The sequence below is a fragment of the Ictidomys tridecemlineatus genome, chromosome 1 (assembly GCF_052094955.1).
Source record: "Ictidomys tridecemlineatus isolate mIctTri1 chromosome 1, mIctTri1.hap1, whole genome shotgun sequence".
Classification (NCBI taxonomy): domain Eukaryota; kingdom Metazoa; phylum Chordata; class Mammalia; order Rodentia; family Sciuridae; genus Ictidomys; species Ictidomys tridecemlineatus.
In genome coordinates, this window is record NC_135477.1 from 189,305,550 (window position 1) to 189,376,027 (window position 70,478).

Consider the following 70,478-nt stretch of genomic DNA (forward strand, 5'->3'; position numbering starts at 1 on the left):
CCTGTGGCTCCTCTTCCACTTCACGAGGACCATGTGGAGATGGTCTCCGAACAGGAGAAGCTCTAGACCTTGCTTTAGACCCCAGTGCCAGGCCCATCCCAGGGAAATCTAGAGCCAGGCTCTTCCTCAGGGCCCAAGGTCCAGGCAACTCTGAAGCCTTGGTGTCCAGTCTCGCCCTACCACAGGCAGCCTCGGCAGACCAGGCTGCAGACATGCCCAGCTCCAGGCTGCCCCATGTATGAACTGGCCCCAGTTAGCTCTAGACCCTCTGCCAGGACCCCTGGACCAAGCCTCCTGGCTGACCCCACAACCAGAGGGTCCCTCCTGACACCTACCCCTGACCCACCTGAAGTCCTGAGCCTGTTCCACCACCAGGTCAGCCCATGACACCAGGCTACCCAGCCGTCCAGTGCAGACCAGACCCCGTAGTCCAGGCTTCAGGTCCAGCCCAGTGGGAGAGCAGCCCAAGATGGCTCAAGGTCCTGACTGTGCACACGCCTCATGGTCAGCCTGGCACCTAGAGATCTAGTAGCCAGGCCTAGCCAGTGACAGGCCAGCCTTCCCTGCCCCCAACCTCAACCAAAGTGAATCCATGATCCTACTCCTGCCCCAAAGCGTCACCATGGACCCACAATCCAGGGCGGACTCCATGCTGTTGGGAGCCAGGTTGTCCCACAGAAGCCAGCCTCTGAGGTGGGGCCCACCCAGTGGTTTGTTGTGGTCCCATGGACACTAGCTCTAGGCCCACCCAGGGCCAGACTGTCCACCATGGCACCATGTTCTAACAGAACCAGGGCTCAGGGCTGTTACAGAAGACCTATCTGGGCAGAGCCCAGCACCAAGCCAGAGGCTATGGCGCAGTCTCCAGGCCAGCCCCAAAGACCAGGAAGCCAATACGTCAGCCACACACAGCCTCCAGACTGTCCTCCACGGACAGAGGCTCGAAGCCAGCTCTGGACCCAGGGGTCAAGCCCACCCCAGGAGAGCCAAGCCTCAGGCCTCCCTCCCCTCAGGAGCCAGGTCCAGAATAGTTGTCCATTTCAAACTTGAGGAACATCAGCATGTGGCCTCGAGTGTGAGGGCCACTCTGTCCCCGCCACAGTGCCTCGTGTACACTGGCTGTGACGTAATGTGAAGTCCTATGTGATGGCCCCTTCTGCTCCCTCCTTGTTGAAGATGCGCTGGCCGTTCAGGGTCTGTGGCCATTGCTCTGCAGGCATGGTCAGCCCTGTCAGCTGTGTCCCTGGAAGCGGGTCTCTGTGTACTTGCAGAGCGATATGCCTTGTTTTGCTCTGGGAAGTGGTTTCTCCTCACTCAGGGACACACTTAATAAACCTATCTTTAAAATAGGTCACACACATAATTTAATGCCAATTTTGGAGAAAATCATTAACTCTCCCAGAAAGGCCGCTGCTTTGTCTGAAACAAAACAAACTGTGGTATCTCACTTCACACATCAAAGCCAAGACCACAGGAGCCCATGTGCCGATTATCCAGCTGATGAAATCTGTCTTCTAGTATCGCCACATTGTCCCCCTCGCCCTGTTCTTCTCCAGCTACTACAAGACACGAATGCATACCTACCAACAACACACGCACGTGCAAAGCACTTGCTGCTGTCTGCACAGACCCATGGGCTACAGGTGGAGAGCAGGCTGTGGGTTCACAGGTGCGACCCAGTCTCACTCGGACTTCTCTACTCCGCAGCTTGAGCTGGGTCTCCTTAGACCTGACTCCACTACTCTCCTTGAGTCGTGAGAGTTATAAGAAAAGACCAGGTGCTGTGTGAGCAGAAAGGTGGTGGAGTAAGAAGCTCTATGCCCCACGGACATACCCCGTGTACCACGACACGTGGCCACACACCTCAGGAGACCTGCAGAGCCCCAGACGCCCAGCAGTGACTCCAGGGAGTGAACGGGAGAGCAGTCCACCTCATCAGGGTCTGCCTCTACCCAGGCCAGCAGAGCTGAGAGGCCCTGAGGAGGAGGAGAGAGGTATGCAGGTCATGCCTGCCTGTCCCAGTACCGCAGGGCTGTTCCTGTATCACCTCCCCAGCTCTGAGGGAAGTGGAGCAATGTGGGTGCTGGGGCAGATGAGAAGAAAGAAATGGCCCGGGCAGCTCTCAGTTGCTGGCAGGCTGTGTGGATTGAGTACTGCCCGGTGGAGGGCAGGGCTGAGGGCCGTGTGCACAGCTGTGGGACTGGGAGAAGCAGCGCAGCCTGACACTTCCCCCTGGGGGCTTGCACGAGGCCTCCGGGTCTTTCCCTGCCTTCTGGAAAGAGTGGACAGTTCAGGATGGCCCCCGCACTCTGCCAGGCTGGCAGACAGAGCACAGCCCCGAGACGTCTGCCACAGGAGGGAAGGGGAGGCACGGAGCCCGTGGTGGTGTCCCGGTGGTCAGCACAGCACTGCAGGGAAAGGGGCTGGAGGTGACACTAGCCCACTCAGCCCTGGGAGACACCAGCCTGAGTGTCCTCACACGGGGGACAAGAGTGTGACACGCTCCTACCTGGAAAAGGCCCGGAGCTGCCGGGGTCTCTCGGTGGCAGAACTGTGAGGTCTGACCCCACTGAAGCCAGACCTACGTCCTAAGAGAGGGTCCGGCACAAAGCTGCAAAGGGCATGGGACATCAGGGCTCCCGAGCACATCTCCAGTCACTGACACTACAGAGAGAGACCTGTGAATCAAGCCACCGTTCCAAAGAAGTGTCTCAGGGGCCCCGAGAGCAGAAACCAAGAACGAAGCAATAACACATCAGCACAAGGACAATGTCAACAGAGAGGAGCCATAAAACAAGAAACAGGACATCTGTGGCTGAAGAACGCAACGACTGAGTGGAAGAACTCCATGGAGAGCTTCTATCTCAAACCCAGTCAAGCAGAAGACGTATAGAAACAGAAGGTGGCAAACATCAGCAAAGAGAGAGATTGACCCCTGCAGGATTGGTGGGAGTGCGCACGGCTGAGCCACAGGGAGTGACCCCAGGTGCAGCCACCAGCCATCGGAACACCCAGAAAAGAACCTTCAATGCGGGCCCTGCAGGTCATGCCCTGAAGAACAGGGAAGTCCCCCACTGGCCACGCGTGGGGACTGGTGACGGTGTGTGAAGTGACCTGTCAGGCTGAACCGAGATACACACCAGCTCCTGTCACAATCTAGGCATCTGCAGAGCCTTAGAAAGTCGGACCCACAAAGATGAGACCAGAACGAGGTGCGGGGTCTGTGCCTCACAGATGTGGCCCCAGGCAGACAGGAGGACCCAGGCCAGGAGATCCGTTGCACGGGGCCACCATTGTGCCCGAGAGCAGTTTATCTTACACTTGAAAACTGCTAAGAACGTAATCTTACACGGCCTCAGCACAAAACAGCAAAACACATGTTAGATAGTGTGGGTTTTATTTTTTTATTTTTTAAAATTTTTTTTTTAGTTTTAGGTGGACACAATATCTTTATTTTACTTTTTGTTGGTGCTGAGGATCGAACCCAGGCCTCATGCATGCTAGGCCAGTGCTCTACCACTGGGCCTCAACCCCAGCCCCAGCGTGTGTTTTAATTACATGGACTTGGCCTTTTCACAAAATGTAGCTGTATCAAAACAGCACACTGTGTACACACTTGTGTGACATGTGTCAATTAAAATACGAAAAGAAGGGAGGGAGAAAGAGAAGGTATATCCACCTAATGGACTATCATTCTGGCTTTTAGTGAAGAGGACTCTGCCACTTAGCGGGAGGCAGATACCCTGAAGGGCTCTGCAGAGAGCTGGTTCAGGATTCCACTCCCAAGAGGTATCGGAAGTCGTTCAGATGCACAAGTGCAGCTTAGAATGGCGGCTTCCAGAGTGTGGCTGGAGGAGGAGAAAACAGGGAACTCTCTTCTATGGATGCAAAGTTTCAGTCTTGCATGCTGAGGGAGCTCACAAGGAGCACAATACTACTCTGTACACTTAACAAGGTGTTGAGAGGGAGCCAGGCACTGTGGCCACACCTGTGATCCCAGCAATGCAATCCTAGCAACTCCAGAGGCTGAAGCAGGAGGATCCAAGCTTGAGGCCAGCCTCAGCAACTTCCTGAGACCCTGTCTCCAAAGATGAAAAGGACTGGAGATGTAGCTCAGGGGTAGAGCACCCCTGGGTCCAGTTCCCAGGACCAAAAATGTTGAAAGGGTAGATCTCACGCTGGGTTCTTACAACAAAAAGGAGGCACAAGCAAACTTCTAGAGGTGGTGGACACATTGAATGCCGTGACCGTGGTGACCTTCTTAGGGTGTCTGCTTAGGAGACAACTCATTTAGTTGTACACGTTAGATATTTACACCTTCTGCCTATCAGTCACTATTCAATAAAGCTGCTTTTCACAAACGGAAATGCTGTCGTTTGAGCTCTCCTTAGTCTTATTGATTTAATCATGAGATGGTCAGAACAGCGGTATTAGATCACCTTTTCTTTCAAAATACTTGTGTCTACCATGCGTGCAGGGACCTTCAGACCAGGAAGGAGATGCACCAGGTCATGAAAAAACATCTGACACGTTTTGTTCCTCTGACCCTTCTGAGAATCTTGACATGCGTCTGAGATAAGAAAGAACTGACGGAGAGGAAGGGCTGAACAATACCCACTGATCTGCAGATCAGGGGTGAGTAGGGACCTCAAGCACGCTCCCTTTCCCTCGGCTCAGCTCTTGGCCCAGCGAATACATGACCGCTCAGTCCTTGTGAACCCTCATGAGGACAGGCAGGGGCAGGTCTGTGGGCATGGAGTGTGGGGCTTGAGCTTGGCTGGCAGAGGCTGGTGTGGGTCCCCACGCAGCTCCTGCCACATCATGTCCGCAGGGGACACAGTTTTCCTGAGAGGAGCTTCCTCAGCGCCCCCTTCACATCCTTATTCCGTAAGGTGTAGATAAGGGGGTTCAGAGTGGGGGTCACCATGGTATAGAAGAGGGAGATGAACTTGCCCTGGTCCTGGGCATAACTGTCACTGGGCTGCAGGTACATGTAGATGATGGTTCCGTAGAAAATGACCACCACCGTGAGGTGGGAGGAGCAGGTGCTGAAGGCTTTGTACCTGGCCTCCGAAGACCTGATCCTCAGCACCGCTCGAGTGATGAAGCCGTAGGAAATGAGGATAAGCACGGGTGGGATCACAAGGAACAGGATGCTCACGAGAAAGAGCACAAGCTCGTTCACAGTGGTGTCCACGCAGGCCAGCTTGAGAAGTGCAGGCACCTCACAGATGAAGTGGTCCAGCCTGTGGTTGCCGCAGAGCGGCAGCTGCAGGGTGAAGGTAGCATGGATCAGGGAGTTAGCCAGCCCGCTGAGCCAGGAGGCGGAGGCCAGCTGCTGGCACACCCGCGGGCTCATGATGACCACATAGTGCAAGGGTCTGCAGACAGCTTCATAGCGATCCAGCGCCATGACAGCCAGGAGGATGCACTCGGTGGAGCCCAGAGCCAGGGACACGTAGAGCTGCACCACGCAGCCACTGTAGGTGATGGTCTTCGCCGGTCCTCGCAGGTTCACCAAGGTCTGGGGCGCCAGGCTGCTGGTGAAGCAGACGTCCAGCAAGGAGAGGTTGCTGAGGAAGAAGTACATGGGCGTGTGGAGAGCGGGGTCCAGGTACGAGACCATCATGATGGCAAAGTTTCCCAGCAGGGTCAGGAGGTAGAAGAACAGGACAAACACGAAGAGCACAGCCTCCAGGCGGGGGTGGGCCGAGAAGCCCAGCAGAATGAACCCCGTGGGGGAGCTCCCATTGGCCCAGTCCATGCCTCCCAGGGAGCTGCCCCTGCAGAGGGAAGGAGGAGACCCAAGAGGGTGGGCCTAGGCCCTGTGAGAGCCCAAGGGGTCAGCAGACCCAGCCCTCTGCGCTGCTGGCCCTGGAGGCCAACGTCTTCTCCCTCCAGCCCACTGACTGTCCGCAGGAAACCTCAGACACCTTCAGCTTTGGATCTGGTGATAGATGACCAGAGACGGAGTGGGTGTTTGCCTGCGTGTAAAGACTGTGCAGTGACTGTCACGAAAACAGGCTTTCCTCAGGTGAAAGGGTGACGGGCCTCTGCGCTGTGCCAGCCACTGGCGAAAATCTTCACCGAAAACCTGATCACAGGCGCAGGTGGGGGTTGGGATGTGTGCCCCTTCTTGGCCGCCCCCACACGTGCTCATACTCTGTCTGTGTCCTTCTCTTCACAGTCCAGGAGACAAAACCAGATTGAACACTTACATAACTGAAATGCCAAAGATGAAGATCATTGTTAAAAATATACTTTCTTTATTTAGGTATTATTTAGAAAATTTGGCTAAAAAAGTCTTCAAAGGTCAAAAAAAGAGAAATACTGAAGAATAATATATGTTACTAGTAAAGAGTTAAAATGCATTATATCATTCTTATAAAATTCACTTAAAAGAATACTTACACAAACCTATTAAAAGTCCTTAACTTGAACCTGGAGAAAAATACCAATTAATTTTTTTTTTGAGAGAGAGAGAGAGAGAATTTTTTAATATTTATTTATTATTTTTTTTAGTTTTTTCATTGGACATAATATCCTTATTTTTATTTTCATGTGGTGCTGAGGATCGAACCCAGCGCCCTGCACATGCCAGGCGAGCACTCTACCATTTGAGCCACATCCCCAGCCCCACCAATTAAATTTTAAGGAAATGCAAAAAGTATATGAGAGAGGCCAAGGAGCCCGAGGTCATGAGTGAGAGTTGGACAGGGGTGCAGAAGCCCCCTTTGTGAAAGGTTCACAAAGACCTATGCCTGGGAGAAAGCAGGCAGAGTCTGCCTGACGGCCACTGAGCCAAGGGGCACCTCCAGCTCCCACCTCCACGCTGGCCTGAGATTCCCCAGGGCCCAAGGCTTCCTTCTCGGATGGCCACTGACACAAAGACACCAGGAAGGGCTGACTGCAGAACGTTGTGGTGGTCCTCATGAGGTATCAGACGCAGGGTGGGCACAGACTGAGAACCACCTGAACACACTCTTCCCTGACGGGGACTGTGGAGTGAAAAATGCCCAAATAAATCTAAGCTGGTTTCCAATGGAGAGGGGGATAAACCAATGGCACAGGACGAGTCTGCATTTTGTTTTCAGATGAGAAAAGGAGGGAGATGTTAAATAACAGAACACAATTATCATTCTGAAAAATTGTCTGACTGGTCACCACTCCCAATTCAAATTCATGTCACAACCCGTCAGCCCGTGTTGCCCGCTGCGTACCCACACCTGGAGCTCAGCGCAGGTTCTGAGGAAGGAATGAACACGGGTGCAGATTTGCTCCCTGCATGGGAAGCAGAAGCAAGGACGTCCACCAACACTGCCCACACAAACCCGTGAGAGGCCTGCAGAGAACCGGGCTTTGGACCCATCTGGAAGAGAGCCTTCTGCTCACGCAGAAGGACGAGGGAGAAAAAGAAAGATCGCCAAGAGACTGCAAAGGACCTGGTTCAAGAACCTGGACACACTAGCGGCTGTGCCAAGGCTGGTGTAGAGCCTGGCACTGCACAGACGGAGGAAAGAGATGCAGCTAGTAACACACTCCTGTGAGCTGAAGAACCTTGTTCTCTAGGGTGGAGTGGCCCCTTCTCCAGGGTGGAGTGGCCCCTTCTTCAGGGTGGAGTGGCCCCTTTGCGTTCCTGCACCTCTGGGAAGCCCCCCACCCTGGCTGCCCCCCACATGGCCGCACCTTCTCTAACCTGCTGCCTGTGACACCCACGGGGAGAGTGACTGCAAGATCCTGGATCTCAGGAAACAAGGTCCTCCTGGCTCTGGCCCTAGCCTCCCCTGTCCCGGCTCCCCAACCTCATAAGATGCGTTTTGTGTCTCTTGTACCCTTAAATTATGTCTACCCCAAATCCAGACGCCACTGACCTCATGAAAACCTGCAAACACTGTAGGCTGCCTGGAAAGGGAGGGTCATATTTACCAAGACTTGATGGATGTCAAGTGCGCGCTAAGGGGTCAGCATGCTTCAAAAGGCTGGCTACACTTTCCCAGTGTCCTGGGTCACACAGTCACTGGGCCGTTCTGGACATTGAGGAAAACAGGAAGTGGGCAACCTCAGGTATGGCTGGGTGGGGAGGTGCCAGAGAAGCCAGAGAGAGCAACAGGGACCCAAATGAAACTGCAGCAAAGCCTTCATTCACTTGCTTTGGGGCCATGAGGAAGCTCTGAGAGGTAGCAGAAGCCTCCCCTCTCACCCTCCTCCTAGGGAGCACAGTGTATGCCAGGTGTGAAGAGGAGCTGCCCCTGGGAGGACTCAGGAGGAGAAGGGGGGCTGGGCTTGCACAGGTGCTGACCACCGACTCAAAGACGGGCAGCTGTCCTTGAGATTCCCTTGCTGCATCTACAAGGCAGCCTCGAGAAAGACACAAGGAACACCTGTGCCCGAAGCATCAGGTGACAGGAATGCTCAGGACAGAGCTGGCAAGACAGGGACACGCATGACCAGCCAGGGACACCAAGTCCCCCCGTGACCCTTCAGTCTCAAGGCACTGCTGTGCTGCTGGCCAGGCATGGGAGAGCAGCTCTCCGGGGCCTTCCCACCACACCCTAGAGGTTTCCTGTGCCCAGAACCTCATGTGGGGTTTCGTCCACAAGCTGGCTCCACACCCTGCACCATGACACCAGCCCAGGGCAGCCTCCGGCCACCACAGGCAGAGAGCTGTGCCATGGGCTGAAGGGGTACTCATAGCCTCTCCTAAGGGGCAGAACCGAGGTTCCTGGCCTGGCACACTTCCCAGATGCACCATTCCTCCAGGATTAACTCTGCCAACCAGAGGTAAGAGCAACGGTTACTGTCCCCCGTGTCTGCTCAGGCATCGTAGGACCAGGTCAGACGATCACCCATTGGTGAAGTGCCTGGCCTCGTGTTCAAGCTAGGCGCCCTGGACATGCAGACTTCAGTTCTTGCTGAACCTCAAGTCTGAGAAAATACAAGTGCTTTCCTGGAAGGACCCCAGAAAGGGAGACCAGAACCACAAGTCAGAAAGACCTGTCCTCTGCGACACCTCTGGTTTTCACCCAGCAGCATCTAGCCCCAAATCCATTTTATTCTTTTATTTAAACTTTTTCAAGTGTATTTAAAATTTTAAGTTATTATTTTAGAATACTTTTAGGTTAACAGCAAAATTGAGGAAAAGGCAGAATTTTGACCATTTTTTAAAAAACTGAAATGTAATAAACATTTATATTTTAATGAGGAGAGGGAGATCTCTCCTTCTTCTGTTTGTAATTTACAGCAAAGATGCCTTCCAACCAGCAGCACTTATTGTGCCTGCTCATGAAGACCAGATGCTCTGTGTAGGAGACACTCGGCTTATGATGCAGCCCAGGTCCCCCCTCGTCATGGATCTGCCACAGCCAGTGTGCCTCGTGACCTCCTGAGAAACAGTGTCCCAAACAGCCCTTGGTTATTAACAAGAGGCGGATTGTAACACCTTTTCCCACATCAAGTCCTGTTCCTCTTGACTCACCTTTTGTCTCCTGGCCCATGAGAAGACGCCCTGACTCTCACGCCAATGCTGCTGCCTTTTCCCCTTAAGTCAGACCATTTCTTGTTCGCACCTTGAACTCTCCCGACTAGTTGCTGTGGTCTGTCTGCTCTGTGCAGCGAGTGGCAGAGGCTGGAGGGGTGGGAGGCTCCAGTCTTGCTGCTATCCACCCGCACTCACAGTCCCATCATTTAAAACTCTGTCATTTTGATTGACAGACGCCACTCCCCTGCTTGAGCCAGCAGCTCCCAATTTCAAAGGCCTGCAGAGCTTCCCTCCTGGAGGAAGAAGCCAGGGTAAGCTATTCCTCCGCAGCAGTTCCGCAGGGCTGGAGCTCCAGGGTTGGACTGCTCCCCTGGGGTACAGAGCCGAGGGTCTAGCTACTTGTCTGCCTGCGCACCTGTATGTCTAGTGCCTCTCAATCTATCCTTCTAGTCATTGTGGCCATCATTATCTGTGGTGTTCCTATTTTAATTCTTGAGGGTTGGTGTCATACTAAGCAATTGCATGACACTGGCTTGCATTTATGAGAAATTACAAGATACAATTCTGAATCCCAGACAGTTCTCCTGGCCCAGGCAACATCACCATCACCCTAGTGACAGAAGCAGCTGACTGGGATGGGAACTGTGAGGTTCGTGGACTCCATGACCCCAGCAAGACCCTGGACACCCGGGCTGCACAGACTGCCAGCCTACTCACTGTGAAGGGCAGAGCTCACGTTTCTCCTGTCCTCAGAAAGCAAGCCTTGGGGTCCATGTCCAAATAATTCCCAGACCACGGGTCACTGACTTCCAATCAAGGTCTGTTGAGACACGTTTCCAGGATCCAATCCTGGAAAAGCCACCTCAGCAAGACAGGGGCTCCTGGGTGGGAAACAGAAGCCTCATCAAAGGGCCCTGGCTTGTTCCTGGTGCTGCATCTTCTGGGGAAAGCCACGTCCCATGGGCAATTAGCTGAGGAGCTGACTAACCTCTGGGGGCGGTCCAGGAAGAAGAGGTTGCATCTCCCCAGTGTGAGGGGCCTTCCTCCTTGAGCATCACTCTGGGACCTTCTGCTTGATCAGGGAAGCAGCAGTCAACAGGCTTGTCCAACACTTAACAAAACCACAGTAAAAAAATAAATAAATGAAAATAACCCACTGTTATTTTTATAACGGTTATAGCTGGGAGTGATGGTGCATACCTGTCACCCCAGAGGCTTGGGAGGCTGAGGCAGGAGGATCCCAAATGCAAAGTCAGCCTCAGCAAGTTAGCACGGCCCTGTCTCTAAATAAAATATAAAAGGGCTGGGAATGTGGCTCAGTGGTTAAACACCCTGAGTCCAATCCCTGGTATCCTCCCCTACACACACACACACACACACAAAAAAAAAAAAAAAAAATCCACTTCTGCTAAGCCCTTCCCCCTTATGGCAGAGGATTCTCTCAACCCATTTGAAGCTCATTTTTCCACCTGTGCTCTTGGTTCCCTGCACCAAATAACTTGCTCCATGAGCATCTCTCCATCAGTACAAAGTAGCCTCACAATAAATTACCAGGAAAAGCACTGTCTCTCTTATAATCTCGTCTTTACCTGTGGAACCATCAAGCCCCACCCAATTTCCTCACCTCTGATCCTGCTTCCTCTCTTGCGATTGGACACAGCTGCTGATCACATTCCTTTGTGCAGCTCCCTCAGATGGACCAGATGCATGGGTCCACATACAGTCTGCACCTGCTGATGGGCCTCCAAGAGACCTTGTTCAAACTCACATTATCCTGAAGGATCAGAGACCACCGCCAACCCAGTCATGCCGCTAGAGATGCGGGTCTCCCATCAGGCTTGATGGAAGAGCTGGGGGAAGGCCCAGAACCTGCCTTCTGAGTATGATGTTCTTCACGCAATGTAGCACCATCACTTAGGGCATTCATCAACATGTTGAAACTGAGTCTGTTTACAAATATCTCAACATCTCTGTCTTCAGTACCTTGACTCTCTCAGAGCCTTCTATTGCTTAAATATTCTCTAAACTCTCTTCTCTGAACATACAGCTTCCTTCAAATTTCAATATTTTCCTATATGAAATATACCAGTGTAGCTTGTAGTATGATTATTTGGGAGGAAAAACATCATTAAACACCTTTTTAAAGTTACTTCCCCTGGACTTTGGTACCTTGAATTAAGTGTGTCTTGTTATATTAGTGAATATTGGGTAATTAGGGTATATTGTTATATTAATAAGTGTGCCTTGTTATATTGATGAGTGTTCCTTGTTATATTAGTGTGTGTTGTTACACTAACATGTGTTGTTATCTTGGTTTGTGCTGCTATACTAGTGTGAGTGTACTAGTGAGTGTGGGTATACTAGTGAGTATGGGTGTACTAGGGAATGCCTGCTTGTTCTCACTAGCACTCCTCACCATCCCCACGTGCTCAGTGTGCTCCTGAGGCTGAGGCTCAGCTGAGAAAGATGACTGTCTCAAGTGAGTGACAAGCCCATACCTTGCAAAAACAGATCTTGGGTTGGGTTCCTAGCAGCTCTGTCCTCAGGTCTAGTGGCCTGGGTCTGCTTCCCAACCATGCAACCTATGGAATGCGCATTCTCCTTGCCTTTCAGCTGGTGATGATGCTCTGTGGAGTAGAGAACACTGCAAACACAATCATGCTCTAGGAAATACAAGGCCACCCATTCCTCCCAGACCACTATACCTAACATAAACCAATGCCTTGGTCATTACAGAAATGGAAAAACTCAGATAACTCCAACCTGAGAGAGCACTGAGGTTTAATTTAAGGTTTTACTCAACTGAGGGAGAGATAAACCACTCTTAATCACCCTAGAGAGTATGATATGGGTATGTGGTGGTCTCGTGGCAGATGTGGTCAGCATTAGCAAACAGTCAGCTAGAGGGCTGTCAGTGGAAGGCAACTACTTGGCAACTGTTGAAACCAGCAGCTGAATTGATTTCTCTGAGCCCCCACCCCAGCTCATTCCTCTTTCTTCTGTTATGTGCACGTGCACAGGGATGTGGGGTGGGGTGGGGGTTGGTCTTGGATCTGGTTTTTATTCTTTGCTTCACCACTCCTTTAGGCACTCTGGACGCCACCAAGCTCCAAAACCATCTTTAGGAAGTGGATTATTTTCTCTACCTTCTTAAATTTCTTTTTCCTACAATCATTTACATTTGTAACCTTTGGCTCCAAGTGGATGCAAAATGTGCTTCCTGTTGGTGGAGGGAAGTCATTTCAGAGATGTTTTATTACCACATGAGCACATCATATCTGAGTTATGAAATAACATGACAGTCCACATTGATGGTAGGTATTGATATATTTTCATAAAAATATGCAAAGCCTAAACTGGTGATAGACAGCTTGCATCATTGACTAGGTATTAATTCAATGAAGATGTGATTACATCAGAGTAGAAATGTTTAAGCCCATAACACATTGTAGTAAGACTTGAAAGCAGAAACAAAAAGCAAGGTAATTAGAAGTGCCAAAATTTCAATCAGTGATCTTTAGAATTTATCAATTTTCAAACCCCTGAGCATCACAATGTAAGAATATTCAGGTTTAAAACTATTATTAAACAAGATAAAATGAGTTAAGAAAGTTAATTTAGCAAAATACAAGAAAATAAAATAGTAAACTATCATTTTAAATAAACAGAAGTCTCTAAATTAAACATCAGGAAAAAAAAGAGTCTAATAGCACATCAGAGATAAATATATAAAATTAAAAGTGTGGTAGATTTTAGAAACATTTTAATAGAATTCACTTCATAAAGAGGTTTCTACACAAGGCAGCAAATTAAGATGTTGTAACTCCAAGCAATTTGTAGTTTGGTTATAAAATTGGGAAACATACATTCTGCAAGACTCCCTGGTTTGTTTTTTAATTCCAGTGGAGAACATTTGCAGTCTTTCGTTTTGAAAAGCACCAAACTCTGCATTGAGACCAAATGAAGGAAGCTCCTCGCTGCCCCTCCCCAGATTCCCAAAGACTCTCTTCCCAAGCCCAGCCACTTTCCATCCCAACCCTCCCCAATGCTGACTTTCCTCTGGTACTTGATTTCTGAGCACCTGTTTTGAGCCTCTGAGACACTGCACCCTGGGTTCTCCACCACCATTAGAGACATTTTGTGTTGGGTGGGTGATGTGACCACATAACGTAGTGTGGGGATTTTGAGTCCCACCATCCAGAACCAATCCACTGAGACTTAAGCCATCCCAGGAGACAGAGTCCACAAACAATGCTTGACAATGCTTCTGTCTGTGTCCCCATGGCACCTGACACCTGTTAGGACTGCCAATTAAATGCACCACCCTTGGAAAACAAGGAACTCATAATGAATAATTGTCTTTGCCCCAGCCGTCTAGCTGAAGGCGTTCCGACCCTCTATTTGTCTTTCTGTCACATGGTGTGATGTTCAGCTTTCTGTTACTCCAACACACACCTGGGATCATCAGCCTATGGAAAATCGGGTTTGGTTCTGCTCATGGTTTTGGATATTTCAGCCCATGCTTGGGGGTGGAACTGCTCTGGGCCGTGGTGTCCACCATGGTGGGAGCACATGGAGCAAAGCCGTTGATCTCATCACCTGGCAGCCAAAGAAAGAGACAAAGGAGAGGCTGGCACTGCCCGTGCCCTTGTTCTGGGACCGCCCAGTCCTGGTTTATGATGACTGGCTCCAAGTGCCGTGAGACCAAAGGAAGAGAGGCAGAGAGATCTCAGCTTGCACAGGGTAGGACTTACTCAGGGGCTTACTGACACAAAATGAGTCCTGGGTGGCAGCAAGATCAGTTGGATTCACGCAATTTGGGTCAGAAAGAGGGGAGTATTAGTGGGTTAGGACAAAAGTGACTTCCTCCCGGCTGGAATAGGCCTGGTTTGTTAGGATAATAATGAAGAGCCAGGCACACCCCTAGAGCCAGGGTCCAGTGGTAAAGGCCACATGTGACTAATGGTTTTGTCTCCTTAGGGCTTGCTGGGAAACCCAGCTAGGGTTCCCCACCACCCAGGATGGCTGCCTTCGAGCCTGTCTGCCCCCATGCACAGCTTCATGGGCATAGCCCAGTGACCCAGAGACCTCCCCTCAGCCCCATCTCCCAGGCTGAAGCTCTGTGCTGGGGGCCAAGCCTTCAGCACCCAGGCCTTTGGGGACATTTGAGGTCCAGTCACAGTATTCCACCATGGCCCACAAGGGCCCTCGCAACATGCCATGCATGCATTTCAGCCCAGAGCACCAACATCTTAACTGCTACATGACCCAAAGTCCACGTCCGTCTCCTCCAAGACTCAGCTACCAGCCCTGTAAAAATAAAAATGAGAGTTACTTATTTCTGAGATTCAGTAGTGGGACAGCTACAGGGTAAACATTTCCACTCCAAAAGGCAGAAAGAAAGGGAACAAAAAGGAGAGCTCAGATCAAAGCAATAACAAAACCCAGCAGGGCAGACATTAAATCCTCAGGACAAGCCCATCCTTCTGGACATGTTGTGCTCAGACATGAGCTCCCAAGGGCTTGATTCTCGTGATGGTGGACCGCTGTGCACACTGCCTGTACTTCTCCCTCCCTGGGGTCTCAGTGAAGCTTCACCTCACCTCAGAGCCCTGTGCATCATCACTGTCAGGGGCGACTGGCGGAGAATCCAACCCCCAACACCCCGTCTGGCCCCTGGGCCTTGCTTTGAACTCTTGGTGAAGCCTCCACCATGTCCTGCACCCTGCATCCTGCAGAAGGAGTCTCACATGGAGACACCCATGTGAGCAGTGCTGGGCAGCCCAATCCACAGCTGCAGGACCTCGGAGCTGCTTGTTGGCCAAATGGGGTCACCTTGGGCTTGGGGCTCCCTGGGCCTCTAGTCTCCGCCAGTCCTGAAGCCGGCTTGCATTTCTACTTGTCTGAGCCTGTGATGGCTGCAGCCTGGTTGGTTCTGGGATGCCCTCAAGGTACCTTTCCTCTCGTCCTGGTGCTGAGCATGTGCACCCTACTGGGCCAAAATTGCACACCCTCTTCTATAAGGGAACTGTAACAGTGATGTGTCTAATAGGGTGGAACCGAGTTCTGGAGTTATGCCACGGTGGGATAAGGTGCCTGTCTCTTTCTCTCATCTACCTCTGTATCTCTACTTACTAACTACGTTGTTTCTGTGAATAAAATGCACTTCACATGCTAATCGATCACAGTAACTGCGGGACACTAACTTTGGGGATGGCAATAAGTTGCCCCATGTCCAGGTTCAGTATGCAGAGCTGAGACCGGCCAGCGCTTCAGCTTCACCCATCAGCACACTCACTGCACTGAGAGGACAAGCCAACCCTGACTGCAGCTGCAAGGTTCGTTGTCACCCTTTACAACCCTTTGGGGACAGAGCACACTCCAATGACCCGGCCAGAAGGAACTCTGACTGTGAGGCGGTTTGAACTTGTTGGAGTTCCTACTCTGTCAGGAATTGCATCATATGACATTTCCTTAGCTTCCTTATTTTATGTCCAGCCAGCTCTTGACCCACGGGATGAGTGGCTTTGAAACAACCCTGTTTGAGGTTCGTGTCTTAAATGAGCATCTCCCCCCCCACCCCAGGGAGCTACTGAGTGGTCATGGGGATGTGAAGAGAAGGGAGAACCTCAGGGTCACCCGGCAACCTTAAGCAAGTGTCGTTCACCTAGCCGTTGGTCTGGGGGTGCCAGTGTCCCTGTTGGCAATAAACTGAGGAACTGCTGACCTGTGGGGTCACCCTCTCCCAGTGCGGAGGGCTCTCTTCTTCCTTAGACACCTCTGGGGCTCATTGCTTTATAGAGGAAATACATTGTTTAACATAGTTTCTGAGCTAAAAAAAATAGCATTGCATTTTTCTAATATTTTCTTTTTCTTTTTAAACTAATTTTCTTTTCTGATCTGACACACACAAAAAAAAATATATAAAAATGGTACATGGCAGTGGGTACTGTGATCCACCAGTAACCCAAACCGGGAAAGCACAGTGAGCCTCCTGCTCCCTGGCCTCTGTGGCTTCTCTCTGGCTAAGACACGGACAACCCTTCTTCCTTCTTGTTTTGTTATTTTTTTTCTTTTATTTATGATTAGGTTAAGTTACCATCATTTCAAAATAATTTGTAATAATCAACAGATGTTTTCTAAGCCTCATAGTAACCACAAAGCAAGAATCTATAATGCACAAAAAAAAAAGTAAAAATCAAGGAATCAAAACACACTTAAGCAAGAAATTCAAGTTCCAGAAATGGATCCTAAGTCCATGGAGCTTGTGATGCGACTCTGAAAGGATTCAGAGGAACCCTCTAAGGACATTCAGGCAGTTGTATAAATGGGGATGTAAACTACAAGAGCCTTTAGACCCGAGGCACTGTCCTGCGTGTTCTAGTTGAATGGGAGGCAGCCGTGTGCCTCCCACCCAGGTTTCTCCTGTTCCTCTCACTTCTGAACCTTTATTCCAGCCGAGCCGCATCTTGTTTAGTTCCAGAAGATGCTCCCAGGTTCCTGCACGTCACTGTGGCTAAGCCAACTGTCGAGGGACAAGAACTCCCACACACAGGGCCAGTGTAGTCTTCCTCATTTCACCTCTGAGACTATAAATGGCCCTCCTCCCTTGACCTTGGTCCTGTCCTGCAATGGTCAGCACAGTGCAGGACACTCCCCGCCCATTCTTGCTTGTCTCGCTGAACCGTTGGTTTATTTTGAGGGAGGTTTAAACGTGAGCATTCTTTCCTGCCGTGGACGGCCTAATGCCTGTTTCAGTAAAATGAAATGAAAAGGCAACATTGAGCTCACAAATTTTCCAAAAGTCAAGATCCAAGATTTTTCCTTTCTAGAACAAGAATGGTCCAGGCCACGGGCATTCAGAGTGAACCCATGTGAAACGAAGGTCAGTGGTTAGTGGAGATGATTGGATCACTTTGATGACGCTTTTCCCTGAAAGATAAACCTTAAAATTATGTAAGCTGTGTTTTGTGATGGAAATGTAGCCATCCAGCAGCAATGGGTGCCCTGTTCATACCTCTGTGGATACCAGAGAAGAGCACACAACTGCATATTTCTTAGGAAGCAGACGCCAGTCTCACTTGACAGCTAGAAACTTGACGCTCATCAGATCTGAGCACAGCCAGAGCCTGCCCTGCTGCTCGCTATCTGTCCCGTGGAAGGAAGTCCTGGTCCCTGTGCGGTGTCAACCCTCTCCCATCTCTTCCCTGCCTTCAGCAGGTGAGCTGCTGGGGCAGTGAAGGACTGGTCACAGGACAGCTCATCAACACCTTCACACATCCACATATACCCCTTTTACCCTGCAGCCGTCTCAGCAGCATCCTGGTAAGCACATGGGCCCTGCATCCCTCTGCAACTGTGGGAAGGCACAAAGAGAAGCTGTGTCTTCACCAAGGGGCTGGCTGCTCTGGACATCCCCAACATGCCCCTGCTCACCTGAGTCTGGCAAAGAACGAATTTACAGTGAGTCTCATAAGTGCTTCACAAATAATGCACTTCACAGAAAGTCCCCAGAGCCTAGGGCACCGAGAGTTCACGCCGCACTACTATTGAGTGGCGGCCAAGTTGGGAATATGCATGAATTCCAGGGAATTTAGAGAGAAAATGACACAAAAATGTTCTGTTTTCAGATGGTAAAAGTGTTTACAAAAAGATGCCCTTCACCGTGTTGCATGTACACCTTTTTGACAATCATGTACAGCTTACTCCCAGGACCTTCTCTAGGACCCTCTTCAGTGCCCCTTTAACCTCCTCATTCCTCAGAGTATAAATCAGAGGGTTGAGCACGGGAGTCACCACTGTGTAGAACAGGGAGACAAACTTGCCCTGGTCCTTGGATCGGCTCCGGGCCGGCTGCAGGTACATGAAGATGATGGTCCCATAGAAGATGGTGACCACCAGGAGGTGGGAGGAGCAGGTCCCGAAGGCCTTCCGCCTGCCAGCAGCCGACCTGATCCTCAGCACGGCTTGGGCGATGTGGCCGTAGGACACCAGGATGAGCGACAGGGGCAGCACCAGGAACAGGACGCTGGCCACAAAGAGCTCAGCCTCGTTGAAGGTGGTGTCCACACAGGCCAGCTTGATGAGCACGGGGACCTCACAGATGAAGTGGTCCACTCGGCGATGCCCACAGAAGGGCAGGCGCAGGGTGAGGGTGGACTGTACCAGGGTGGTGGCCAGTCCGCTGAGCCACGCGGCAGCCGCCAGGGAGTGACAGAGGCGGGGGTGCATCAAGACAGTGTAATGGAGGGGACGGCACACGGCAACGTAGCGATCATAGGACATGACAGCCAGGAGGACACACTCGGTGGACCCCAGCGCGAGGGAGACGCAGAGCTGAGCCACGCATCCGCCATAGGAGATGGTTTTGAAGGGATCCCACAAGTTGACCAGGAGCTGGGGCACGACACTGCTGCTGAAGCTGAGGTCCAGGAGGGACAGGTGGGAGAGGAAGAAGTACATGGGTGTGTGCAGTCGGGGCTCCAAGCGGGACACCAGGATGATGGCGGAGTTCCCCAAGGTAGTAAGCAGGTACAAGGCCAAGATGGTCACAAATAGAACCCTCCGCAGCTGAGGGTGGTCTGAGAATCCCACCAGGATGAAGCCTGCTGGGCCACTCTCGTTGACACCCCTCTGCATCCACATCCCCACAGGTGCCGAGGCACAGCTGGGAAAGATGGCAGGCCCCACCAGGTCCCCGTGGCCTGCCACCTCTGAGGAGGGCACTCATGGGCGGCTCCCTCGAAGCAGGCAGCAGGCAGCTGGGCTCTGTGTCCTGGTGTCTGCCTCTGATGGTGTGGGGTGGACTGTCCAGGTCTTGCCATCCAAAGCAGAGCAGAGGGCAACTCAAAGGTTTTACAAGTCTGGAATAAACTAGATCACCTTTCCAATTTATCTAAGCCTACTCCTGTTCATCACTGTCTTCCTGGTTACAGAAAGGTAGAGACTGAGATATTCCAACTAAAGACAGAACCTCAGGTCTTACTTTAGCACTTTTCAAATAAGGGGAATTAAGTCTGTTTTTCGTCATGCCCAAGTCTGGACACTAGTTATACAGGTTTACGTGGGTGAGAGATGCTGGGTTTGATTTCACTAAGTAAAAGCCAGCTCCTGAGACTTGGGTGACCTGGCAAAGACACCGTCTGGGGTGGTGGAGGCCATCAGGAAGCTCTCTCCTGACCTCACGCCACTCCCCGCCTCCTGCTTCCCTCAGTCCTTGCTTCTTGGTCGTGTGTTCTCACATTTTGTGGCCTCCCTTTTGAGACCAGGTGCCTCTGGCCCCCACACTAGTTTTCCTGGGGACATGTCATCTCTGTGATTTTAACTCCCTTCTTTGGGGACCTTCGTACTGTAGGCACTGGCTCAGGGCACAGGTGCAGAACGACATTCCTATCACCAGAAGCAGCTAGGAGGAGGATGCTGCTGACCACGGCCAGTCCTTCCTGCAGGCCGCAGCTACCAGAAGGACTCCTCTTAGCAGAGAAGTCGGAGCTCAGTGGTGGAGCACTGCCCAGCATGCACGAGGCTTCTGTCCCCAGTGCGGCAAAATCAGAAACAGAGAAAAGAATTCTTTACTGGTAGGTACGCCTGAACCTTTGTTCTTATGAAATCTTTGGCAAAGGAGAGTTTTGGTTTTTAATACTTTTTTAAATTTTATCTTGTTGCCTTCAACAAGGGGCATGTGGCTCTTCAGAATTGTTTGTGAGATTCACAGAGCCAGGGGGAGCCACACACAACAAGAGTGCCCAGCAGAGGGATGGCTGAAAAGTCACCCCTACCCCGCAGTGTGCATCTCTAGCCTTCCCAAGTGAGTTCACTGCGGTGTGGTCAACTGGTGTGCGGGTCACGTGACTCTCAAGGGAGGAGGGCACAAAGGCCCCGCCCCTGGTAGAAGAGGCCCTGCTACTCCAGTCATACCTCAGAGACTCTGTGACTGTGCCACCCACCTGAGCTGCGCTAACCCTGTGCACGTCAGCAGGGCTCCACAGCATGACAGCTGGGCAACATGGAAACCCCGGGCATCAGGCAACACGATCCCCTTCTGGCTGCTGCCCCACAATCTGACCATCACAACATGGAAATGCCCACAGCCTCCTTATTGTCTGTTCCTGCTCCCCCCACCTCCCGCCCGAGGAAGTGCACGCACTGCATCGGCTGTGGTGAAAGGGGTGTTGGGCCCTAATAAAAGTCCACTCATGGGAAGCACCAGAGTGTGGACCGTGTTTTCTCTAGCTTGTGTTCATAAAACCAGATCACTAAAAAAGCGTTTCATGCCCAAATTTGAAGAGAGTATTAAAATATATAATTCAAAAGAAACCTATCCAACAGCCAGAGTATTCACAGTTTGGGACTCCTGCTAAACAAAGTAAGATAATTAAGAAAAAAATTATTGGAAAATTATCAGAAAAGAATTCTTGGATAAAAACATCTAAAATTAAAAATTTACAAAAGCCAACATAAATTATGGTTTGTGCAATCCCTAATAAAATATGGGGAGGGTATCCAATAGCACATTAGAAATGATAACACAGAATTAGCAATTGCAGTAGTAATTTTGAGGATGTTTCAGGAACAGTTTTAGGCTCCTGCCTCAGACGGAGGCTGGCATACAAGATCAGCAGCGTACTGGTAACACTCTGTGCTTTGGTTGCAAAGCTAAGAAACCTGGGCTGCAACACGTCATCATTACATTCCTTACAGTAAACTTCATGGCCCTGGTATAAAAACAGACCCGTAGGCCAGAAGACCCAGAGCCCAGCCACTTAGACCCCATGAGATGTGGAAAGTGACAAACCCAACATAGTAAGGCCTGGGGAAAGGCAGGGAAAGGAAGCCACTCGCTGGGGGCATCCATCCTCTCCAGTACATCTCCCAGGGACAAGATGAGCCCTGGGGAGGACAGAGCCTTCCAGGCCTAGACCACAGTCCCTAGAAAGAAGCCCAACTTTCGACCCTTCCCCACATAAGTCCTTCTCAGTGACAGTATAGTGAGGCCCCAGGGGAAAGAGATAATACTGGCCTTTGATGCCAGACCCTCCATCGGGGCCACTGACCACTGACCCCAGATCCTCCATGAGACACGCTCTGGCACTAATTAAGTCACCTATGTAAGCCCAGTTCCCCTTCTTTATTCAGTGGCTCATTTTCCACCAGGAGAGTGGGTCCATCAGGACCATGAATAAAGAACCATAAATAAAGTGGGTCCATTAGAACCGTTTCTGAATAAAGGCTTTTGGCTGATGTGTGAAGTTTTTGTTCATCCAGGTCTTTTTCTGCGCTAACAGATACCGTCAACCTATCCTTGACAAAGTGCCCAAACATGCCCTGGAGAAAAGACAGCTCCTGTGCCCACTGGTGCTGGGGATCTGGTTACCCAGGTGTAGAAGGATGGGACTCGACCTCACCTCCCATCCTGCACTTTGATCCTGAAAATGGATCAAAGACCTGGGAATCAGACCAGAAGCTAGAAACTCCTAGGAGAAAATGTAGGGTCAGCTCTCAGCTTGGAGGCAACGGCTTTGTCAGTAGGACCCCCAAGCTCAGGAACTTGGGATAGCCTTGGGTTACAAAGCCTCTTCCCATCAGACCATTATGAGTGAAGAGAGAGCACCCAGGGGAAAGTCTTGGCTAGCTGCTCTTCTGACAAAGGATGAATCTCTAGGATATACAAAGAGCTTAAAGTAGAAAGTTTTAATGAAATGAAATTTTAAAATTCAAAAGAAACATTTTTGGGAGTCAAAGCTCGGTGTCCCTAACATACAGAGAGGTCTTGGAAAGGACTGCCTCACCTTGCTGAGCCCGGTGAATCCTGCAGGCAACTCCCGCTCCTCCAATGCAGGCAGTCTCTGCCAAGGTCCAACAGGTTCCCTGCCAGCCTCCATGGAGGCCACCTCCCTGAACTTCTGCCTCTCCTTCTGCTCGACCTGCTCTCCCTGGACCTCACACACGCAGCCTGGCCCAGATACCATGGGCACAGACCTTCTAAACTGGTAGCTGGAAGGACCTTTTTGCCCTGGAGGAGTTCACAGAGTCTGGGCAGCCCACGGAGGGGGTCCTCCAGAACTCTTCTGGAAGATGCAGTTCTCTGAATCCCATGGCTGATTATTTCCCACCCTCAGAAATGACATGGTGATGACAAGGTGGGGGTGGGGTCTGTCCTGAAACCTTGCCAGCATCGCTGTCCTGCCTGACTGGAACACAACACAGACAGCCCTCACTTGAAAGACTGGATGAGCCAGCTCCTCACACCACCCCTGCTCCTGGCCCCTCCAGCTGCTCAGACGGGCCCTTCCTGACACTTAGGCTGCAGTGACATGCCCATCGTCCCTCTCAGCTGTCGCCACCAGAGAGGCCATGTGAGTCAACACTAGACATGAGCTCCCATACCCTACCTGGTTCACGAGGTTGGTCTTGTTCCTGCCGAGCACCCTGCACATCACTGTGGCTGCAGGGCGGGTGCCGGGTGCAGGCTACACGGAGCTCGCAGATTCTCTTGAGATGCCAACCCTGCCCTGAGCCATTCACCCATCACTCTTCTCTGCTTGACTCTTTTCACTTCCAGAATCCAACAAAAGAACATAAATATGAAGGCTTCTTCAAAGAAAAGAAATCCTGAACACAACGGTCTCTTCCAAGCCAAAGAGAGAGAGAACTCTAGGCCAAAGGCTAACTAACTAGTTTTGCCTTTAACCAGAAAGCTCTTCAACGGAACTCAATGCCTTTTCCCTCAGAGGGCAATTCTGGGCTGCAGGGTGAGGGGGCATGGGATGGGGAAATGACAGGAGGCGGCAAAGCAAGCCTTTTAATTGCCTTGAAGGTGATCAGCACGGGGGGGGGGGGTGACACCATCATTCCTGAGGAGGAGCGTTGGGAAACAGTTCACTGCTTGCATCTGCTAAATCACACCTGGTCACTGTGGCTGGCCCTGGCTGCCAACCTCTGGCTCAGGAGCAACTGCTCTGGCAGTGTCTCCAGCTACCTGCAAGGAGTGGGTATAAACAGACCTTCCCAGGTGGTGCCGGGTCATGGGAACTGCTGGAGAGGACAGAGTGGAAAGCAGACCAGGTGTTCCCAGAAGGCAGCAGCAAGCATGCCCTCCAGGGAGCCAGGCTCCAGTGATGGCCCCTGGAGACCACGTGGGGACTGAGGCCTTCTCCCAGGAGTCCAGGAGTCGGACCCCCAGGTGGAGCATGGCCCCTAGTTAGGAGTAAGAGGTGTTGCTCTGGCTAGAAGCTGCTTCTCAGGCTGACTCTCTGCAGTAGCTCAGAGAGGGGCCCCTGCTGAGCTGCAGGAAGAGGCTTCTTCCAAGAAAGATGAAGAGTGGGGTGGGGGGGGGGACATCAGGAGAAAGTGAGCAGCAGAGTGGCAGCCTCAGGGAGGCACAGCTCACTTAGGAGAGAGAAGGAGCACCTGTTAACCCAGCATGGGTCCCTGGAAGGCTTAGACAATCACTGTCTTTCTTCTACAGAAACTCAAACAAAGCTGGGCATGGCAGTGCCCCTGCAATCCCAGCCTAAGGGGGCTGAGGCAGGATCGCAAGTTCAAGGCCAGCCTCAGCAGACCCTGTTGAAAGAAAAGAAAAGAAAAGAAAGGAAGGAAGGAAGGAAGGAAGGAAGGAAGGAAGGAAGGAAGGAAGGAAGGAAGGAAGGAAGGAAGGAAGGAAGGAAGGAGAAAAGAGAAGAGAGGGCTGGAGACAAACTCCGTGGTACGACACTGCCAAGTGTGCGCAAGGCATACCAACACAGTCCAAACCAGAGACTCCAGGTCGCAGTCCTGGAAAAATACCCTCAGTCACGGTCTCTGCCATCACTTAGGGGACTGTGTGTGACACCAGCAAACTAGGCGTCTCCCAAGGCTCGCACACAGCCGTGGAACACCACGATGGGGTCCCCGGGGAGATGGCCACTCGGTCAAAGCCCCCAGGAAGCGGCCCATGGCTGCAGGCGGCTATGACTGAGGTCGGGCACAGCAATATGGGGGGCTGTGGCACTGCGCACCCTCCAGGGCCAACTGCCCCTGCACAGGGTTGTGCTAAGGATTCCACACCCCTGTCCCTGGTCCTCCATCCACTCTAATGACACTTCAGCTGGCTCAGAGAAGCAAATGCTTCCTGGAATACCCCGTGCTGCCCCTTAGCACCTAGGATTATTATGGTGTCAGGGAAAATATGAATTTAACTTAAAACTTTTAAATAGCTATGAATTTTTGTTTTATTATATTCAGAACAGGAGCACCTACTTTCCCTTGAATAACCACGGACCTGACCCCCTCGTCAGAGAGGTCCAAGATCTCCATCCTGCCTAGTAAGCCCACGGTCCTCACTGTCTCACTGTGGCCACCAGTCCAGAGCACGGATCCCACTTTGCTTGAAGGAGGGAGGTTCAGGTGCCCTGGTCAGCACTGCAGAAGGTGCCCTACCTGTCCTGCTACCCAGGTAGACCCCTCCTGGCCCATGCACTAGCTGGACAGGAAGTGTGCCTCTGCTACGAGGGTGCATGGGGACGATTTCAAGGCCATCACAGATGTCAGGCCCTTGAAAACTCAGCAACAGATTCCTTCATTTTTATACACTTGTTAATGTATAATTGTTTAGTGTGTAAATTAGAAAATAATGAACACTCTTTCCTTCTCCTTCAGGGTGAAGAGTTACTGCACAGATAACGTTTCTTTGTAGCCACGTCAATTTAATAACAAAAATCCAAGTGAAAGAAAAATGTAGCTATTTATCTGGTAGTCTGGTTGACATGGATTTAATTTCACAAATAATTTGCTAAAGATGAGGATTTTCCCCAATATTTTTTTTCTATTTGTTGGGTGCAGAGCAGGCTGAACTGTGTTGTCTGCAGGACAGGCTGAACAAGATGTTGGCTGCAAGATAGCCCACACACTCAAACCCCCCTCTATCTGGTCCTTTATCACCTGTTTGTGTCAAGTCCCACTCAAGGCTGAGCACTCAACCCCCCTTGGGCCAACAAGGCAGCTTGCAGACCCAGAGGCCCCATTAGATTTGGGCTATAAAAACTCCCTCCTGCCAGCCCCCCCCCCCTTGCTCTCTTTCTCTTGCTCTTTCTCTCTTGCTTGCTCTCTCTCTCTCTCTCTCTCTCTCTCTCTCTCTCTCTCTCTCTTGCTCTCTTTATCTTTCTTGCACGCGCTCTCTGTCTCTTGCTCTTGCTCTCTCCCTGTTCATCTCTTCTCTTTTCTCTCTCTTTCTTTCTTTCTTTCTTTTCTCTTTGTTGCACTGCTGCAATAAAGATCTTTTGGTTGCTCCGAGTGTTGTGGTCACTTTCCTTTCACTATTGTTTTGATAACAGATACTGTCACATAGTGAAAAATATACCACAAATTGAGTTGTACCATTAGCGTAAAAACTCTGTGAAGCCATAGGTTGTTTCTTTTTTAAAATTTATGCCCTCAGAGCCTCAATAACTGTTGAATAAATGAATCAATTTCTTAAAAGAAATGGCAGTTCCAAGATGTATGAAGACATGCACACACAATGTAATGTGGAAGGAACAAAGAGTGTAAGAGGTGACCAAGTCACTAACTCAACGTCTTGTCCAGCAGGGAGCCCATGGCATCCTGAGGGCAGAGGCCCCAGGACTGTGTGAGAGGAAGGAAGGACCGAGGCTTGGGGACAGCTCTTCACTCTCTAATACTGAGAAAAGTGGGCAAAGCACCCCCACGGGGCTTACAGTTAGTCAACAGGTGCTGAATGCCAAATCACCTTTGATGCCCGAGGCCAAGCAGTCAAATGCAGTGTGGTTGAGCAGGAGGATACAGGTGGAAAGGTCTGCACTGATATGGACATCCAGGAGGCACCTGTACCGAGATTACTTGGGAAACAGTGACTAAGTCACAGCACAGTGGGCGTCTCAAAACAGGGACAAGAGAAATTCAAAAGTTTAATGTCCAGTAGAGGAAAGGACAGTAGTGGAGAGGGGCTCGGAGCTCCCAGGACTCATGTGGGGACCCATACGGGCAGGCTCGGAGCTTAATGGGACTCACACAGGGACCCACTAGGGGGCCTCAGAGCTCATAGGACTCATGGGGTGGAGGATGCGCCCGAGAGAACTCAGGGACCCTCAGCCACCTGAAGGTCTAGCAGTCCATGGTCAGTCAAAAACAGTCACTGAGCTTTAGAGTTTGTACTTTCTGTTCTGAGCAATTGACCCACATTCTTCAGTATCTGAGAGAGACCCATCACAGGTCTCTCTCTCTCTCTAGCACGTGGCTAAGACTGTTACACAGAAGGAGCTCTCACACAGCACAGTGCTTGGAGCACGGTCGCGTTCTCATCTGGTTGCCTAACATCGGCAACCCTGTGATGAGGACACAGATCTGCAACGTGGGCCTCTCTCAGTCTGTCCTGCTCTGAAATTCAAACTAGCCTCGCTTTCTACCAAAGCCCAGGGGCCGGTCGTCGCCATTTCCAAGTCATCCTCTAGGGGAGCAACCGCGTCTCCTAAGTGTCACCTGTCAGTCACCAGGTCTCCTCAATCATAAGGTCTTCCCCAGAGTTTCCTCAATGCCGTCTTCACCTCCTGGTTCCTCAGAGTGTAAATCAGAGGGTTGAGCACGGGAGTCACTACCGTGTAGAACAGGGAGACAAACTTGCCCTGGTCCTTGGATCGGCTCTGGGCCGGCTGCAGGTACATGAAGATGATGGTCCCATAGAAGATGGTGACCACCAGGAGGTGGGAGGAGCAGGTCCCGAAGGCCTTCCGCCTGCCAGCAGCCGACCTGATCCTCAGCACGGCTTGGGCGATGTGGCCGTAGGACACCAGGATGAGCGACAGGGGCAGCACCAGGAACAGGACGCTGGCCACAAAGAGCTCAGCCTCGTTGAAGGTGGTGTCCACACAGGCCAGCTTGATGAGCACGGGGACCTCACAGAAGAAGTGGTCCACTCGGCGATGCCCACAGAAGGGCAGGCGCAGGGTGAGGGTGGACTGTACCAGGGTGGTGACCACTCCACTGAGCCACGCTGCGGCCACCAGGGAGTGACAGAGCCGAGGGTGCATGACAAGAGTGTAGTGTAGCGGGCGGCAGACGGCGACATAGCGATCGTAGGACATGATGGCCAGGAGGACACACTCGGTGGACCCTAGCGCGAGGGAGACGTACAGCTGAGCCACGCAGCCGCCGTAGGAGATGGACTTGTCTGAGCTCCCCAGGTGGACTAGGAGCTGAGGAAGGATACCAGTGGTGAAGCAGAGGTCCAGGAAGGACAGGTGGGAGAGGAAGAAGTACATGGGTGTGTGGAGCTTGGGGTCCAGAAGGGACACCAGGATGATGGCAGAGTTGCCAAGAAGGGTCATGAGGTAAAGGAGCAGGACAACCCCAAAGAGGGCCCGCTCCAACTGAGGCTGGTCTGAGAACCCCAGCAGAAGGAACCCAGAGAGGAGGCTGTGGTTGGCGCCTCCCATTACTCATTACTCCACCCACTAATGGAGAGAGGGCTCACGTCAGGCAGAGCCGCAGATCCCGTGCCAAGTCCTTGATAATTAAAAGTTACATTCTGGGAACTAAGACTTTGGACACATGTGGCAGGCAGAGAGCACCAGAGTGGGAGACTCTTATTATGCCCCGAAGGTGGAACCTGGTCTGAGACCCACAGGTGTCCCACGTAGCTCAAGGATCACATGAAAGTCAGCATCACTTGAGAACGAGTTTGCCCCAGTTTTTAACAACATGGATTTTTTTAGTGTAAACATATTAGAATTTTATAGGAACTGTGGGAACTGCAAGCACTCTAGAAATATGGTTATTCCCAAGGTACCAAAGGCACAGAGCAGCCGGCAGGTGTCCAAGAGATCCCCAAGCACAGTGGGAATGCAGCGGGGCTGCTCAGGACGAATCCAGGTGTGGTCACATGCTGCTCCCGGGGAGTCCAGAAGGAGAGCAGCCCAGCCTGAGAATGGAAATGGAGACGGCACATGGTCAGAGCCAGAGGGAAAAGGAGCCAAATGTGGGGAGTAGCTACTGCACATACTGCCTACGCTACAGAACACGGCATGTCCAGGGTGAACTGAAATCAGTTCTTCCAGGACCACAGACATCAGTACACATTCTCTGGATAGCATAGCCCTTGTTGAGGGGTTTTAGTTCAGTTCAAATTTTCCTTCTTAAGATAAATGTTTGCACAATGTAAGAGAATTTAAAACTTCAAGTACCCTGACCCAGAATCGATGTGTGGGACTCATCGAGATGGACAATGTCAATGTCACACACTTGGAAGGGAGTGAGTGCAGTATGACCAGAAGGCAGGGAATTCGGCAGAGGCTGACTCATGAAGGCTCGCCTGCCGGCAGTGCACTTGACCAACTAACAGAAGATACCAAAATCGGGTTCACACACGACGGAACCAAGAGATTGAACAGTTAAAAACAGCCTCTGTCTTTTTAATCTCAACCAGGGATGCTGAGGACCGGGCTGACCATGTCTGAAAACTCCAAGAAGAGAGTCCACATGGTTAACGCTCTTCTTGTAATAGAGACCTGGCTCCTGTCTCCTGGCACCCACCTTAACGCCAGCCACTGGCTGCGCATGCCTGGCTGAGCGCCCTGTGAACACATGAAGCACAGGGAACCTGGATGATGGGCAGTTCCACAGCACCCAGGGGGAGCCTATTGACTGTGGCCACTGCCCTTCGCAGGCACCGAGGCCCAGACATCTGCAGACTCATGGACAACCTGATCTTGCTCTTCTCCAGATGCAGCTGAGGGGTGACTCCCCGAGACCTGTGTCCACCCTGAAGTTGCTCACTCACACCATCCTGCTCAGGATGAAAGACTGGCTGACCGTGTCTTTCCCTGAATGAGCAGGTTTGCTATCTCAGCTCAGGTTTTCAAAGTTTCTCTTTCATGCTATTTATTAGAATGGGCCTGCACCTGGTGTCCTGCCACCAGGATGCCACTGAAGTCACCTCCTCATCCCTTACTGCCTACAAGGACATCTCCAGAGCATGGTGGACAATCTGGTAAGAGAGCAGGCTCCAGGTATGACCCGCTTTCTGCATTTTAGTTGTGTTCCTGAATATGTCACTTCATGAGGTGCCCTGGCTGGCTCAGCTGGGACCTGGATAGGAGCAGAGCTGTCACATGGGGACGAGGTGCATGATACCAGCCCTGTGGAGGGACAAATGTGTGCCAGTGAACAGTGATTGCTGTGCCTGTGGGCACTACTGCCAGCTCACATGGTCTTCGTAGGCTCACGGGCATCTTACTGTCCCCCGGAGCCCCACCTGCAAGCTGCAGCAGGAAGCCCCAGACACTCAGAGCCACTTCCTGCTCCCCAAACATTTAGTATAGCTCCATTGCCCCTTCCACCATGGCTGCATGGTGTCCCCTCACTGAACCCACCTAGGCATCTCCATAAGTCCTCTAAGACTTGACCCAAAAGATAGGAAATCTTTAGAGAGATGTCACATTTCCAACTAGTTCTACGATATTTTATATTTATGCATTGCTAATATCAGTGTCACAAATCTAATGACTTATTTATCTTTATGCTATTAACGTCTATCACATTCTCCAAAAGCATTTGCTAAGTCAAAGTGCTTGTGGAGCACCGTGCTGTTTCACTGGGCAGATGTGGTGACCACGCTGTAACACATGCAGCGAGCAGCTGGACAGACATGCAAAACGTGCACCCCTAGAGTTCCCTGAACGCGCCACGTGGAAGCCCTGCTGTTTCACAGAAGGAATGCATGCCCCACCTACCGTAAGCAGGGCAGGCTTAAAGGCTTATGCACAAAGGCACTTCTTGGACTGCTTACCAACCACGTTGAACACAGTGCTACTGCAGGACATGACAGTGACCACGCCACAGGGCCTGAGGTCAGGTGCTTAAGACAGAAGCATAAAGACAACTAAGTGTATGTCTACACACACTCCAACGAAAACTGAAAGGGCATCTCACACTCACCTCATGCTCACACCACATAGACGTGAATAGAGAGCTGTTTAGTCCCATGTGCTGCTCCAACCACAAACACCTGGAAGACAGGTTTCCCTATGTTTAACTGCGCACTCTGAAGTGGTAATGAAGACAGACAGACAGACAGATTGGATGGAACACTGGCATTTGTCTCTCACTAGACATTATTTCAGTTAATTCATCCATCAACCTCTGTTGGACGCATGCCGTGGCCAGCCCTCAAGCTGGACATAAGGGGTGTCTTAATGAGTTGGCCACTGACTCTCTCTATTCATTACGAGTGGTGTGGGGTATTGAGCCAGAGCTCCATGTGTGCCAGGCAAGCACTCTACCAAAAGACCCCAGCCCAGCCAGGAGTATGAAATAAGAATGCTGTGTGTCTTGCTGTCAAGAATCTTGTCAGAGTAAAGTAAAATTAAAAAACAACAACAACAAGAAGAAGAAGAAACCCTTGTCAGTTGCCTGCTCGTGCTGCATGGATGGGGAGAGAGCAGCAGCACTAACCCTAGCCCAGGGACCCACAAGGTGAATAGTGAGGTATAAAGAACCTGCCCTCAGGGTGTCACAGGCCCACTCACCTAGCTTGTGAGAAGATATCATGTCCTTGGAAGTCAGTATCTATAGATAAGCCCGGCACTGTGGCACATGCCTATTATCCCAGCCACTGGGGAGGTGAGGAAGGAGGATCACAAGTTTGAATCAGCCTTAGCAACTTAACAAGGCCCTGGGCAAGTTAGTGAGAGTCTGTAAAAAAATAAAAAAGGGCTAGGAATGTGACATACTGGCAAAGCATCCCTGGGTGCAATCCCCAATACCAAAAACAAAAAGGGAGGTAAATGAAGACAGCATTCTGTTTTCTGTGCATCCAAGGTGTGCTGCCAAGAGGAGTGAAAGGTTTGCTATTGATGTCAGAGCATATGAACACCATGCCAGCAGAGCCAGGATCTGCCAGGGACCTGAGGGGACACTCGTGGAGGACTCCCTGGGCGCCAGCCTGCCCTAGAGGACACGACTTACACACCTGTCTGTCTCCACAGGGAGCCGAGCAGGACTCGCTTTCCTGTGGTCACAGAGGAGGAGGCCCCAGGGTGGAGGCTGCCCGCCCAGGGAGGCTCTGAGGCAGAGTGGAGTTGGGGCCCAGGGCTGGCGTTCCAAAGTGCTCCATGCCACACACACCTCCTGATGAAAGAAATAAGTGGGCACATGGTGGCTGGGGGATGCCACCTCTCGCCCTCTTAATCACCCTTGTCCTCTCATGTCCTCCTTGCTGCTCTGCTTCCCCTAAGCCATCTGTCCCGCTTTGAGCTGTAGCTCTGCGCTCCCGAGGCTGCATTGTTCCTGGGGTGCCCTGATATCTAACATCTGAACAGGGGCTTTGCCATGGTGCAGAGGGTGCTCAGCATCACCGGACACCGCAGCAAGTCCTGCTTCAGGGGGAAGCTTCTGGACCCTCTGCCTTGGAGCAAGAAGGGGAGGGAGGCTGAGTGGGAAGGCACAGAAAGGTCAGCCACAGGCTCAATAATTGAGGACCGCAGTGGCACTGAGAAATGGCGAGAGGGATAAAGTGCCGCCATGGGAAGAACAGCAAACCCTCTCTGCAGCTCTGGGGTCCAGGGATGTGGCCTCCTGTGGCCATTGAGAAGGCCTGATCCAGGCTGTTTTCCAGAAGTGCAGCACGGAGGGCAGGGTGGGCTCAGGACCCAGGCAGGAAGCGCTCCTCTCCCTTGAGGGATGGACCCTGGGTGTGGAGCTGAGTAGATGCAATCCTTGAGCTCTCTGGCTATACGCCTACATGTTGCCATGGAAACACCTCCTAACTCACCCTGAAACCTGCTGACACGTACCTAATATGCAAAAACATGAAAGTCGTATGTGCTGACGGGGAAGCTGGTGTTTTGACACATGGACACTCTGTGTGTTTAAGTCCGATTAAATGTAACTACCTCCTCAAACATCTGTCACTTATTTATGGAGAGCATTCCAACCATTCCTCCTGGGTTCCTAAATGTCCGCTGTGTCTTTGCTCTCTGGGCACCTGTGGCAGCAGCTCACCAGAACTCACCCCCATCTCCCTGCAACCTAGTGGGTGTTGACCAGCCTGCCCCATCCACCCTCCCTGCCCCTATTGCCCCCAGTAGCCACCACCCTGACCTCACAACTTACCTATTATCATTGAATGTATGGCTCACAAGGGAAGCTGCTGCTTACCATAAAGGAGTCCTGTGGTCAGAAAGCCGGGACGTAAAAAGGCAGGTTGCATCCAGTTCCCTCACCTCCACAAGCCCTGAGCAGGAAGGCACCCGGGAAACACAGCCCAGATGTCTCCTTCCAGACTCTGCAGTGGCTTTTCAATCTTGAAGTCATTCTGTCCATGAAAAATGCAGCCCTGGGGCTGGGGATGTGGCTCAAGCGGTAGCGCGCTCGCCTGGCATGCGTGCGGCCCGGGTTCGAACCTCAGCACCACATACCAACAAAGATGTTGTGTCCGCTGAGAACTAAAAAATAAATATTAAAAAAATTCTAAAAAAAAAAATGCAGCCCTGATGGCCCCTGTGCCCAAGGCACATCTGTGGCAAGTAGGGGGTTGCTCCTCTCCTGGTCCCTGAGCAGCCTTGCCTCACTAGGGAGCTGGCACCCTAACTGAGGCATGGAGGCTCCACGCTCCAGAGAGCTCAGTGGCCCCTGCCCCTGGGTGCCCTGCCCCACTAGGAAATGCTCCCTAAGCACAGGACAGCCAGAGAGCCGTTTCAGTGGTCCCTGAGCTCCTGGTGTCCTCCTGGGCAGCCCTCTCCAGCCCCAAGAGCTCCAGCAGCAGCGCCCCAACCCAGGGCCTCACTGAGCCTGGCCAGCCTCGTAGCCAGCCTCACAGCTTCCCCAGCAGACCCAGCCCCTTCAGGTCGCTGCCGCGGGGGACTGGCCGTGCTCCAGGATTCGTCCCTCCTGCCGCCTGGGCTCTGCTGAACCGGGGTTTTGGGCATTCACTTCTGCTTCTCTACATCCCTCACATTTCAATTCCCCTGGTACCAGGACAAACCTCCTGCTCTTCCTGTGCCAGACAGTCTTCTCACCCTCCTGTGTTCACACCTCGTTCCTAAGAGTCTTGCCCAGCTGTCCATCTGAAGCAAATCCCTCTGACCATACCTTTTATTTTAATTTCTAGCACATCTTCAGACCCAATGTCTCTCCAAATCGTGTGCATTAGAAACAGGTAGTACTTCTCCTGACCAGAACAAGGAGGCTCATACCAGTTCCTGGGTGCCCAGGAAATGGCAGATATGGGAGGAGACCCTGTGAAAAGAAGGTGAGAATGAAGGAGAGAGCCAAGGGAGGTCCACAGAAATGCACTGGAGTCAAGTGAATGCAGCAAAAAGAAACAGGAACAAGCCCCGGCCAACAGGAAATGGCCTTCAAGTAAAGACTCACATTCTCAAATAGACAGTCAGCAACCATTCGTGCATAAAATAGACCAAGCACACCCTCGGTATGGAAAGAGCTATTCTAAAAAGCTACTACCTAGGCAAAAAGGACAAATGAAAGGTTCAATCCAAGGGTCTATAGACTAGTGAAATAACTACCCTAAGAGGAGAAGAAATTCATAAAAATGGGAAAGATAAGAAAATTTAAAATCAGTGAATGTGGCCAAGAACATATAACCCGCAGGTGTTCCAACAGGCAACTCATTTCATGCTCCTCTTGCAGAGCAAATTTCTCTGTTGTTACGGAGGCAGCCAGGTCAGCACAAGGCTCAACGAACTCAACCCAGTAAAAGTTTCCTCCTCACCCCGTCCAGACCGAGCCTGTTAAGTAGTAGCTATCCATGAGCCAGGAAATGCAAGCAAGGTCACAAGTGTCCTTTAAATCACTTTAGGGTCTTCTTTAAACTACTTCCAAAATAGATGAGAAAGCAAAGGTTGGTGGTTAGCAGAAGGTAGAAACAGGGGAGCTAATTGGAAATCACATCAAGAGAAAAGGATTAATGGGACTAACTCTTAACAGGGCCACTGAGGTTGATGGGAAGCTAGGAATTATGGCTACAAGCGTCTCCAGCTATCTGGGATTGAAGATTCCTTGAGTGATGCAGGCACACTAAGGTAACTCTGACCAGCTGCTGACCCTAGTGCCCACTTTATCATGGGATTGACTTGTAGGTGAAGCCCCCCCTCCTCTAAATAGGATGGCCACCAAGTTCCAGAGAGGTACCAAGTAAGCTCAAAAACCACCGCCCGATGTGAAGGAGTTAAACACCTACTTGGCAAAGAGTGCAGAAGGGGGTCCCCAGCTCTCCTCGTGAACATAACAGTAGTAAAATTGGGGACAGGATCATCTCCCTTGATGTCCTCTGCCTGGAGATTCTCTCTCTCTCTCTCTCTCTCTCTCTCTCTCTCTCTCTCTCTCTCTCTCTCTCTCTCTCTCTCTCTCTCTATCTCTTCCCCCCACCCCAGGCTCTCTCCAGCCTCAGCCTCAATTTGCTTGTACTTCACTTTCACTTCTAATAAAGCTCTCTCGCATGACTTTTGGTGTCTGACTTTAAAGTTTATTTCATCAAACACAAGAACCTGTTTTCCTGCTACGCCCCATGAGCAGGGACAGAGGAACCCCTAGGTTAGTTTTCCTGCAGGATGGGCTTCAGCCAGAGAATTGAGCATTCAGGCAGGGGCACCCCTGAGCATGGACGGAATTGAGGGCTCCAGAGCTTGGTCACAGAGGGACACGTGGCTGTGAGGGAGGCCAGGGAAGACCACACGGAGTCCAGCTTGTTGCTGCATGTTGCCTCTCCATGCTGTGCAGACCAAGCAAGCACCTCTGTGGACGTCCCAGGGAGCCAGCTGTCCCCAGCTTCTTCACCCCAATCTGCTTGGGAGTTGTCACCTGGCGGGAGCGGGAGAGCAGGTTCCACCCTGCCTCTGCAGTAGGCTGACAGGAGCAGCCTTCGCACTGCTCCAATTGACCCATTCTGACCCACTTGGGGTGGTGACCACATGCTAAGGGGAACATGGAGCGAGACCAGGAGCTACAGTCACTGTCCCCGCGCTTCAGCCATCACATGAAGGTCTTTAGCATTCCAAGGTCTATGATTTACCCACCCACTGTCACAGTCTAAGTCAAGGACCACCATTTCTTGGGGGGACCAGAGAAATAACCCCCACCGGGCCTCTGTTCACCCCTGTGTCCAGCATGCTCTGCACTCTCCACCACAAGGGACAGAGTGACAGCTGTGAACTGCCCACAGTCAGTCAGTCAGCACTCATTTTTCTTGAATGACAGACCACTTAATTGAAAAGTATGTATTTATTATAAATGAGACATGAACAGCGGTTGCCTTCCCCCTCGGAGGAACGTTTTGCAGGAGGCTTAAGGACTGGCTGCCATTGAGAGAAACTGGGTGACACTGGTCCAAGGGCCAAGGCCTCACCTGGGGCAGGTGAGCAGGCACAGGGGACACCCACTGTGTGAGCCTCTACAAAGTAGAGACCTTCTTTTCCTCTAAAATAAGGAGAGAGTGGGGAAGTCACCAAGAGAAATAAAGAGGGTGCCTGAGTGGAAGGTCACTGGCGCCTGGGATCCCAAGGGAGCAGTTAGAACCCAGCTCAGGGGCTCCGTCACCCAGGGAAAGAGAGCTTGCAAGGCAGGCGTGACGCTCTGGTCTTATTATTTAGCCAGACACTACTGGTATTTTTCAGCATGCAGATTGGACTCCAGATGGGACTTGGCATGGCTGTGCAGGGAAGGAGCCCTGCGCTCTGAACCTCAGCACTGGTTAGTCCTCTCAGGTCCCCTCCTGATTGTTCCAATAACCCTCTCATTATGGAAAATGTTTTACCTGAGGGCTAATGTAGGTCCAGACACTTGGTTTACGCTCAATAAAATAATGTGCTGGGGGCGGGGGTGGGCTGAAGTAGAGCAGCTGGCTGGAGAGGGGCAGCCCAGCTGGAGACCTAAACCCTGACTACCTGCAGAGTTGCTCCCTAGGCAGGCCTGCTGCCTCCCAGAGACAGCTCTCCTCCAAGGCTTGTCGCTGTCAAAGTGTAGTTCATGGACGTAGAGACAGGTTTGAGGATAGAGAGATCTACCAAGAGCATTTCTACAGCTGGCCGTCACTCACCTGTGCTGTCTAGGAACACTGACTGTGCAAGAGTTGAGGATGCAGAGGCTAGGGAGAGAGGGTGCGCTGGACGGGGACAGGGGGAAGGTGGTTAAGCTGCAGCTGGAGAAACTAGGAGTCCAGGGTGACTGTAGATGTCAGTAGAACACTGGGCATCTCAAAAAGATGGAAGAAAGGACTTCAAAAGCTTTTACCACAAAGAATCGGCAGGTGTTTGGGGAGACAAACAAGGCACCCATGTAGGAAGCATCAACCCCCTCAGCATGTGCAATGCTTATGTTTTATCTATCAGCTAAAACAAAGTTAATTTAAAAAGAGAGACTAAGGGAGAGCCAGGGTTTACTGGTACAGAGGGCTGGTTGGAGGCCTCACAGCAAGGAGGTGGGGAGGCGCTTAAGGCCCTTTGTTAAGGAAAGATTTGGGGACTTCAGAAGAACAGAGGAAACAGTAAAGGGGTGGTGACACTTGCTGGAGTAGGTGTGGAGGTCTCCCTGATTCCTGGCCTTGACCCCCTGAGGCATTTAGGGGGGTTTTCTCTGGATCTCTCCCTAGGAGCAGCCTGCCCTGGGGACAGAGTTGATGGCCCCTCCTTTCCCAAAATTTGCTGCTTTTCTTCAGGCAAAAAATTCTGAAAAGGCTTCTTTCTTCAGCTTAAAAGAATCTCCATATCAAACTCTGGGGTTCACGTGGTTCCCCACACGTCCAAAAGGAAGATGATATTCAACTGAACTAAGGCAAATTAAACTTCACCATACACTGAGATGGGTAAGGGAAAAATAATCTCCAGCAGTATTACATGTAACTTTTAGCCAACAATTAAATAAGAAGATGCAGGGGATGTGCCTGCAATTCACCTCCGGGTGAGAGGACTATCCTTTAGAAGGTCTAGAGTTCCTGGGCACACTCATACACTGTCCTTGGAGAGGCTGCTCAGCCTCCAATCACCAGTGCTCCTCCTATGTGCTGTCTCCTTGAACTTGGCTTACTCTGATCTCTGACAGTAATTATCTGCCAGCAGATGAATTTACACAATAATGGGCTCCTTCCAAGCCTTGGGTGAGCACCTGCTTCTTATCCTCCAAATCCATGAACACGTGCATTCCCTGCCCCCCCCCCACAATCTGAAGCTCCTTTAGAGTTAGTTTCACCTTTAATTTCAAATCTGTGGTCTTTTGATCATACAGCTGTCATAAATATATCCCTCGTGTTTTTAAAGTGTTAGTATTTTTAGAGGCAACGGCCCTGTGCTTGCCTAGAGTGCTTGCCTAGCTTGCCAAAAGGAAAGGAGGGCCAGAATTTTTAATGTTATTATTTGTTTTCGGTTAGCAACTTTAATCAACAATTAAAATGGTATAGAATGTGTGCAATTCTAGAATATAGAATGTGTACGATTCTGTATTAATGGACTTAAAATCCAAATAAGATTGAGGTGAGCCCCAGAGCAGCAATGAAACCAGAATCCTCAGCCACACATCTGCTCCAGCTAAAGGCAAGCTGGCGCTGGCTCTGGGCAAAGAGGGTCCAGGGGAAGAGCTGTGGCCTCTGCAGCGCTGCTGCCACCAGATGGATGTGGGGACACGGGTCCAGAGGGAGCAATCAGAGTGACTCAGGAGCTGGTGGGAGACGAAGTCAATCAGCAAGTCTCCAGAAGACTTCTTATTTTTACTTATTCACTCACTTCTTGCAGTACGGGTTTAGGCAAGAGCTCTATCACTGAGCTACAACCCCCCCCCCAGGTCTTTAGATTAGAACAAATAGCACAGCACCTTTTTGTGTTGATTGGCAAAGGTGTGGGAGAAGGCCTGGAGTAGTTTCCCTGAGGCACAAGAGAAGTATTGAGAGTAGTGGGGAAGGCAGGTGGTGGGAAACATCCTGAAGCAGGCAGGAACAGGGTGAGTTGCAGGTGCTGACGGGCAGCAGATGGAGTGGTGGGCATGCTTGCGGGTCCTCCTGACCACCAGAATGTTCCTTAAAAATGCATGATGCTGCCAGGCGTGGTGACACACACCTGTAATCCCAGTGGTACCAGAGGCTGAGGCAAGAGGATCGCTGGTTCAAAGCCATCCTCTGCAATGGGCGAGGCACTAAGCAACTCAGTGAGACCCTGTCTCTAAATAAAATGCAAAATAGGGCTGGGGATGTCCTCGGTGGTCTTGAGTGGCTCTGAGTTCAATCCCCACTACCCACTCCCAAAAGGGAGGGGTCTCATGAACATGGAAGGGAGACCAGTGATGAAGGGGACCCTGGGAAAGGGGGAGGGAGGAGGGATGGGAAAGGAGACCAAATTGACCCAGTTGTGCCTGGTGCATGTGTGACTACATCATAGTGAGTTTCCCTTTTGTGGATAATAGAGTGCACCAATTAAAAATAAGTTGACAGAAGGAAGACCGACAGATCGAGGGGAAGAAAGGAGGTAGTGTGGGGACTGAAATGGAGCACATTATGTCATGCACTTGTGAATCCATCAAAAGGAATCCCACAAGTAGATAAAAATTAAAAAGCAATATGTTATAAAGTAATTAACAATAATCCAAATGTCTAACAGTCTTTCATCAAACCCCGGTTAGTGTGGGGAAAGAAAATTAAACAGCACTCATCATTTTAATTTTCAAAATATGATTTTTAATTTCTAGATGATGATAATTCTGAACTAATTATTATATTTACAATTTTTTAAAAATTCTGAACTGATAGCAAGTCCACATTACTTCTCAAATACTGGATACTTAAGAGGTTAAAGAAAATGGTTTATGAAGGAAAAGACAGAAGAAAGACAAACAAAGACAACTTAAATTTAAAAAGTTAAAATAAAGGTAAAAAATAAGATGAAGAATTTAAGGGTAGGCACACAATGAGTGCTCATGAACCTGAGATCAGTAAGTACATCGCCTCCCACAGGGTGGATGTTTAATCCACAGAGGAAAGTCATGGGGGGGCTTGAAAACACCTGCATTCAAAAAGCAGACACAGGAATGAACTAGAGGGAAAAGAGTAGGAAAGAATTGAACTAGAAAAATTCAACATAATTTCAATTTAAAAACACCAAATTGGCAAAATAGGGCAGCTTTTATTGATTTAAAGATCAAATCGACAACCATGTATTGACACATTGAAATTTCAGGTCACTAGCAAGCATCACTTATGTAAATCAAAAATGTTAGGATTGATTGCACAAAATTGAAATGTACTCTTAAGAAGAACTGGATTGACGTAGGGGATCAGCAGAGCATGTCTCTTCAACATCAGTATTTTAAGCTGAGTGCTATGGGAGGGAGCTGGTGCAGGAAGGGCCTCTGTGTCCCCTTTGCCTGGGGCAGGACACGGCCCCAGCTGTGAGGGTCCTCTTGCCCCAACCACTAAGGACACCTTCCCCCTGGAGATGGCACAGGAGGAATCTATAGAAGGAGCTGCCCGACTCTCCCTTATCTGCCAGCTATTTGCCTTCCCACAGCCTGCTGTTCCTGGAGACCTGAAGTCTTCTCCCTTTTCCTTGTCACTTTAACAATTCACTAGTCTTATTGAAGGTGCCACGGACACTGGAGGTCTGGGTTGCCTGTTTGAGGATTACTGATCCCCTGATCTCTTCCGTGGATTATAAAACTCAGCGTAATGAACTCCACTTGTTTCCCTCACGTGAATCTAGATGTCTGCTGTAATGGGGTTTTGCAGCAGGGGAGAGAGACTGGGCTCAAATCCAGATATAAATATCGGACTGGAGAATTTAGAGCAGAGGAGCAGGGTGGTCAGTGTGGAGCGTTTCTAGGAAGAAACACCAAGATACACCGACTAAGTCAGTTCCACAGGATTCTTGCTGAAGGCAGGCTAGGGCAGCGGCCAGGCCTCCCCCGGGGGTGGAGGATGATGAACCTGATGAAAACAGTGGCTTGCCCAGAGGGTGTCCCTGGTCGCCTGCAGCAGGTTGCTTGCTAAACTTGGACAACACAGAGACTGGAATGGAAGCTGAGTGTCTGTCCCTTTGGGAAAGAGTTCAAAGGGGCTGAGTGCAATTTGGCCAGCAAGAAAGTCCTGATCAAGGAGAGGTGCAGCCTGAGTTTGGCACTAGTTCTACAAATCCATCTTAGGTTTCTCGGAGCAGAATATGCAAATATGAAAAAAGTTGTAATCTTTCTTGTGGAAATTTAAAGTTAACACAATTGACAAAAAAAAAAAAAAAAACGGGGAAGGAAGAGTAGTTTGGCTGGCTGCAATGCTTACTTGTCACAAGTACATTTAATGGAAATATTTATATTTTGTAAAATAAAAAGTATATACATTTTCCCCCCAATTCCAAGCACAGGCTGCTTTTAAAACCCACAGAATTTCCTGGGAGAACTGCCTTGGGTTACCCCTAAGAATGCCCTTCTGGCCCACCTGCTTTAGGGCCACCTAGAGGTTCTGGGATGAAGGGACTCTCCAGCCCCACCCCACTGCTGACCTTCTGGGAGGAGAGGAGTCCTGAGATGCAGTTGAACCCAAGTGGCCAGTAACTTAATCAGCTACAGGGTGAAGCTTCTGGGAAACCGAGGCAGCACAAAGATTCCCTTCAAACCTCGATTCTTGTGATTAAGTCAATCTCAGACCCTGCACTTAGAGTAGCAGGCATGAGTTCATTACAAGGGATGGGAAAAGGGACTGTCAAGGGACACAGAGAGAGGGTCCTCTCAGAGAGAAGAGGGACAGTGTGCCTCTGCTTCCCTCCAGTATTGTTGGAGGATTCCCAGGGAACTTTCCAGAGAATCCAGAAAACTCCCGACTTTTGACCGACAGCAGGATGATATCAGACTTTCAAATCCCCACTGTCATGACTACTCTAGGTCACTTTGGCCCAAGCTGACTGGTTCTGTGTAAGGGTCACAAAAGTCTCCCCCTTGAGGGTGACTGTGTTGTTCTTATCAGCATTTCAAGGCCTGCATTTCCTCTGCAGATAACAGGAATGTGACATATCCTGTCCACTTAGGCCAGGCAGGGCTGCAGGGAAATTGTTTTTTGAAAGTAAAAGTATTCAGGGGTCAGCACAGTAGGCCCATTTTGTAGAATTATTCCCTTAACCTCATGTTTCCGCCAGTCACATCTGTCTGTCCCTTATCAATGTATTTTAAGAAAATTATAAAACTACAAGTTAGGAGATTTCCCAGCATTATCTACCAAACAGTAATAGAGAACACATCAGTCTGAGGATCCTGAGAACACCAGACCATCATAAACCCTCTGTGGTCACCAGAATGATGTCCTTCCCACACAACTCATCCAGGTTCCTTTGAAGAAGAATCCTGGGACCCACTCTCCAGATGGGCCAAATTTCCCCCTTGAATATGTATCCACTTTCCCCAATAGGTCTGTCTCTGACTAACACGTGCTGAAATCCTTCTGAATCAGATGGATGGAGAGCCTCCCTGGTCCTGAGCTGAGGTCTCCTCTGCAGGAACATTTCCCACTTTTTTTGGTGACAATGTAACCATGAACAGTGAGCAATCATCTGTTTAATAGTGATACAGTGGATCTAATGCAGAGAAGAGAATATTAAAACAGATGGTTACATTTCAGTGTGACCTGAGAATATAATTTCATGACACTACACTGTGAACAGAATTGATCTGAGATTCATCAGAATTCTAATTGAAAAAGCTGAAACCACAAAGCTTAAGACAAGATCGCAGGAGAACATGCTCACACCTTGGGAGCCTAAAATGGTCAGTTAAGACACAGAAAGCAAAATATGAAAATGATTCATAATTCTAACCTCATCAAAATTATAAACCCTGCTTGTCAGAAGGTCCACTAACAGATGAACAGGTAAGACTTAGCATGACCAAGGACTTAGCACACGATTTCCTGGGCTTCCCTGTCCCCAACTCTGAGGTCACCCTCCTTCCAGTCCCCAGCTGCCCACCAAGCTCTACCACAGCCTCTCAATCTCACCTTCAATGCCAGGCTTATTATACAGTAGGAATAAGGACAGAGATATACAGGGAGTAAATAACTTTGTCAGTTCCATAAAGTGGTCTGATTTTTACTAGACCGACAGGATGGCGGTGCTGCAGTTACTCGATTTCCACTAAGTTCTTTCAGACATCGACATCACCACCAAGAGGCACAATAACTAGTCAAAATCTGCATGTAACACGTAGGACAGGCAGAGCGTGGCTGGAGTCCTGCGTGAGTGCTCATGGGGTGGGAAGGGGGGACCCTATGGCTGTGGGAGACACTGTGGGCTCCAGCCTGCAACTTCTCAGGAAGGGCGGTTATCAGAGGCTCACTCCTGAGGTTCACAGGGAATGCAGGCGTTAAAACCAGCCTCGCTTCTCAGTGAGTGCAAGCAAAGCCGTAAATAAGCACAGGGACTTTTCCATGAAGTTGTTTGTTTTCATTTTTTCCTAATCTTTGAAAAGAATCCTCATCTTTACCCCGTATACAGATTGCTGTATCACATCAGTTACACTTCCATTGATTTACATATTGCCATTCTAGTGTCTGATGTATTCTGCTGTCTATCCTATTCTCTACTATCCCCTCTCCCCTCCCCTCCCCTCCCCTCTTCTCTCTCTACCCCCTCTACTGTAAATCATTTCTTCCACTTGTATTATTCTTCTCTTACCCCTCATTTCCTCTTATATGTAATTTTCATAACCCACTTGAATCAAACTGTGAAATATGATATATTAAGAACTATGTAATGTTTTGAACGACCAACAATAAAAAATAAAAATTAAAAATTAAAAAAAAAAAAGAATCCTTATCTTTGCAGTTGGACTAACGAGCAACCACGTCTGAATCCTTTGTCCTTTCTCTCTGGGACACTTGCGTCCCTCCTCTGAGAAAGACCCGAGAAGACAAAGCAGGGTCAGTCAGTATCAGGTCGGCAGAGTCCGCCCTCGGTCTTGGGTCTGAGAGTTTATTAAGCAGACGACAGGTCCAAATGAGCAGGTACAAGTGGAGGTTCCGCGCCAGCAACTGGAGAAATGACAGGACCTGAGCTGCGAGGACCTGCCTGGCGCTCCGCGGTGCTGGAAGTACCACCCTCGGCGACCTCCGGCTTGGCAGGCAGAGTGTGCACGCTCCGCGCCACTGCGACCAGGTGACCCCACCCAAGTCACAGGGGCGCCGCGCACAAGCCGCCCTGGCAGCGCAGAGACCCGCAGCGGACCTGGCCCCGCGGGCCTCGCTGGGGTCGGCAGCGGGCTCTAGCACGGAAGCACGAGCTCGTAGTCGTGCTCCAGGGTGCTGGCCATGGGGCTGGCAGTGGAGGTCCTCAGCAGCGCGTACTCCGTTTCCTGGGAGCCCCTGGACCGCCCCGGGCGCCGCGAGGCGCGGTCGACGTTCTCGTAGCCGTCGTCGTTGGAGCTCAGCGAGGGCTGGCGCAGGGGCGGGTGGCTGATGACTGTGTAGCACACCTCCTCGGAGCCGGGTGCCTGCACCGGAAAACCACAGGCCTGGGTCACACGCAAAGTCGCCCCAGGGTTCTCACCCGGGGACCCCCAGGCCCGCTCCCAGGGGCATCGGGGACCTGCCCTAGCAGGCACCGTGCACAAAGGCACTTCCGGGTCTGTGCCTGCTCATCTCCATTGATGGAGGAGGGAAGGACATTACCCTCGCGGTCACACATTGAGTTGCCATGAGCAGATCATTAACCCGAGGTTTTTTTATAAGAGAAAATTCTAATTATAAAATTAGAATTTCACCATATTTTCAATTGCATGGATAGTAAAGAAAAGAAAAAATCAGACGTTAATATATACAAATCAAACCAATGAGATGCTTGTGATGTAGTTTTAAAAGGAAAAACTTTGTCCACATTATTGGTTTCTATCATGTTCACAAGCATGAATGCTAATTCCTGGGTACAGAGATAGGCAGAGATGTGGACGCTACACGGAAAACGGTCTATGGTGTCCAGATCGTAAGTGCAAGTCTCTCTGATTCAACCTGTTTTGTTTTAAGAGCTTTAAAAATTAAAACATTAAGTCTCAGAGAAAATTGGACTATAAAAATAACTTTCTAATTTTCTAAATCAGTTAAATTTTTCAAGTTTTTATTTCCTTCCATTTGTCCATTAATTTAATTACCAATTAAATGATTTAAAATTGAAAAGATTTATCTAAGTCCACTCAGAAATTGCAAGTACTTGAATAAGATCATCTGTATTTTAATAATTATCAGAAAATTGAAATGAAACTTAATTTGGGGTTCATCCTGATGATTTTTAATTACCTGATTAGAAGTGGATAGAAATTCTTTACCTAGAGGATAAAAAAAACAAAAGGAAAAGACTGTGAGACTTTTGGGCCGCCACCACCACAGTAGCAGAAGTGTAGGTAGAGCTGGTGGAGAAACTGCAGAACCTGGTGCCCACACTTCTGACTCCCCTGAAAGCCCAGGCTTCCCCTGAATGGCAAGATCGAGAAGCAGGCCATCCTGCATTCTATGCAACTGGCACACACCAAGTCTGCTGACCGAGATGGACACTGGTAATATAAAGTCCACAAACACCAAGGCAATGAAGTACAGAGCATAAAGAAGAAGCCATGAGGCTGTGAATGTAAGACATAAACTCTATAAGAGTACCACAGAACAAGCATGATTCTTAAAGAGGAAAAGTCATGTAAGAGATAGATAGATACACAATAGCAAGAGTAACTATTCCAAATTAAATACAAATATACCCTTCAGGTTGATTCTGTCTGTGAACCTGAAGTAATTTGTATTCAAGGAAATTGAATTCAACTTGTAGTAACTTGGCATCCACTACTACCCATTTTTTTTAAATAAACAAGCTCCAACTAGGGAATTCAACAAATACTGAATAAAGCAACCATCCCAATTCATAAGAATAAAAGTGACTGATTCTGAAACCTACAATCTAATATGTTTGACAGCTAATCTTACCAATTACTGGGCATATTAAGCAAATTGAATAGACTCTGTTGAACAAAATAAGCTAAGAATTTCTTTTTAAATTTTTTTATTTTTTTATATATGACAATAGAATGCATTATAATTCATATTATACATATGCAGTACAATTTTTCATATATCTGGTTGTACATAAAGTAGAGTCACGTCCTTTGTGTCTTCTTACATGTACTTAGGGTAATGATGATCATCGCATTCCACCGTCTTTCCTACCCCTATGTCCCTTTCCCTCCCCTTTTCCCCTTTGCCCTATCTAGAGTTCATTTAATTCTCCCATCCCCCACCCTTTGCAGCATATTATGAATCAGCATCCTTAAATCAAAGAAATCATTCAGCATTTGTTTTGGGGGATTGGCTAATTTCTCTTAGTTGCAAATGTCATTTACCTGCAAATGCCATGATTTTATTATCTTTTAAAGCTGAGTAATATTTCATTTTGTATCTATACAACATTTTCTTTGTCCATTCATCTAGTGAAGGGCGTCTAGGTTGGTTCCACAGTTTAGCAATTGTGAATTGTGCTGCTATAAACATTGATGTGGCTGTGTCCCTATAGTATGCTGTTTTTAAGTCCTTTGGGTATAGATCGAGGAGTGGGTAGCTGGGTCAAATGGTGGCTCCATTCCCAGTTTTCCAAGGATTCTCCATACTGATAAGCTAAGAATTTCTAATAGCTAATTGTTCTTCACAAATAAAAAGTTATGTCCAAAGCATTGATTTCAAATAAGGAGTGCTACCTACATATGTTCATTTAATCATGTACCCTTATCAATGTAGCCATATGTGATTGTTTAGCTAGATAAGTGTGTTTCAGTTCCCTCCTGTTTTATGATCATAGGCTGAGAAAGTTATGTAGCCTATGTGCAGTTCTAGAGACAAGTCTGAATGGCATGAAGAAATCATACTATTGGATGAAGTGTTGCTGTTGGTGCTGAAATTCTTACAATATTGAGGAACAATTGTATAACTTTCATATTCAAAGGCCACAAAGTTGGTCTTGAAGGAGTTAAGGATGCATCATCTCAAAATATGCAAAAATGATAAATTGGTTATTGTAAGCTAAATTCATGAGGAGCAATACCTGTGGAATGGGCTGATTGGCCTGACTTTCCCTCTGCAGCAAGCCTGACAGATTCTTTTGAAGAGGGTATCATCCTTGTGCTAAGGTGGGTCAAGAGCCAAAATGACCAGAGCCTGGTAATGGGGCCACAGTGAAGGTGAATAACATGCTCACAGAGGCCCTGTTCTATTCACCCTCCCTCCATGCATCCAGGTAACATCCCTAGAATGTGCTACCCACAGTCCAGAGCTCCATCTGTCTTATTGCTCCTCCACAAATTCATTGCTATTTGTCTAAAAAGCACAAAACCATCTTGCTTTGGTTATTCTTCAACTCCACTTTTTGGTGAAGAGGTCTCTACGTGTAAAATTTGTGAATCTATGCTATTCTCTTGTGTCAACTTCATATTAATTTGATTCCTAGATCCAGCCTAAGAGCCCACATAAAAACCCAGGAGGGCTGCAGGTGTAGCTCAGTGGTGGGGCACTTGCCTAACATACATCTGGCCCTGGGTTTCATCCCCAGACCTGGGAGAGACAGAGAAGCCTCAGGAGTGGAGGGAGGGATCTGGCCCCCCACATCCCACTTGCCCAGAAAACAGGCTGATGGGGCTGCCCCACTGCATAATGGTTCCCTAGGAGATGCATCCAGAGCTTCCCTATCCCTGGGTTGTGGCCTCTCCGACCCTGAAGGCCAGCAACACAAGACATCAAGGGCTGGGCCAGTTTCACCCTGCTGCCTCACTTTGCTATCTTTCCTTCCCTGTCCTCCCACTGTTTCAGGGCCTGTAGTCACAGGTGCTGCCATCCAGAACCTGGATATAGAGAGTGTGCAGGAGAGTGAGCATTTCAATGTGAACATATGAATGTAGCTGCTGAAATGGCAAAGAAGGCCTTCCTCTCTCCAAATCCAGGAAACACACACTAATGAGTATTGCATTGCTTCTTGAAATGCAAACTGAACTTGATTTAAATAAATCCAATTATCCAAGTATGCCTCGAAAGATCTTTTCTGCAGTTCAACACAAGTGCAGCCAAGCTGCAGAAGCTGGTGTGAAGGATGCTTTAAAGGAAGAAACGCCCAAAGATTTGAGAGTCTGGGCTGAGTTCTATCACCTGGTTTGGGTTAGAGGTTCAGCAGATACCATTAACATTTAAAAATGGGACATAAGCAGCTTACAGTTCAGAGCACTTGGGGCAGCAGGCCTACCTGAATCGGAGAGCTCACAGCCTAAACAATTGTTCCCATGGGGCATTATAGAAAGAATGGAGAGTATGGCCTATTTGTGATCCATGTTCTTCCAGAGCATGGAAACATAGGACATGATATTATCATGGCTTTCAATTTGTGATTCAAGGCCTGAGTGAAGGGCCAAGGAAACTGTTTTGAAGGTCTGTCTGCTTTGCACCTTAACCCCTCCTTAGGGTAGTGGGACAAATACAGTTGTTCCTGGATCTGTTTCATCTGGGTTGAAAAGGCCCATCAACATACTCTGTGAATTTCTCCAGGACTGGACATCGTAGGGAAGATAGCCACCAGTGCCCAGTTGGGAGCAGCATCACTCTGCCTGTCCTGCAGCAGGATGACCTCCCTGAAGAAATCAGGAAGGTGACTATACAAAGATGTGAGATTAATGACTTTGGTTGCCTCCCCTGTTAACTTCCCTTGTTTTGACCTGTGCAAAGATGGTTGGGTCGAAGTTTTCACAAATACTAGATGGAAACCTCAGTGTAGATGAAGCCTCTTTCCTGGACCCAGCAAGACATGCAAGCGTCTAATATGCACTTGCTCTCAAATGCAGGGAGCCAGCCCCACTTCCCTGGTGTGCACCACAGGCTCCATCAGTTTCCATCTTTTGGTCAAAATCTGACTTCCAGGAAGGCTGCCCTTTCCATTTCCACATTCCTGATGGTCCACAGCCCTGAGGACAGAGGCGACAGATCCAGGAAGAGAGGAATCAGGCTCCTTAGCTGACTTCAAGCCCTGATGCCCAAGGAGAACAGGGACCTACCCTCCTGGAAGGTTCTTCAGGCTTCGTCCCCTGAATTACTTCAGGATGGACACATCAAATCAAGCCTGCCTGCTCTCTTTACAAAAGCAGTGCACTATCTGGTGAGCCCTTTAGTAAGCCATGCACTAGCTGAAGTTAGGTCCAGAGTGAGAGGTTCTACTTTAGTAAAATGCAAAATGTGGTTCCATTAAAAATATCAATACAATGTGTGGACTTGGGGGCTGGGCTGTGGCTCAGCAGTAGAGCACTCACCTAGCATGTGTGAGGCCCTGGGTTCAATTCTCAGCACCACATAAAAATAAATAAATAAAATAAAGGTATTGTGTCCAACAACTACAACTAAAAACTAAATATTTAAAATAAAATGTGTGAACTTGGTGCCAAGGTGTATTTTAGCAGTAGATGCTTTGCCTAGCATGTGAGGCCCCGGGTTCAATTCCCAGGACTGGGGTGTGTGCAGGGGGCATGAATAAAATAACTGAAGGATGGACCACTAAGGAACACCACAATTTCAGATTGGACCCAAGACAGTGCAGTGGGGGAGGGTCCTAAGGTAGTGTGACCTCAGAGGGAAGCAGCTTCAGGAGAGAGGTGTTGAGCCACAGCAGAGGGGCAAGAGACAGGGCAATCAGGATCCAGACTGAGGTCAGCAGCTGGACCTGGCAGAGGTGTGACATGAAACATGGGTACAAAGGGCTTTTGCACCATGGTCCTTATGACCACACTTGCACTTGCATTTGAAATCACTGACAGGTGACACTTCCCATGCGATGACCATGGGGATTCCTGCTTGGGGTGGCAGTGGTATCTGCTGGCCCAGTGCCCCAGGCGTAGGGAGTGGGAAGAGCAAAGCTCCTCATGGCCAGAGGCAAGACGCAGGAGGAGTCCTGCAGTTGAAGAGGGGAGAGCTTGTCCCCAGTGCGGGCTCCAGCTGCAAGTGAGTGAGCTCTGGGCCCCAGCAGTGCTTATGGCCGACACTGCGGGAGACCAGGCTGGCATGTTCCCGCTCCTCCCCGCTGGCTTGACGTGGCGTCATCACAATGTGCATGTACATCAAACCATCACCCACAATTTTTATTTGCCAGTTATAGCTCAGAAAAAAATGAGTGAATAGAAGAAAATGAGAGTTTTCTTTACAACATAGCTGTCCTCGGGGACTGAACTCCGTTATTCTTAATTGCTTGTTTTGAATAATTACATAATTACTACGCTCAATGGTGTGGCAGGTGGAGTAAAGAAAAATATACTTCTCATCACCAGTTGGCACTATTTAAAAACAAATATATAAACATTATTCAAGCTGGCGCTATTTTAAATCGATAACATACACATTAAAATCCATAGGTTTTTGGCTAATCACCTCCCAAGTAAGTTTATAAAGTGGTGCTCAAAATAAATCAAGTACAAATATTACTGTGATTCGAAGAATAGTGAGATCTGGTTTTGAGAAGGCAAGACTTTGAACAGCTGCCTCCAACACCAAGGGACCATCCATATCTAAGGTCTTTGATGGCAGGTCTACCTCCCTGCTATCAAAGACCTTAGAAAGCAATGACTTACCATTCTTATCTTGACCTTGAGTCTCTCCTTCAACCATGGCCACTTCCTGCCTGCAAGGAAAGAGATAGTGAAGAGCCCCCGGGTCTCCTCTGATCCTCCAACGCCCTTCACGGAGGCAGTGCAGTTAGGAGCCTGTCTCCCCAGCCCTCAGAAAAGTGGGGGATTCCAGGCAAGGGCAGGAACCAGAGAGTGCCCCAGCTGGGAGTCCCAGGACTTACCATCACCACACCACACATTGCCACACACAGGGAGAACACACATAAGCGGGGGCAATGAGGACAACTCCAGGGAGACTGGCCATTTACCTCTCTGCTCTTCATGATGGGGCTGCAAATCTTAAAGGTGCTAAGAGGGCCCACAAATTCTCACAGACTTACAGCGGCACACATTAGAAAGTGTGGGCCGTCAGTGAGAGAATTGGAGGTTGTCCTCACGGGGACACCGAGAGAAGGCCTGGGGACGATGGGCTGCCAACACATCACCTTTATTCCCTTTCCACCCAGCCCCCTAAATCTAAGAGGAAGTATGGAAGCAGCTGAGGCACTACCTGTGCTGATCTTCACCTCAGAGGCAGCCAGTGCTCATAGAAGAGAGGTGCAGAGATGGGGCGGGGGGGCAAAGGAAGAAGTGCTCCAGAGCAGCAGGCCAAAGGAGGCCAATCCCAGCGCACGACCCTCCACACCCTCAGACAGACAGACACACACACACACACACACACACACACACACACACACACACTCGAGCCTGAAGCTGGAGAATGGCATGATACTCACACAGCTGTGAATATAAAAATATGATCTGAGAATCACCAAAAAAGAAAGTGTATTGCCGGGTGCAGTGGCGCACACCTGCAATCCCAGCAGCTCGGGAGGCTGAGGCAGGAGGATCGCAAGTTCAAAGCCAGCCTCAGCAATGGTGAGTCACTAAGCAACTCAATGAGTTGTCTCTAAATAAAATACAAAACAGGGTCGGGGATGGGGCTAGTGGTCAAGTGCTCCTGAGTTCAATCCCTGGTACCAAGAAAGAAAAGAAAAAGTGTACTGTCAAACATGTTATTCCTCTGAGAATATATAACCTGTGAGTTTTTTTTTAAGAAAAAGGGAATGAATATGACTGTGCAGCCACATTTGAAGTCTGCAACATGCAAACCTCTGGGAAAGGTTGCAAAGAAGCTGGGAATGGAGAGCTCAGTTTGCTGCTCTCCAAGTTCTGAGGGTCTGGCCACAAATCCCAAACCCACCCAAATGCAGGTGAGCATGGTCGGCACATAGCATTGGCTTCCACTCTCACTTAATCCAGCAGGGCAATCCCTATCTAGGGGTCAGTTCCAGACAGTGGCAGTAATTCCAAATTCCCAGGAATGTGCTTGGATTTTCTTGGCTTGTGCTTTGAACTAAATTGTGTTCCCCTCAAGTTTCATATGAGGGCTGAACTCTTTGTCCACAGGCCTCAGAATGCTGTGGGCCTTTGCAGAGTAAAAATTCTGCTCAAACAGGGTCCTGTGAAGGGTCTCTCTTTCAATTTGCCTGGTATCACTATTAGAAGCAGACCCTGGGACACAGGAAGATGACACAGATGGTGGCCACCCAAAAGCCAAGGACAGTGAGCTGTGATTAGCCTTAACGACACCTTGATCTCAGTCTTCAGGCCTCCAGGACCATGGGGAGGTGGTTTATACCACCCCACTTGTCTGTGGCCTGTGCCACCTGGCCTGTGGCACTTTCTGTTACAGCCCCAGTGAACCAACTCAGACTGATCTGTGACACTGGGGCAGAGACACCCAGAGGAACTAGCTGAAGGCAGCGGCCAGCCATTTCCTCCTCCTCCACCTCCCTGCACCCTACCAACAGTCCTCCAGAGGACGACTCCGCAGACCACCTTGGTCATCTCAAATAAGGAGCCAGACAGGCCAGATGGAAAGTCACAGGCTCCTGCAGCTGCTCTGAACCCTTCACACCAAGGTGCCTGGACTCTATGTGAAGCAGAGCAAAAGAAACCGTGAAATTAACTGAAATGAAAAGACAGTGCATCATTTGTGTCCGTCAGTAATGAGGAGTAGGGAGGACGAGGGCAGGGAGTGTCTGAAATACGTAATGAGTTAAGTTTCTGTAGCAGGTACACTTCAAAATTATGATCTGAAACAAAAGGTGCAGAGTATATTTTCAAATTCCCTGAGGCCAGCAGACCCACCACCAGCCGGCACATTTTTTGCCACATGCACTCCTGATAGACACCCGGGAAAGACAGGCCTGGGTCTGAGCTCTGCTTCTCACGGCCCCCGGTGGTAATGCAGGACCACGTTACAAGAGGACCTAGAGAGTGTAGGTGACTCATCTCCCAGCTGACACAAGTGGCCAGGAGGACTAAGAAAACCCACGCAGCAGCAGAAGCACAGGCGACACGGGCCGGGCGCAAAGAAGAAAGGTGTGTTGGAGACGGTAAGAGGTGTTTGGGATCCAGAGCTCCTCACATCCAAGAAGAAGTGAAAGGCAACGTAGCTCAACACTGAACGCTGGGAACACAGCCTGCAAAGTCCTGAGACGAGAGGAGGCTGGTGTGCCCTAGAAGCGGCCTCACTGAGACATCACCACTCGCCTGTTCCAAGCACAGACTGAGGGCTTCTAGTGTACTCAGAGTAGTGCGGCCAACCCACAGCGGTTCCCACACGTCTCCTTCACTAAGAAGGGAAACTCCCTGATCCAGGCAGCCACTGCCCACGCGTCCAGCCTTCAGACCTGGACGCCATGTCCCTCCTGCCCCTGTTCCTCTCTCTGGGGACTGTTGGTCTCCCTCCTACCCCACTGCAATCCCAGGTCCTGCCACCTGCTTCCGGCCACTCCCTGCCCAGCCTCACTAGCCTCACTCTGCTCCACCTCTTGAGACCACCTTTTTACATGAATGAGACCTTGTGGCACAGACAGAATATTATTTAAGTTTATATTCTTTCATCTTTCCACTCCTCAACAGGAAAGACTGAAAAGATACAGAAAATTGGGGGTTCAAAATAATTAGAATAGCGACAATTTAGGGAAAAAAATAAAAGACTCTAGTAAAGATAAAACAATGATGTATGACTTCCTGCAAAGAGCGAAACATAAATTATAAAAGTGGTGACCGAGGACGAGCGGGAGGAGAGAGGAAAGGGAGGTAACTGTATCTCGATTGTGGTGGTGACAGGACTGTGTGTGTTTTTCTGAACTTATTAAACTATATACATAAAAGGTAAATATTATCGAATTATAGCTCCACAAATGAAAATTAAAGTCAAAGGCATTGAAAGATCTCATACAGTCCTTATTGGAAGTAAGAGTGAAGTTATGAATTAATTTAATGATATTCTGGTAAAAAAAAAATAATAGCCAAAATTTACACAGAAAGACATAGATAGAGTACACTCCTCTCAGGAGCACGAATCTGCAAATTTAACCAGGAAGAATACTGTCTCTGGCCCAGCAGGTGGATGACAGGCCACAGATGCGATGGATAGAGAGAGTAACAGGGCTCTGGTCTGCCTCAGCACAGAGCCAGCAGAATTCCTGGACTCTGGCTCCTGACCTCAACGGTGTGAGGAAGGCTAAAGAGGCCTGCCATGTCTTATTACCCTCTGATGGTAATCAAGACTGCTGCATCAGATGAGATGAAGGCTTCACTTATTTAACAAGAAAAAGGAGAAGATAAAATCTACTGCACACCTTACTCCAGCCCTGACTGACTGCAGGGCTGGCAGAAGGTGGCCTCAGGTACTGACTGACTGACTGCAGGTGTGTTTGGGAGCTGGCCTTTATGCATGACCATGTCTTAGAGTCAGGTCTGGCTCTATTGATTATGAAACAAAAGTCTTCTTTAAATTCCTTATTGATGCCTAAATTAAATGGCTGAAGGAGAAGCCCTGGTTCAGACTCTGCACAGATGGCATTACTGCTGCCTGAAACCAGAGGCTTGCATGTGTCACAGGACAGGCTCCGCCACCCTGCTGTTTCTGCGGATTCACATACCATTGGAACCCTGTGCAGAGAAAGTCACAGTGAGAGACGGTGAGAGGGCCCAAGCTGCCAACCTCAGCTGCCCTCCAGCAAGCAGCCTTCCCTTCCCTCATGAGGAGGAGGAAGTATCTGCCCCAGAGAGACAGACCAAGACCCAGGATGCCGTGATGAGGAAGGAAGCTGACAGCAGAGATACAGAAGCCTGTGTTCATCAAATCCACCAGGTGTTTCTGAGCCCGGGAGCCAGGGCCAGATATCGTGGGCCAGCGAGCTGTTTGTGCACTCTTATCTTCTTTTTTCCACTGAGGATGGGACAACTGGTACATCCAGGCAGTGGGACACATAGGGCTGGTGCCTGTAAAAGCAAGTGATCTGCAAAGGGAGATAAAGCACAAGAAGCAAAGTAAGTCCAGAGTCTCAGCTGAGATCTGGGCCAGGAGAGGGAAGTGGGCTGTGGAAGTGCCAGAAGCTGTGGGTGCAGAGGCACAGCCACCCTCCACGCACCCTCGCGAGCAGCCGGCAAGGTCCTTCAGAGGAGGCATGAGACTGAGCACCTCCAGAGGTGCTCCTGTCCATCAGCCCCCCCCCCCAGGTGGAGGAGTAGCTTTAAAGAGAAATGATTGGGCACCAGTGCCTGAGGGGAGGCTGGGCTGCATGGCTTGAAGAACACAAAATGGAGGCAGGACAGGGCGGAGGCTGAGGAATGAGTCTAAAGAGATGGACAGGAGCCAGTCCTATGCAGCTGGGGGTCCTGGTGAGGAGTGTGGGCTTCACTCTGAATGCAATGGAAGCTAATGGTCTTAAGCAAGGAAAGGGTGTTACTAGACATATTTTCCAAAGGTTCTCCTGGCTACTTCATGAGAAATAGGCTGAAAGAAGCCCATTGTAAACAGTCAATGGGGAATAAGCACCCTTTACTCCAGCTAACAACCCTGCGCGCGTGCGTGTGTATGTGTGTGTGAGAGTGACCTCACTAAGTTGCCCAGGCTGGCCTGGAACTTGTGACCCTCCTGCCTCAGCTTCCTGGTCCCTGGGACTACAGGCATGCATCATGTGGCTGGGACTCCTCCCTTTCCTTGAATAGCCAGTAAGAAGCAAGATGTGCACTAGCTCCGCCTCTCTGGCTGACAGGGCCACCTAACCTGCTCCCAGGGCAGAGGTGATCTCAAGGCTTGGCAGCTCCATAGCTCTGAGGGGTCCCGTGGACAGAGACTCTGAGAGTGAACCCAGGAAAAACGCCTGACAGTTCTGCTCACCGTTTCCTTTTCACTCCTCGGTTTTCCTTCCTGTTCTTCTTTGGATTCTTTCCCAGGCAGCTGGATGGAGACACATAAGAGGAGAAAGAAGACCATTACCCTCTCCAGATGCTTTAATCCCTTCTCCAACTTTCTTAACCGTGGAAATCTTCTCCTTTGGCAAAATACCTCTTTCTCTCTGCATTGACAGGGAGTCACAGAAGCAGAACATGGTTCAGGAATGAACCAAAGCTGCAGCTCAAATGGGGCAATGTCCATAGTCCGACATTTTAGATAGGCTCCAGGGTTGGTTGGGGTTTATCATGACCAGGCCAGCAAATTTCCTAAGTATCCACAGGGCTCAGGTGAATCACCTGGCAAGGTATGGAGACCCTGGCATAGGGAAGGTGCAGCTTCTCCCATAGCCCAGACGGAGCCAGCAGCTGGTCCTCAGCCCTGCAGGGCAAGGCCCATGGGTCCTGGCCCCTGAGTGGGAGCGAGCTTCTAAGTCATCTGAAGAGTGAAGCTGAGGTGAGACAAATCCTGTGACTTGCATGGTTAATGCAAAGGTTAGTTATGGGCCAAAGTCTGTGACTGGGCTACTCAAACTTTCTACTCCATTACCATCCAAGCAGCATTTCTTTGAATGCTTTTTCTCCTATGTCTCCCTGATTTACAATCTACTCTATTAGTCATTGCACCCAGATTTGACCATGACTGTGAGCATCGTGCATCTCTCCCTCAGAACCCACCCTGTACAAAGGCCAGGGCCCTCCGGGTCACGCCCCAGCCCTGGTCCTCGCCTCCACCTCTGTGCAGGTTCCTGCTTTCCGGCCACGTTGACCTTTCCTCCACATTGACCAACCCTGCCCTCCAAAGCCCTCTCTGCCTTCTCCAGCTTTCCCAACCATCACAACCTTTTTTTTTTTTTTTTTTTTTTTGCCAAAGTTCTCTGTCCTTCAACACTGGCCAACATCTGCTGATACAGAGCACATTTCAGAAACCAACCACGGAGAGCCAGTGCTGAGCAGCTTGAGGAAACGCTCCACCACCCCTGACTGTTACTGGCGCACCTTCCAGAAGTGTTTTGGAAATCGACGTGCAGGGCACTGAGCAGACAGCAGGATTTGCACCATGCAGAGGAAGTCGGGTTCTCGCCTTCCAGCAGGAGTGTTCTGATGTGGCTCTGGCATGGTATTCACAACCATGCACTGATGGTTGTCCCACTGGGCAGACATGAGGCAGGAGGTGCCTACCCTCAGTGACCTAGTTCTCCCATGGTTACTAGGGTCCAGTGACTTACCTACCAAAGAATATTTGTAATTTAAAATCAAAATGCAGGATCTGACAGTTCTTGGCACTGGAGCAACCTAACTGGAATGTCAGATCAATATGCTAATGAATACGAATTCTCATCACACACAGCTTAAATTTTTATTAAGAGGAACTCAGATAATGTAAAAATTGTTTGACTGGATTAATTAATCAGCTAATACTTTATCATTTAAAAAATAGATATTAAACTTTAAAATGTATCTTGGCCAAAGTTTTGGGATTATGGGAACTTTTTCAGACACTCTGCTTTTTTTACGCTTTTCTTGATTTTTCAAGTTTTCCGTGCTAACTTATGACTTCATAGAGCCATAAAGGAAGTCTCAGTGGGCAGCTCCAACATCAGCCACTGGCACCCGCTTCTCCAACTATTTTGAAGTGAAAGTAAAGACCAAGAGTAAAACTGTAACTCAAGGTGCGTGTCTGGGTATGAGCAAAGTGCTACACACCCCTACGGTAAGGACCTCGAGGGACTTCCTGGAGCTCACAGTGCCGGGAACCAAAGCCAAGGCAAAATGTGAGGGCGGGTTTCTAAATGACTCGGAAGGAAGACCTGGGGGCCAACCAGGAGGAAGTGAGAGTTCATCTCAACAAGCTGGAAAAGGATGGGGAGCAAGTTGTGGGTAGAAATAAACATGGTGGAGAGCCAGCTATTAGACAGGAAGGCTGTCGAGAAGGTGCTACATAGCCCTGGCAAGACCAGCCACGGGAAAGGGAAAGGACATAAGGAAATAAATAAGCAGAAAATTCAGAGCAAATGCTGCAGCCTGAGGACAACCATGAAAGATTATCATAATAAACACGGCTTGGAACAAATACCAGGAAAACCAAGTGTAGGAGGTGGCGCATAAGTGCATTTAGGGGCTCTCAAGGATCCAGCCCACGAGACAAATGCAGCCTCTGTTGCACTTCAGACAGTAGAAAACGTCAACTGCTGTCAGACCCTTTCATGAGATTAGTATGATCTCATTCCAAAAGGAGGCAAGGAGAAGAAAAATAATCACAGCTCAATTTGCTCATGAAAATGGATGCAGTAATCCTTGCTAAAGCAAAAGTCCACCAAATCTAAAGATGCAAAAATAATATATATCACAACCAAGTGGGCTCTGCACCAGAAATTCAAGGATAGGTCACCATCACCAACAAAAAACCAATTAACATAAAAAAAACTAATTTAACAGAAAAATTGTGAAGTTATATCATAGTTTAAAAAAATCCATTTGATAAGATTTAGCCCCCATTAGCCACAAATGTTCTCATCATGCTTGTTCTAACATGAAATGCTCTTGTTTTGATAAAGGCCATGGGCCACAAGTACACAGCAAATTCCGTGGAAACACCTTTGGGAGAGTTACTAAGGTTGGGACAGGACAAGCATGCTTACGAATACTGAAGCGAAATGACATTTAAAAAGAAAATGCCCAAGTGCTGTGGGCAGTAGAGCCGGGGTAGGTCCCTATCTGCACAGAGGGTGCATCCCCAGGCAGGAGCCCAGGCGCTGACCATCAGCAGTGGAGACGAGGTACTCAGTGAGGCTGGTGGGCAGTCGTCTCACAGAATCCAGCAGCACCCCAACAAGGGCGGCCAGAAACGGTGATCTCAGACTCATTGCCAACACTTATGGCATCTAGAACTCAACCTAAAAACGACTCAAGAAAGGAATGAAGCCTGAAACTTGGAGAACACACAAGAGGGTTGGCGCAAGTACTTGGCTGGAGGAGACTGTCTGCATAGGTGTCACACTTAGCCACCAAATTCAGCTGAATATTTAGTGTTGCCCCATCACAGTTCAAACTGATACTTTTGATAGGGCTCACGGGTCCAGTTTTAACCGACAGTGCTGAGGAGCAGCGAGAAGGCACACGTGAACTGGACACTGTTGGGCAGCATCAATACTACCCTGCCCTCCTGGCATAAGGACCGCCAAGCTTCGAGGGACTCTCACAGCTGCTGCCAGGTCTCTGGTGGCAAAACAGGTGCTGCCCAAAGGACCAGGAGGCTTTGGCTTCCCCTCTGACAAACAGAACTGTCTTTGTGTCAAGTTCTAGTGTCCACTCTGCAGCCTGGCAGAGGGCACTGGGGAAGCTTGAATGTGAAACTACTCACAAAGCCTCCTGGTGTCCGAGCTTCCCGAGTCAGTTCTCAAACCCTCATCCCAGCCACCCTACAGTTTTGTGTAGAGCTCTCCCCACTGGAGAACCCTCCAAATGGTTCCTATTTCCCACAGTGACTATGATAACAGTGACACTGGAGCAGGCACTGAGCATGCAACAGTTACACTATGAAGACAGTGTGTTGCTCATGAAAGGCTGCAGCAAAAAGAAATTGCACAGACATGGAGAATGCTACCTAAGGAAGCAGACCCAAGTACAGGCACTTGGCGCATAGTCTACAAAAAAGAATTACATTCAATGGGAAAAGAATGGATCTTCTAACTTGCAAAATCTGTCTTACATTTTGGAGAAAAGAAAGCTAAAACCCCACTTTATGCCATATGGTAATGGAAATTCAGTGTCTAAAGGGGAAGGCAAAAGCACAGACTCAGTGGAAGAAAACTCAAAATATTGACTCTGTGACCCAGTCGTGAACAGAGCTGGGGATGGAGCTCAGTGGTAGAGTGCTCAGGGCCTACTATGTGCAAGACCCTGGGATCCCTCCCCGCACCAGAAAACAAACATGAGGGGCAGGACTTTATCATAAATCCCAAAAGAATAACCTAGAGGTTCCCAAGAGAAGCAGAAGCCTACACCCCCAGGAGCACTGGGACTGAGTGTTTATGGAGACCCTTCATGACAGTCCAAACTGAAGCAACCCAAATGCTGTCGGTGGAGGATGCACACACATGCTCATATACACTTGCACATAAACAGACTCTGGTACATTCAATTTAAAAAAAATAGAGTAAGCTGTTGGTGCCTGTGGTGTGGCCAAGTCTCTCTGACGATATGGGAGAAAGAAAGCAGGCACAGAAGAGGTGACATCGAGTGCATCCACTCATAAGGATTCACACCCAGCAATAGAAATCACAGCAACATTTGGAGGTGACTGACCGGGGGAACACCAGGAACTCCCTGGGTTGACAGAAATCACAGACATTGTAACTGTGGGTGCGAGCACTCGTAAAAGTCAGCAAGTGTTATGGCGAACGCGCCATTTCACTATGTGCAAACCTTGCCTCAGTTCAGAAATCCACTCAAGGAAATGTATTTTAATAGACAAAAAAAAATAGAAACTATGAGATAAAAATTGATGGATTCACTACTCAGTATTCAAGGTTTCTGATCAACAACATGAAGTGAAGTGAAGCCATGCCTGGTAGGCACAGATGCTGGCAGTGGCCGATACACAGGGGTGTCTAAGGTACTCACAGAGCATGCGCCAATCACAAATGATGCAAGAAATCCTGTGGAGCACCGAATGTATAGCAAAGCACCTGTATCATCCTTCCTTCATTAAGAAGATGGGGCAGAGAAGAGCCCTACTCCCTAGGAACCACCTGAAACTGACTCTGGCTCCTTTAGCCCTGAGAGGTCATGGGGGACCTCCTGTGAGCAACTATGGAGATCCAACCCTTACTTCCCATGCTGGGGATTGAACCCAGGACCTTGCACATGCTGGGCACACACTCCACTACTGAGCCATGCTCTCAAAAAGCCGAGTTCTAATTCATGTTGTCTGAGGAATTCGGGCTGAGTCTGAGCCACCCAGGGCAGGATGGATTTTCTATGACTGGAACTTTCTTTCAGCTCTCATCTTTGTTCCACTAACAGGCACTGGTGGTGCAGATTAACGGGTTCATGTGATATTCCCACTCATCATGCAGTGTGCATTAATCACATCTGACCTCTCTTCTTCACACTTGCCTCCCATGCTGGACTGTCCTGTTTGAAGAGCTGGATGGTGGAGAGGCAGAGTGAAGGGATAGGTAAGGGGAGGCAGTGCAGAATGATGTCATGTGCATATGTGCATATAGGACAGGGAATGTCACCTTTATGCATAGATAAAGAGCCAATCCTAAATTAATATATGAACGAAAGGAACTCTACTGGAGGAAGGAGAATGGGGGAGAGGAGGAGGAAGAGAGAAATCGGGGAATCGTGAACTGAAATTGAATTCTATGCATGTGTCAGCTGGATGAACCAGTTTACTATGTACAACTATAAAACTCTAATAAAAAAAAATGGAAAAAAGAAAAGCTGGTTCACATAGACATCATAAGATATCTAAGATGATTAAGAACAATAACCTAGCAATCTACAAGTCAGATTTTTGTCTGGATTAAGAAACTTCTCTGCTCTTTCTAGTTGATTAAGCAAGGTGTGCATACACATCTTCCTCGAACAGATGGATCGAAAGGCAGAGAATCCTGCATTCTAGATCTGACATGTGCACCAGTTAGAGGTCTGCCAAAGAAGACCCTCTGCCTTCTGCTTAGCGTTTGTCATACAGACGAGCAGCAAGCTTAAGGCTGCATTGCACCTATTATTCCCCTTTGGGAACCAGAGGCCGGTTTCCAGAAGGCGTGGGGGAGGCACAGCCCAGCCTCCCAGGACAGGAGCCCTACAGTCCCACATGAATTCCCTTCCCCATCTAGATTATCAGAGAGGTCCCATGGGCTTCGGGCTCGTGTCAAAGGCCGGAAACCATCTCTTAGAACTGTGAAACTAAACCCTCTTCTGACACATATCACCAAGGAAAGGAAGCAACCCTCCAGCCATCTACTGTGTGATTCCTACTGCAGAACGTTCTGGAAGAGATAAAACTATGGAGCCAATGAAAGATCAGTGGTTTTCTGGTGGGAAGGGAGGAAGAGTGAAGAGGTGGAGCACAGTGATGTGCCCTGCAGGGTGCTGTGTGCATGATACGCATTCGCCCAGACCCACAGAACATACGTCACCGACCGTGGGCCCGAGTGAAAACTGTGGACTCTGAGTGACAATGAGGTGCCCTGGTCAACACTGTTACGTGTGCCACTCTGACAAGTGCTGACGACGGGGAGGCTGTGCGTGGGTGGGGTAGGAGAGCAGTTTCATGGGATGTCTCTGCACCTTCCACTCAATTTTTCTGTGAATCTCAAATTTCTCTTAAAAATAAAGTCTGTTAAAAAATATTGGAATTCTATGGTCTGAAGGTGTCCCCAAACTTCACCTGTAGGAACTCAGTCCCCAGTGCAACAGTGCTGGGGCACCTTCCAGAGGTGACTGGATCCTGAGTCCTCTTCCCTGTGAACACATCAGTGCACTGCTGGGGCAAGGACTGGTCACCAGGGAGTGGGCCCTTGAAGCAGGAGGAGCGGCCTCTTCCTTCTCTCTCCCGCCTGCTCACACGACCTTCCTCCATGAATGGACACACCCTGACCTTGGACTGCCCAGCCTCCAGAGCTATAAGAGATAAATCTATACTCTTTATAAGTCTCAGAGATTCTCTTACAGCAACGGCAAAGCCGGGTGAGACAGGGAGGCAGCAATGTCTCCTCTATGGGGCCAGTGAGGATTTGGTCCACCTACTCAATGCTGGGCACCCACTGGCACTTTCAATGTGGCCTATATTTGCTGTCCATGCCACTGGATTGGAGTGGCAGAGCAAGGGCTGGAGAGGGGTGGGCAGTCTTGAGCTCTTTGGTTGGATGAGTGGGTGGGGGGCTATTGGGTCCCAATAAAGAGAAGTACGCTACTGATAAAAAGCAAAGGAGATTCCACTGATAGGGTGGGTGTTTCCTGTGACCTGCTTCCTCCATCTGGCAGCTGTGGTGAGATTCTGTGGTGGCTACAGGAGGAGCTGGGATCCCAGGAAGCCCGCCCAGAATGCCCTGCTGCTCCTCCTGCCTTGACTCCTCCAGTTTCAGACATATAGGACCCTCCCACCCTGTGGCTTTGCTGATGGACAGGCACCTGGGAGAGGCCAGGGCAGCCTTGATTTAGCTGAGGGGCATAAGCACATCCTCCCCTCCACGGTTGGGATCTGAATGACCAGCGAACACCAGGACAGCCCCGGGGGACTGCATTTACTTTCCCTGCATTCTTTTTATTTCCGTTGATCCGGTGAGTTTCAGCTCTTCGCCATCTAACGTCTGGTTGTCTTCCCTCGGCCTCTCCCTGTTGCTGCATCTCGTCATGAGGATAGACACTCTCCCTAACCTGTGGGCCACATTGCATCTCTTTCCATCTCACACATGTCCACCATCTCACCACTTCCCAAGGGCCTCTGAAGGCCTTTCATCCCCAGTTGGTGAATCTCATTTTTAACTTCTCCCCCATGGGAGTCCACCCTTCCAAATATCCTCCAACGATGGACAACCAGTTTTCACTTCCTGCAGAGCTCTACCCTCCAATCGCTTTCCCAGTCCCCAGGTTGTCCCTGTGTTTGGACAGTCTCTGCATTGCTAAGCCTGCCTCCCATGACAGCACCCCCAAAGGCAGATGCTCAACACTCCTTCCTGCCATCCTCCCTAAGAAGCACCTCCCTCCTGTTCTCCTGTTTCTGCATCTACCTGACCTGATAAGAGCGGCTACTGTGGTCCTGACAGATGGCATCTAAATCACATGCTGCTTCAGCTCCTCTCAGAAGAGCCGACCTGGGCGAGCTTCACTCCTCCCAGTTCCACTTCTCAGCTACAGGATCTCCATTGTCTGACCTACAAGAGCGTGAGCATGCATGATGCTTTCCTCAGGACCTGTGCACTGGGCTTCACAGCCATCTGCCCTGCTCCCGTTCTCCCAAGGGCGAGCCTGCTGGGCCACACAGGCAACACCCTGGGCACATGCTGAGTTAAACTTTGAGCTGGGTCCTGTTGTCCCTCCCACCTACACAAGCTCAGTGTCACCCTAGATGGTGATGATCCTGCTCCATCACAGCCCTTTGGTCTTTTTAAGAAAGAGGAATTTACTGTAAGGCCTGGTGGAAAACCAAGAGACAGCTGTGCCCTTTACCATGGCCAAGAGAGATGGTGTGGGTCACACAGTGGACACTCTTCTGTCTGGCTGGATGACCAGGACATCAAAATGTGGACAAAATGACCTGAAAGATCCAGTGTTTTTAGGCAATGAGAGAAGTACAAAGATGGAAGGGAAAGAATTCAGAACAAGCAGCTGTAGGATGGGCAGTAGTCACAGGGGAACCCCAGCAGCCTCCACCCTCCTTGTCCCACCACGCACCAGCTCAGCCCTGGCCCAGGGGCTCCCCACTGGGCTCTGTGTCTGGAGGCTAAGCCCACAGTATCTCTGCCCTTCCTGGTCTGGTGGTTTGAGAGTCCCTGTCAAAACCCGGGTCAACACTTGTCAGTAATGGCTCTGGGCGGTGAGACCTGCAGAGGGGGTCTGGTCATGGGGACATGGCCCTTGTGGAGGGTTGCCTGTAAGGGCGAGATCTCTGGCTCCTCCTGACCATGCTGCAGCACTGACTCTGCACCACACTCAGACTTCCCAGAACCAAGAAGAATAAGTCCCTTTCCTTGTATGCCACAGATCTGTGGTGTTCTGCTGCCGCAGCAGGAAATGGACTACAAGACTGGTCATTCTTATTACCTAGGGCCATGATGTCTCCGCTCCCCCGGCCACCTTCCAAGCCCTGCTGCTCTGTATTCTACTGAAAGTGTCCCCACAGTCAGAACTGCAGCGCTAGCACAGATGTCGCTTCTCCTGCTGGAGCACTCTGTGAGGCCAGGATCTCTAGCACAGTTGCATGAGGCTTCGCCTGAGCCAAACAGTCCTGGGGCTGTTCAAGGACAAGCTCCTTAAGACCAAAGGGGCTGAACAAGGGAGCTTAGGGAGACAAAACCGCCTTTGCGCCTGCATAGCCACCAGCTGTTCCCCTTCACACCCGTGCCCCTTCACACCTGTTCCCCTTCACACCCGTGCCTCTTCACACCGGTTCCCCATCACACCTGTGCCCTTTCACATCTGTGCCTCTGTACAATCACCATGCTGTTCCCCTTCACACCTGTGCCCCTTCACACCTGTGCCCCTTCACACTTGTGCCTCTGCACAGTCACCATGCTATTCCCCTTCACACCTATGCCCCTTCACACCTATGTCCCTTCACACCTGATCCCCTTCACACCTGTGCCTCTGCACAGTCACCATGCTGTTCCCCTTAAAACCTGTGCTCCTTCACACCCATGCCCCTTCACACCTGTGCCCCTTCACACCTATATCCCTTCACACCTGTTCCCCTTCACACCTGTGCCCCTTCATATCTGTGCCTCTGCACAATCACCAAGCTGTTTCCCTTCACACCTGTGCCCCTTCACACCTATGCCCCTTCACACCTGTTCCCCTTCACACCTGTGTCCCTTCACACCTATGCCCCTTCACACCTGTGACCTTTCACACCTGTGCCTCTGCACAGTCACCACGCTGTACCCCTTCACACCTGTGCCCTGTGCCTGAAATCTGAAATCTTCACAGCCAGACCAGGACAGGATGTCCCCTTCCGCTTTTTGAATCCTGGTTACCCACCAAGCTAGGGCCTGGCCGCTCTGAAGCCCAATCCTGGTGCTCTTCTAGGCCCTTTGTCCCCACAGAGCACAACTGAGTGGTGGCAGGAACCTGCCTTGGGGAGGTCGGGCTGCAGAGAAGCCAGCACAGCAGGGCAAGGCAACAGGGCAGGGCACAGGAAAGCTGGAGTCAAGCTGGGAGGGACCCACCCTCAGGAGCTAATCCTGCAGCTTCCCACCACCACTGCACTGCAGGGGAAAGCCTGAGATGATTCAGATTCCCAAACAGTTGAAATCCAAAGCTCTCTGGATGGGAAGTGTGGGAGCCCAAGGAGAAGGTCAACCAAAGGCAGAGCTGGGAACCTTTGCCGGCCCAGGCACGGCCACTCTGGGTCCCACAGTTCACCAGAACATGGCTGAGTTGGATCTGTATCCTCTCGCTGCTGTGATGTTTACAGAGTAAGTGACGTCCATGAAAGTTCCCAAAGAGGCTGCCAACATGAGCGCATTTTAAAAACAATATACAAAGGGGGAAATTGAGAAAGGGAGAACCCCCTTAAGTCTCAGCATTCCAAAGCAGATCCTCACTCCCCTGGACCTCCTTGAGAATTACCTGTGCCTTAGTGCTGGGGTGTCAACAAATGTTTCAGGGACTTCACAGAATGTAAAAAAGGCATTGTCCTTGTGGTCAAATCATCCATAATCTAAAGGACTCACACATGTAGAATCACAACAGCGGACAGCCTGTGTTCAGTGTTGTAGCTGGACACAAACTGTCTCCAAGAAAACTGAAAGAACAATTTCTGGCAACAGCCAGGAAGATGAAGCATTAGATCAGAGCATTGCAGAATGGATGTTTGGACAAGTTGACTGGAATTAACTTTGAAGCAGGAGACCTGCCAGCCAGGGAAGGCACTTGAAATCAGAACCTCAGCCAGTGACCAGGGTGACAACAGTACAAGATGCAGGCAACATGTTATGAGAGAAAGGGCAAAAAGGCATATTTACTTAACCAGCTAGGCGCACTTTCTTCAAGTCCCTGCCACGTGCTGAGCCCCAGGGAGATGGCTGGGCTCTCAACAGGTGCCTGTGGACATTGGTCTGCCAGGCAGGAGGCACCAAGGGAGGGGCTGCAGCAAAGCTAGTGATGGAAGCAGCAGCCAAAGGAGAAGGAGCAGCGTGTACAGAACCTGAGAGCAGAGCCAGGGTGTGGCCGCCCGAGAGCTTAGCTAAGGGAAGGAGGCAGCCTGGAGCACAGGAACCGTGCAGAGGGGGATCCTGAAGGGCTTGGGGAGAGGGGACCACAGAGAGGATGCCACAACGCCAATCCTTTCAGAAACATGTAAGGAGGACTGGGCCTGGTGTCCACATCTGTTCTACCACCTCAAGACATAGAAGCGAGAGGACTCAAAACCCACCGAGCAGAACCACTCCTTGAAAGTATGTACCTGCGTGCTCTGCCTCCCCCTTCTCAGGCTCCTGGCCATGCATTTTATTGCCAACCCCAGAGGCTGGTGGATTGGAGGTCAATCCTAGACCCCAGGTAAGAAAAAAAGAAGGAATGGAGAGACTCAAGTGGCAGTGGTCTAGACCTGCCTGAAAAGATACAGATTCAGACTGTTAAGTTTCAATTTCAGATGAACATGAATTGCGTTTCATGTCAGTACCACCCACAAAAAAATGCCCAGGATATCACACGAGGTGCAATACCACAACAGCAAAACCTGCCTGATATTCTGAAATTCAGATTCGACCCATCATCCGCTATCTTCATGGTCGGCACCTAGCGCTATCTGCACCTAGCACCCCACCATGGCTCCATAGCTGGAGTGGCCATTTGCCCTTCAAGGACACTGCCCTCAGAGCAGACCTCTGTGGCACAGCCTGGCCCACCTGCCCTGCCTCCTCCTCCCTCTCCTTCTCCCAGGAAGGGCGGTGTCCCAGCCAGGACTCACCTGAGCTCTCTCAGGAAACAATTTCCCATCCTCCCACAGGGCTCTGCTTCTCAGCTCCAGCTTCACTCCACCGGGCAGTCTTGACCAGAGCAACGCCCTGCAAAACGCGCAAGGTCCTCGTGGCATCTGACCACTCGCTTGACCTCCTGCCAAGTGCTGGCTGCCGGGGGAACGGGCAGGAGCGAACAAGCAGAGATGGCCCTGAGGGGAGGGGAAAAGAACCGTGTGCACATGCAAGAGAGTTCATGCACACGCACAGTTACAAGGCATGGGCAAACCAGGGTGCACAGCAGCGAATCTAAGACTCAGCTGTTTGCTTCAAAGAAATTCCAGGCTCAAGACAGACAGGGTAGGTATCTGCCTGTTCCTCAAAAGCCTGAGAGCTCAAGACTCCCAAATGCCTTTCCTTCCCAGCACATAAAAAGAAAATATCTTCTTAGGCAAAGGGAAAAAATAAAATTTATTTTTGTGGCTCTGGCCATGAAAATCAAATCACATGTCGGAGCCCCTTTCTCCAAATCTGACACTTCTAATGACAAGATGGGAAGAGAAAGGAGTGTATATATGGGGCACACTGAGACCTTCTGCAGTAGGTGGAGGAGCATCAGCTCTCCTTCCAGCTGTCACCTCCAGGGCTGATGTGGCAGGAGGAAGGATGCAGAGCCTGACTGGCCTCCCTCCATCTGGCCTGTGCTTCCTGCCAGGCCGCCCACTGGAGCCACAGTGCAAGCTGGTCCTGATGATAACGCCAAGGCCCCACCATCAAGGGCAGGAGATAAGCCAACAGCTGACTGGGCCGTTGCTCTCAGGGGAGAGAAGCCCCTCTAGCAGCCTCCAGCCTGGGAGGTGCTCCGCAGGTAGCAACTCCTGCAGGATTGTGCCAAGGCGAAATCCATTTGCGGGATTGAGAAGCTGCAGCTGGTCCACTTCAGCTCTTTCCCCCAGGGGGAGACTAGAGCTGAGGAGTTTCAACTGTTAGCCAGTGGCAGAATGCAAGGATCTGAAGGACTGCATCTCATCAGTTTCACGCTGTTCCTTTTTGTTGTTGTTGTTGATCGCAAATGTGAGAAGATGAGGCAGAAGCAGTGCCTGAGTACTTTGATTGCCCCTCTACAGCCCTCTACAGCACACCTGGGCTCAGGTCATGGTTCACTTGAGTCATACCTGAAAACCAGCACACCAAGCTCCACTGCCGACTTTCTCACAAGTGCCAGTTATCCAAGGACCCTGTCGGGGTGCAGATTCTGATTCTGCCTGATGAGTCAGCATTCTCCTTTGTGACAGGCGCCTGGGGGATGCCTGCAGGTCCTGCAATCACAAGGCACCTGGTCAGGTGTGCTGCCGGGTGGTCCTTGAGCAGCAGCAGCAGCAGCACTGAGACCACGCCTCAGATCGGCTGGGTCAGAAACCCTGCTAGGCAGTGCTCCAGCTGCCTGCTAGAGTGCAGGACCTCAGGCAGCCCTCTTTTTCACACATGACTCCTCAGTCCCCAAGGCTCCGCTAAGCAAGACCATAGCTGCAGGACAGGCCTGCTGCAGCACGGAAGGCCTGGGGGTCATGCAGCATCTCACACTAGCTGGAACCCAGATGGGGAAGGATGGTACTCAGCTCCACTACCACCGACTGAACAGCCAGCCTCCCACCTGCCTCATCTGCTCCCTTGCATGGCCACCTCCATCCTGCAGGACGCTTTGCCAACCATGAGGCCTCAATCCTCTGCATTTCTGCTTGGTCTCTGTCTGGGCTCTTGTCCACTGGCAATTGAAGGCTACCCCGAAAGACAGAATCACCTCCATCTGCCCTGACAGCACTACCATGTCACCCTGGGTCTCAGTGCCAGATGTCTAGTGAGATATGCTTCTTGCTTACTAAATTACTATATGCTTGGTGTGGGAAAATCTAGAAACTATAAGAGAAAAGAAAACCTCCAGAATCCTACTACCCCAAAATAATCCCACAGACCATTACTTCCTAGGCCATTTTTTGTTGTCAAGACATAATATTCATATCATTTTATGGGTAGAGTATGATAATTCAATATGTGTTATTGAGACATAATATTTGTATCATTTTATGAGTTTGAGTATAAAAATTCAATCTTTGCAATCACTACAGTGATTTAATCAGGGTGATTGGCATGTCCATCTCCTCACACGTTCCTCACCTGCCTGGTAGACCTTCCAGCAACCACCCCATCTCCAAGTATATCCACAGCCCTCTGAGAGCGCCTGAGTACTCTGATGAGCACCCCCACAGCCCTCTGAGCATCCAAGTACTCCATAGCCCTCTCTGAGCACCTGAATACTCTGATTGCACCTCTGCAGCCTGCTGTGAGCTCCTGAGTACTCTAATTGTACCTTTGCAGCCCTCTTTCAGCACCTGAGTACTCTGATAAGCACCTCCTCAGCCCTATCTGAGCCCCTGAATACTCTGATGAGCCCTCCACAGCCCTCTGTGAGCCACTGAGTACTCTGATGAGCACCTCCACAACCCTCTCTGAGCTTCTGAGTACTCTGATGAGCACCTCCGTAGCCTGCTGTGAGTGCCTGAGTACTTTGATTGCCCCTCTACAGCCCTCTCTGAGTACCTGAGTTCCCTGGTGAGCACCTCTGCCACCTGCTGTGATCACCTGAGTACTCTGACTGCACCTCTGCAGCTGACTGTGATCACCTGAATAGCCTGAGGAGCACCTCTGCAGCCTGCTATGAGCACCTGAGTACTCTGATTGCCCCCTCTGCAACCTGCTGTGAGCGCTTGAGTACTCTGATTGCACCTCTGCAACTCTGTCTGAGCACCTGAGTACTCTGATGAGCACCTCTGTAACCCTGTCTGATCACCTGAGACTCTGATTGCACCTCTGCAGCCTGCTGTGATCACCTGAGTACCCTGATGAGCACCTTTGCAGCCCTCTCTGATCACCTGAGTACACTGACTGCCCCTCTGCAGCCTGCTGTGAGTACTCTGATGAGCAACTCTGTGGGCACCTGCACAGACCCAGTTGTTCAAATATTTCCAAAGTGGAGCTCATCTTTGCACAGTCTTTTCATACCATCATAGATGTTTTCAAAGACCACTTTCCTCCTGGATTTATTGAGGCATACTTGATATACAAAAGAAGAATATAATTAACATGTGCAATTCATTGAGCTGTATTAAACATCCATTTCTGTTACCACAATCAAGATAATGCACATAGCCATCACCTCTATAATTTCCTTGTGTGTCTGTGCTCTTCTGCTTTTATTATTGAGCACCTCCACAGAATATGTAACATGAGATCTGCCCTCTTAACAGACTGTTAAGTGAACAATGCCCTATTATTAATCATGAGCACTATGTATAACAACCCACCTGTGGGATGGGAGCCAACTTTGCAAACCATATATCTGATAAGAGGCCAATTCCAAAATATGTAAAGATTCATTCAACTCAGTAGCTAACCATATAAACAAGCAAATAAACCCCAAGTTTAAAAATTGG

At 49.9% G+C, this 70,478-nt stretch overlaps 4 protein-coding genes across 5 annotated transcripts; all 4 read right to left on the bottom strand.

Annotated features, from left to right (window-relative positions):
* Positions 1-3,443: 3,443 nt before the first annotated feature.
* On the bottom strand, positions 3,444-6,152 carry LOC144366705 (olfactory receptor 2G3). The gene has a single exon (XM_078021390.1). It carries the CDS (start codon positions 5,762-5,764, stop codon positions 4,820-4,822), a length of 945 nt encoding a protein of 314 aa, XP_077877516.1. The 5' UTR covers positions 5,765-6,152; the 3' UTR covers positions 3,444-4,819.
* An 11,916-nt stretch (positions 6,153-18,068) lies between these two features.
* On the bottom strand, positions 18,069-20,616 carry LOC144378646 (olfactory receptor 2G2-like). Its single transcript, XM_078053293.1, has one exon. It carries the CDS (start codon positions 19,121-19,123, stop codon positions 18,170-18,172), a length of 954 nt encoding a protein of 317 aa, XP_077909419.1. The 5' UTR covers positions 19,124-20,616; the 3' UTR covers positions 18,069-18,169.
* A 4,148-nt stretch (positions 20,617-24,764) lies between these two features.
* LOC144378647 (olfactory receptor 2G6-like) lies at positions 24,765-42,431 on the bottom strand. Of its 2 annotated transcripts, none has more exons than XM_078053308.1 (4): positions 32,624-42,431; positions 30,994-31,159; positions 30,404-30,473; positions 24,765-28,388 (listed from the first exon to the last, which is right to left on the bottom strand). In XM_078053308.1, exon 4 carries the CDS (start codon positions 27,901-27,903, stop codon positions 26,971-26,973), a length of 933 nt encoding a protein of 310 aa, XP_077909434.1. In that variant the 5' UTR covers positions 27,904-28,388; positions 30,404-30,473; positions 30,994-31,159; positions 32,624-42,431; the 3' UTR covers positions 24,765-26,970. The 2 variants fall into 2 exon arrangements, with proteins under 2 accessions (XP_077909434.1, XP_077909426.1); XM_078053300.1 differs by having other exon boundaries at positions 31,437-42,431.
* Positions 42,432-43,173: 742 nt separating this feature from the next.
* On the bottom strand, positions 43,174-55,385 carry Gcsaml (germinal center associated signaling and motility like). The gene is made up of 4 exons (XM_078021398.1): positions 55,299-55,385; positions 50,060-50,109; positions 44,727-44,755; positions 43,174-43,927 (listed from the first exon to the last, which is right to left on the bottom strand). Exons 2-4 carry the CDS (start codon positions 50,094-50,096, stop codon positions 43,700-43,702), a joined length of 294 nt encoding a protein of 97 aa, XP_077877524.1. The 5' UTR covers positions 50,097-50,109; positions 55,299-55,385; the 3' UTR covers positions 43,174-43,699.
* Positions 55,386-70,478: the final 15,093 nt, after the last annotated feature.

Coding starts and splice junctions, on each gene's coding strand:
- LOC144366705 (XM_078021390.1), bottom strand. CDS start 5,764: ATGGACTGGGCCAATGGGAGCTCCCCCACGGGGTTCATTCTGCTGGGC.
- LOC144378646 (XM_078053293.1), bottom strand. CDS start 19,123: ATGTGGATGCAGAGGGGTGTCAACGAGAGTGGCCCAGCAGGCTTCATC.
- LOC144378647 (XM_078053308.1), bottom strand. CDS start 27,903: ATGGGAGGCGCCAACCACAGCCTCCTCTCTGGGTTCCTTCTGCTGGGG.
- Gcsaml (XM_078021398.1), bottom strand. CDS start 50,096: ATGGTTGAAGGAGAGACTCAAGGTCAAGATAAGAATG. Junction 44,756..50,059: donor TCAAGGTCAAGATAAGAATG/GTAAGTCATTGC, acceptor TTTATCCTCTAG/GTAAAGAATTTCTATCCACT. Junction 43,928..44,726: donor TTCTATCCACTTCTAATCAG/GTAATTAAAAAT, acceptor TTTCCGGTGCAG/GCACCCGGCTCCGAGGAGGT.